The sequence below is a fragment of the Elephantulus edwardii genome, unplaced genomic scaffold (genome assembly GCF_000299155.1).
Source record: "Elephantulus edwardii isolate Elephantulus edwardi_28Jun2011 unplaced genomic scaffold, EleEdw1.0 scaffold00009, whole genome shotgun sequence".
NCBI lineage: Eukaryota > Metazoa > Chordata > Mammalia > Macroscelidea > Macroscelididae > Elephantulus > Elephantulus edwardii.
The window spans coordinates 4,142,654-4,213,919 of record NW_006399759.1 but is presented as its reverse complement, the minus strand read 5'-3'; the positions used below and the strand labels follow the sequence as shown (position 1 = coordinate 4,213,919).

Genomic DNA, 71,266 nt, shown 5'->3' with positions numbered 1-71,266 from the left:
TCTACAGAAAGGGACTCTGCTTTGTCTGTTGTCAGATTGTTGGGTACAGGGGCCTTCTATGAATGTGAACTCAACTTAGTGGCTTGTCAAAGTACAGGATTCACAGAAGTGAGCAAGAATGGGAGGAGATAGTAGTTAGTTACGCTCACACCAGTCACCTACAAAATAGATAAGAAATAGCAGGGCTGAGTTGGGTACAGGCATGAATGCATCCTAGGAAAGTGAGGATGACAGTGGAATGTGGTCTTGGGACATGGGATATACTGTTGAGAGCATCTACAGCAGCCTAGTCTGAGCGTAACCACTATGATGGGCATTAAAAGAAATAACTGATGTAAAACCCTTAGTATAGCGATTGTCTTATTTTGTTCATCCTTTTTATTTCTTGGAAAAACTTAAACCCATACTGTACCAAAATCCTAGAACCCTATCCCCTTATTACTGGTCCAGGGCCCAGCCTGAGCCACCTCTAACTCCTAACTCTGCTCTGCCTGTGCCCTGCTCCTTTGCTCTTAGGAAAGAAAGAGACAATTCATTGAGGTGAGGCTTGGAAACTAGCATGCAGGTGCACTTGGATGTACCAATCCACCTGCCAGGGAGTAGCCCAGCGAGAACACCTGCTTCCTCACCCAGGATGCTAATGGCCACTGTGCCTGTGGGGAAATCCAGGGTATCTTAGAGCAGACACTTCTCTCTGAGAGTCTGAAGACTTGACTCAGAAAACCTTACCAGAAGGTCCCTGTGTCCAAAACGTTCTATTAGGGCCCAAGGAGACAAAAGAGGTTTGCGGTGAAACAGGCAGGCACACCACAGCTACCTCAGAACCAGGAGGGAGGTTGTACACTGAGGAGAGGACAGAAAAATCCCAGTGACTCCTGTCTTCCCAGACAGACTCTCTGGCAGTTAGTCATGCCTCGTGGAAAATGGAAGCCAAGAAAGCAGAACTGAAGTGGTGATCCTGGGGTACTGATCCAGAGGAGCCCTTAAACCAAGAAACTTCTGAGGGGGGGAACATTTTTCCTCGTTGTGTGCCATGGTTGGGTTTGCAGTGTTAACACATGGCAGGTGGGAAAGTGGGCTTGAAGCATGGCTGTGACTGTAAGGCTCGGAGTTCCCAGAGATTTCCCAGAAAACCTCTCAGAAGTCTCCCTGCTGTGGACAGCTGTAGGTAAATTATTGTTAGTAACTCATTTAGCAGACATCTAGAAGTTTACTATATCTGTAAATAGGGAGCTGTCATGGCTTCGTAGTAAGGAATTGTACTGCCAGCATAAAGGTACATAGTTCAAATTCACCAGCTGCTCCACAGGAGAAAGATGAGTTGTCTCCTTCCTTGGGATTTACTGCTTCTGAAAAACCCACTGGAAGGTCAGCTGTGAGTCGGCTCTGACTTAATGGTATACTCAACAGCAGCAACAACATACTATATGTAGTGTACACACACACACACACACACACTCCTGGTTACTGCCCATCTGATGCTAAGGCCTCTCAAGTTTGAAGACCCCTGAGTATAAAGCGTGACGATTAGCTTCTGGAATAGTCCATCGTTGGCTTTGAGATTCTGTCCTAACTATGAGGCTGGTTATGACATTAACGGCTTGGAGATTATGAACAAGTCAGAGTTGGGAAGTTGGAAGCTCTGTGGCTCATGTTGAAAATCAACATTCAAAATGTCAAAAAATGAAATTCTACATTTTGAACATATCATTGATTTAGATCATTATACTTGTCCAGAAAAGTAAAATTTATGTCATCAATACCTGTAAGGGCAAAAGTTTATTGCTTTTCTAAAAATAAATGCCAGTGGATCATTCAGTTCATCCTATGTGGGGGTTTTTTATAGATGATGGTGATGATAAATGCTCATTATGTACTTACATGATGTTGTTGCCATGTGCTGTTGAGTCACAAATGACTCATAACTGACCCTCCAGTGGGTTTTCAGAGTCTGTAAATCACATGGGAGATGGTTGCCCATGTTTCCCTCATGGAGGAGCTGGTGGATTTGAACCACATGCCTTTGAGTTAGCAGCACAGCTCCTTACCATTAGGCCACCAAAGCTCCCTACCACTTACATTGTTATTATTATTGTAATTGTTGAGTCAGAATCAACCCATAGCTAGCTGACCCTCTAGCAGATTTTCAGAGGCAGTAAGTCACATGGGAGGAGATTGCCCCTCCTTCTCCCACGGAGCAGCTGGTGGATTTATTACAGCTGCTGTAATTCTATAACACTCCCATGTGACAAGGAATGCTATTGCATTTACACGGCTTAGTGAAATGAAGTCACTTGTCCAAACTCAGAGAGTAAGTTCAGGGTAGGAATCAAGGCTGTACCTCAGATTTCCTTAAATGGCATTCTGCTCCTGTACTCAAGTCCCTCCCTTCTTCAGGTTGACTGTCTGACTTCTCCCAAATTCTTCAAGCAAGTCAGCTCAGCTGTCTGTTTAGAACTGCAATCTTCCGTGAAAGTAAAACCAGAATTCTTTCAAAATACATGTTCCATTTGAAAAAAAAAGGACTGTTGTGTAGGCCCTCCACGGTGGTTGACACTCGGGTTTGACGTGTTTCCTTATGGATCTGTAGTAGAGGACACTCTGATTAGATTTTTCCTACATCATCAGCACTTCTACACATTCAGGTATTTAACAACTGTTTCTGGGATTCAGAGTAGGTATTGTGCACCATATATAAGTCAAACTGTCCCAGCTTTCACAGACTGTCCCTGTCCCTGAGACTGTCCCTGCTTTCATTAACTAGAGGAAAGGTCATAAATAGCTCTTATATAAGGTAGTGGCACAGACGACATGCAGGTCAGGTGTCCAGGAGGAATCAAGAGAAAGCAGAGTGTGTATTTTCTGGGATGAGGACCCTGACACTGGAAAATGAATAAGGTATGAGTGTGCAGAGATGGAGGAAGACATTCCTGCCAGAGGGAAGAAAGCAAAGTGTGGGATTTCCAGGTATTATCCATTGAAGAAGGTGGTGAAAGTCAATCCATTGCTGTCGAGTCAGAACTGACGCAAAACCAACCCTCCAATGGTATTTCAGCAGCTATACATTGCACAAGAAGAGCTTGGCCATCCTTCTCCCATGGAGTAGCTGCTGGATTTGAACCACCTGTCTTTGGGTTGGCTGGCAGGTGACCTGGGAGAGAATAAAGGGTAGTGTAGGGCACAGTTTTCCACAGGATGGGAGCATCAGCTCTTGAACTAACCAGTTTACCACCTTTTAGTTACTTTTTTACCGCTGTGGTTTTTGCCTCTGCACGTGAGAGTAAAGAATACTCCCTCCTAGGAGTTGTGAATTAATGGGAAAATGATCCTAAAATGCCTCCATATGTTGGTACTCTCTTACTGATGTCTGTTGTTATTGACCATCACGCTAAGACATTTGATCCTTTCTACACAGACAATAAGGTCTTACTTAAGTTAACAAATTGCATATTGATGTTGTAATCCGCCTGTAGGCAGATATATAAATCATAATAGAGTTGCCCTGGCCTAGAATGTTAAAAAGGCCATTGAAAAAAAACAAAACAAAACAACAAAAACCCACAACCACACATCAACCAACAGAACAACTCAAGTTTAAGTTTTATCACCACTGATAAAACACTAAAAACAAATGGTTATTTTCCATTCCCACAGCCTTTCTTTGCCTGGGGCTTCCAGAGGACTACTTCTGTCCTCCAGAGTTAGGATTTTGCCTTGGTTTAGCAGTTGAAAATAAAGGATACCCAGTTTATACTTAAATTTCAAATACACAATCAATGATGTTTTAGTATAAGCATGTCTCATGCAATATTTTTAAAACAAACAACAACAAAAGCACTGCCCTCTGGTTCATCCTCTAGTCGACCCTCTAGGATCCTTCAGATCACTGAAGCTTAAATATTAAATCTTTGTCTCTCAGAGCAGTTGGGGTTCAACTGTTGACCTTTCGTTGAGCAGTGGAATATGCTACCCCACCAGGGCTCCAAGTCAACATTTAGGAGGTGCTAAAAAGTTGTTATTTACAACTGCTGTGGAACAGAGTCTGGTGCTTTCTCCAAAAAAATTGACAATAGAAATATCATTTGGCCCAGCTATCCCATTACTGGAAATATGCACGCAAAAAAAATCAGAGCTGTGACACAAACAGATGTGTGCACACCCATGTTTATTGCTGTGTTATTCACAACAGTGAAGAGATGGAAGCAGCCTAATTACCCATAAACAAACATATGGTTAGGAAAAGTGTAGTACATTCACGTAATGGAATATTACTCGGCACTGAAAAATAATGAACATAGATTAGTCTGGAAGACGTTATGCTGAATGAAATATCTCAGTCCCAAAAGGACAAATATTGCATAAGACCATTGTTATAAAATAGAATTGACATGGAGCTGGGGGAGTATAAAACAGGAAAAGAGTGGATAGATAAATGAACACTGCACTGGGATAGATGAAGGAAAGGACTGTCTGAAAGGAATGTATGATTTAGGCATTATATGTAAGATAGTTAATCTGAAACAAGAAGTGCATTGTAAAGTGAATTGAGGAAGAAGGAAGGAGGAAAATGTGCATCAATGGATGAATGAATGAATGAAAACTCAACTTTTCTGTACACTTTCTTTAAAATCACAATGTTTAAGTAGTTGCTATTTATCTGAAATCCAAACTTATTTGGACATCCTGTATGGAAGGGCAGGCCAGAAGTCAATCAGAGCAATCAGCATGGAAACAGGGAGTTCATCTTCCTTCTCCTGCAGGTACAGTAGATGTTGGGCAGTGCCTTCAGGCCATTGTCTGAGGAACCAGTCGCCAGCAGACTGATTCCAACTCCTGGCAACCCCATGGGTGTCAAAGTGGAAATGTGCATATTAGGTGTTTCAGTGGCCAACTTTTCAGTAGCAAGGAGAGCACTTGCTGGATGTTATATGATAGCAGGTCCTCGTGTGTGTCTTTGGAGGTAGGATACTGGTCTTGCACCAGCCTCCACACAACCCTGGGCTGCTCTGCGTCTGGACATGAACATCAGCCTGCACGTCTCTCAACTTAAAATTCTTGTGGAGGATTTTCTCTTTTTCTTCAGAACATTCTTACAATTATCAGGAAGAAGACTGTGTTGATGTTTTGATCATTCGTCTCATGGATTAAGGATGGGCTTCCGAGAATACTTTCTTTCACAGAGGTCATTCCAGGAACACAGCAGAATAGGGAACTTTGTTGTGGAGAGATGGGTGGCGTGAGGGACTTGAGACAGATATGGCAAGGGTGCAAGTAATTGGTCAAATTGGCTCCGCTCTGGTCAATCTTAGGTCCTCGTGTCAGATCTGGAAGCGACTTACTCAGAAATGTTGCGAGACAACTGAGCTTCACTTTAAAGGCAGAACACAGGAGACCCAGAAAAAGCTCACACCTGATCTGAGGTCATGATGCGATTTCAGAATCCAAGCCCACGTTTAAATCTAGGTCTGTTTGTCTGCTACCTAGAGCTCTTTTGTAATAATTCAGGGGATCTGAACAGTCCAGCCAACTTGGCAATTAGCTTCTGACTCTTTTTTCCTTTGGATTACTTGATAAGACGTTTCCAGACCTCCACTTTACTGTGTGTTGTTTGCTGCTGCCAAGCTTTGAGCTTTGACTCAGCCTCTCCTTCTGGTTGACTGTTAAGCCCCTAAGAGCGAGCCCTGGGCTGGAGGGGAGTTAATGGCATCTCCTAAGTCCAGCCTGATGAGGGCCTTCCCGTAAGCGCCTCCATGCTGAGCTCTCTGCCCCACCCTGACCAAGCGCTCTGTGGCTGAGATGGAAAAATCCACCTCAGAGCAGATAGCTGTGAGTCTCCGTTTCAGGGGAATAACTTGTCCACAGAACATGAGGTGAAAAGTAAAACAAAACAGTGCATGTGTTTGAGCAGAACAGCTCAAACTTGGGCTTAAGAGTGACTTTGACCTATGCCTTTCAGACTCGAATGATTATCCTGCTGCCAGAAAGTTCTTAGAGGATTCACTTTATGAAATGGTGTCACTGGCAAAGTGGAATTAACCCTAAGACCGGCTTTAACCGAATGCTCTGAAAGCAAACCTGACCGAGCAGGCAGAGCCAGCCCACGTGGAAGCCCGGAGCGGCAATCATGGGATCTTCCACTCTTTTTATTTTCTTGTTCTTGCCACAACCTGTCATGAGACCAAAAAAACTTGTTTTGAAAATGCTTGACAGCCAAAATGACCTGTTCTCAGCCTTGGACGGGAGGGCTTGTCCTCCCTGGCCATTTATGCACACTGTTCGATGTTTGATGAGCTGCTGACTGGAAAAAATGAATCTGTTCTTTTCTTCTCATATTGTTCACAGGCAAGTGCCAGTGGCTTTCCAGTTCTTTGCTTCCCCCTTTCCCAGCCCTTCTCCACCAGAGACACTTTGAGACTACGCCTGGGTCTAACAGGGAAATGGAGGTTTATAACATGTACTTATGAGGTGGACACAAGCAAGGGCGACATTTTTGCAGGCTGAGCTTGAGATGAAGGTTGTCTTCTAAGTCCTATTTTATGGATTTTAACCTGTGATTTTCCATTTATTTCTTGGTCCTCTCTGAGCAAATAGCTACTACTTCCATATGGTTCAGCATTTGGTCAAAATCTCCTGTTATCCAGAAAGCCACACTGGCGGCATCGAGACTGGCACCTCCGTCTTCCCATCATGCCGTGCACATCAGACCAGGGTCTTGGTCTTGAGTGGGCACCAAATGGTCACCTAACTGTGAGGAAGTCACTTGACCTCTCTTTCTCCTCATTTAGAGGGATTGGGCTAGATAAGTGGTTGGTAAACTATGGTCCAAATGCCAAATATGCCCATTTCCCGTCTTTATAAATAAAACCTGGCTGGAACATAGCCACATCCATTCAGTTACGTGTTGTCTTTCACTGGTTTTATTAAGAAGGCAAACTTGAATTGTTGTAAAAGAGAGACAGTGCCCCATAAAACTGCAAATAGTTACTATTTTATCCTTTACAGAAAAAAAAATTCTTGATCCTTGGATTAGATGATCCTTGTTGTTGTTGTTGTTGTTGTTAGCTACTGTCCAATTGCCCCCTCCCGACTCATGGTGATGCCACACACAGGGGAACAAATCAGCTCAGTCCTGTGTCAGTGCCTGTGGTGAGCTGCAGGCTGTCCCATTGTGAAGCACCAGGGCTGCACTGCTGATCTGCAGGAGGAGATCAGTAGGCCTTCCATTCCAGCCCATCTGAGTCAAGAAGCTCTGCTCAGAACCCTTAGGTATCAGAACAACACACAAGCTCCAGTGACAAAAGAGTGGTGACTGAGGCTCAAACTCCTGTCTCCTTCGTGAAAGGCAAGCATTCTACTGCTGAGTCATCAAAGCCCTACTGATGGTCCTTGCAGTTCATCAAATCTGATGTTCTTTGATTTTATTTTGTTTTTTCTCATTTGTGAAGGTTCTTTTATAAGACAAGCTCCTGAAGTAACTAATGAGGAATTTGTTAAAAATGGACCTTTCTCCTCTGTTACTACTGTGTTATGTGTGCTATCAACTTTCAGTGAACCTGTGAACCACAGAACAGCCCCTTGCCCTGTCCTGCTCTATTCTTATGATCTCCACCATGCTCAAGCCCAATGTTGGGGTCACTTTGTCCATCTCAGTGAGGGTCAACTTCTCCCTCGCTAACTGTATTTTTCCAAGCACAGTGCCATTTTCCAAGGATTAGTGTCTTCTGAAAACATGTCCAAAGTATGTGAGACAAAGTTTCACTAGTTTTGGAGAATTTGACTATGATATGTCTTGGTGTTTTTCTTTTTGGTCTGTTTGGTTTTGGGATTTTTTTTGGGGGGGGTTCACTATTTTTGCCTCTGAGGAGCAGCCTAGTTGTGCTTCCTCTCAGCGATCAGTGCAGGCTTTGAAGTTGGGGCAATGTACTCAGCTTATTAACTCATCACTGTGGTGCTGGAACCAGCTCATGGCTGGCCATGCATTGAGCTTCCAAGGCCGTGAAGAGGAGATTGCCTGTGTTTCTCTCGTTAGAGCAGCCAGTGGATTTGAACCGCCAGCGAGGTGTGACCTTCAGGTTAGCACCACTGAGCTGCCACAGCTCCTTGTTGAAATCTACAGAGGGCTTGTTGTTTTGTATTTTCAGTTTATTTTGTGGCACATGATTCTTTGTTTATTGGTCTAATGGCTTTAGTATCAGTGAGAGAAAAGCCACCCACCAATGTAAGTCTCACTATAACTATACTATGGTCTGGGATGAGACACACACTTCCCCCCATATTTAAGAGAATACAGATTTATCAACTAGACAACCATGGCTGGAAAAGGGGCCAGATGTCTCCGTGACAACATCTGAGGCTATCCAAGCCCAAATGATAGCCTCTGACCTCCCCCAACAACACCCCACGATTGTCTTTGTGTCTTAGTCTGAGTGGGTGAGGAAGTGGGGGACACAGCTAGAAAAGGCAGGGTGAAAAAATGAAATAAAAAATAAAAAGGCAGGGTGCACCTCAGGGACACGGCAGCAGTGAGCTCTGGGGATGTTTAAAAAAATCAGAGACTCAGAAAGAACTTGTTTTAACCATCTCCCCACAAACCCAGTCCAAACAAGGCCTGATATCCTAGTAACCCTCCACACAAGTTATTCACACATTTAGTGTACAAGAAGGGACCAAACCCACAACTGAATAGCCTTATCAGAACCAACCAGCCTATAAAGAAGCTTCATACAGATTATTAAAAAGGTGACCCCTTCGCTCAGTGTAGTGTTTGACTAATACGTAGAAAAAAGGTGTTCCATTCTTTGGCCAGTATCCTTGCCAAGAAAGCACAAGTTGGCAAGTGGAGCATGGCCTATCTTTCAGCCCACGCTTGCTCCCTCCGCCGCCGCCCGGCACCAGCTCCATCCTCAGGTGCAGCAGCCCCACCTGATGCCTGGTAGCTTGAGGAGACTCTCCCAGGGCTGGGCTGGGCAACAGCAGGGTAACTCAGGCCCCAACACTCAGTCACTTTCTCTCAGTGCCTTCAAGTTCATTCCAACTCATAGTGACCTCCCGCAGGGTTTGAGAGGCTGTGAATCTACCCAGCAGGGGACTGCCCATCTTTCCTCCCTTGGAGCCACTGGTGGATCCAAACCAGCAGAGATTCACAGCTTTTTGGTTGGCAGCACAACACACTCCAGGCTATGCCCCGGAGCTCCGGAGCTCCGCTGGGATGCTCTCGGTGCTTATTAGGTTTCCTCTTCAGCCATGCTACAGTGTGTGGGCAGCTCAGAGTCTGACAGGCTGGAGAAAGGGACCCTGCTTGTAGCTGTGAACGCTGGCCCTTTTGCAGGGGACAGCTGACCAGTCAACCTATTGCCAGTAAGTCAGTTCCCACTCACCGCGGCCCCACGTGTGATGTGTCAGAATAGAATGGTGCTCTGTGGGCTTTCAACTCACTGGCTATTTAGAAGTGCCTTGGCGAGGCTTTCTTCCAAGCTGGATTTGAACCCCAAACTTTTCTTTTAGCCACCAACTGTATTAACTGCAGGCGCCACCCAAGGACTCCTAAAACCAGTTGCCATTGAGTCCCCTCTGAGTCTTGTTGACTCCACGGGTGTCAGGCTAGAGGTGTGATCCCTCGGGGGTTCAATGGCTGGGCTTTGCTCTCCAGGCCCTTCTGCTAAGGCACCTCTGAGTGGACTCAAGCCTTCAACTTTTTGGCCAGCTAAATACACTGACCGTTTGGCCCAGCCAGGGACACAGCCCCTACACTAGTCTAGGAAATTATTTTGGACATCTCTGTACTCTGGGTTTTCCTTGCCAAGTTCTGAGCTAAAACTGACTCAGCTTAAAAAATGTACATCATTTCCTGCAGCTTTATTTCAGAGGTAACATGCTAGCACTGCAAGAAGAATTGGGCTAAGAGGTCGAGGCCAGACTCCCTGTGGTGGCAGGAACTTGCCTCACTCCCAGGGCGCCAGGCTCCCCGTGGTGCGGCATGTGCAGTGGCTCAGTACTCCGGGGACTCCCCTCTGCAGGGTGTCTCATCAGGCCCTGGGACAGCACGACTGTGTGCAGTCACATCTGATTTCCACCTCACAGTTCAGTTTGGAAACGGTACTTGAGCCAGCCATGGGAGTCAGTGCTGAGAGATTCCTAACCTATCCTTTTCATTTCTCATTAGTTCCCAGCCATTCCAGGTCTAGGGTTCGAAATGAAGAAATATTGACCAGCCCACAGTAGCATAGGTCTTGATATTCACATCTTATGCCTTTGCTTCATTCTAAAAGGTAGCTTATAAACAATACCAGAAAGAGGTTTCTTGTGTTTCATTGATTATGCAATGGCATTCACCTATGTGGATCATAATAAATTGTGCCTATCATTTAGAAGACCTGGAATCCTGGAACAATTCATTGTGCTTGTGCAAAACATGTCAATAGACCAGAAGCAGTCATTCAAACAAAGCAAGGCTTTACAATCAGCAAAGATACATGTCAGGGTTGAATCCTTTCTTCATACATACTTAGTCTATATGCTGAGCAAAGAACCTGAGAAGCTGAACTATATATATGGAGAAGAATACGGTATCAAGATTGGAGGAAGACTCATCAACAACCTGTGTTACACAGATAACACAGCCTTATTTGTCGAAAGTGAAGAAGACTTGAAACCATTATTGAAGATCAAAGAGACTACAGCCTCCAGTGTGGTTACACCTCAACATCACAGGAACAAAATCCTCACCCCTGCACCAACAGGCACCATGGCAAATGGAGAGAAAGATGGGAGTTGCCAGTGATTTCATTTTACTTAGATCCACAGTCCACACCCATTGCAGCAGCAGTCAGAAAAACCAAAAAATGTGCTGCCTTGGGAAAAATCTGTTGTCAGGGACCTCTTTAAAGTGCTAAAGAACAAGGATGAAACTTTAAAGACTAAGGTCCGCGTTATCCAAGCCATGGTGGTTTGAGATGCTTTGCATGCCTGTGGAAGTTGGACAGTGAATAAGGAAGACCAAAGGACATCACATGCCTACCTCTTGTTCATAGTCATGTTGTTGATTGCTGTCGAGTCGAGCGTGACTTATAGTGACCCTGTGAACAAAAGACCTGAAGCCTTTCTATAATTATCTTCATTTCTCAAAGTTCACAGGGTTTCCAGAGGCATGTTGTTTAGGAAGTAGATGCCACTCCTGCTTCCAAACTTGCTCATACTATGAATTGAAGTTGACTAAGTGGCACCTAACAACAGCAAACAGTAGCCTGGAGCGAGAAGGAATGTAATTCATCACTGACTGGAGCTCTTAGCTGTGCAGAGCACCAAGCTGTAGAAGAGTGAGAGGCTGTGGCCAAGTGCACGTCCCTCTCTGCATCCTGGAAGCATGTAGTTGGGAAGGTAAAGGACAGTGTGTGCATCAGGGCTGTTACACCCTGTGAGGAAGGATGATGGACACCCGTGAAAGGGGCATTGAGGAACCACTGTGCATACGAGCATGGGACTCCAAGAAAGTCATCTGTCTGTTAGCAAATGTGTTCGAGGTTAAAACGTACCAGTCCACATCACAGGTTCACGGTGATGCCCCACACACAGCTGCAGGGTGTGATGGCCAGGCCCAGGACAGGACACTTCCACTGCAGTGTGAGTGTGCCACACTAAAGCCCAAGCACTCAGTTGCCACAAAGGTGCAGAAGACCCCAGGTCTGGCAGTATGTTGTGGGCAGAACAGTGGCTCGTGTCCTGGTCCCTACTCTGCCTTCACTATGTGCCTGCCAAACCACTTACTCTTGTGCAAACGACTTCTTCTCTTAGCCTGTTAATTCATGCATACAGTAGCCTGAGCAATGATACTTTTTTTTATACACATAATTACAATTTCCATTAACAACAGACTATCTGGCAAAGAATATTGAATATAGACAATGGACTGTCCGAAAAAAGAACAAATCTGTTTTTCAAAAAGTGCAGGCAGAATGTCCTTTAGAAACAAGGATGGCGAGACTTTGTCCCACCAACTTCAAGCATGCTGACAGGAGGGGCCAGGCCTGGAGATAGAAGTGTGCTTGATAACTCAGACGGTTAATGAAAAGAGGAAGGCCCTCAGTGAGAAGCACTGGCCCTGTGGCGGCTGTGATAAGTGCAAATGGAAGCACCGAGAGAGTGAGGCTGATGTAAGGCCCGACAAACCTCATTCTGTTGTGTTCATCCAGTCAGAACCGACTGCACGGCACCAGAATGAGCAACAGCATTAGAAATGCAGGTTACAAACGGTTAAATATCAACTATCAAATTGCTCATTTATTTAACAAATACTGACTGTCTGTTACACACCAGGCACAACAGAAGCAACAGAGGCAGTGGTGCCCAGTGTCCTTGTTTGTGGCATTAAGTCAAAACGGACATCCTTCAGTGTTTATCCTGCTATATTATGGTAATGAAGGGTGGGGAGTGAGATGAAGGGGAGTCGAATGGTTGACTCTGTAACAGCTTGTTGCCATTGCTGCCTCACAACACTCTGAGCCCCCTGGAGACATAAACCCAGGCTCCATCCAGGACCCTATGGAACGTCTCAGAGACATAATTGATGGATCCATATTTGAATTTCAGTGTTTTCCCAAGTCACCTCCCTAGGTGACAGAGCATTCTCCTTTCTCCGTAATGAGACCATGAGGCCCCATCTCTAGCCCTTTCTTCTTATTCTCAAGTTTAACCACCAGTCAGCAACCCAGGTCAAATCCATGCCAGCAGGGATCACTCCGGTCCTAGGCCAGAGAGTAGGAATCTTGTGAAATGAAATCCAGACCTCATGCTGATAGGAGAGTAGGATTTGGAGAAACTATAGTCTTTAGTATGTGATTGGAATTCCTTCTTTAAAGCCTCTGTGAGAAAAATCTCACCAGAGTTGTGCTTTTTGTCGTAGAGTAGCGTGGGGGTCTTTTTAGGCATAAAAAGCCAGGGCCCAGAAATCACTCAAGTGGGCTGGTGATTTTTATCAGGAGACTTGGTTCTTTGGACATCAATCTAATAAAGGATTTCATTAACCATTCTCACCATCCCCGTCCCCAGCCCTCAGTCCGCAGGCCTCCTTGGGTAGTAACACCTTGGAGAGAAGGGTAATCATGGAGTTGCTCGATTTTTGTGTCAATTCCCAGCCCCGCAATCAGTGACTTCTCTTCTCAAGTTTTGTACTGTTTCTGCTGATAAAGTAATATTAAAACAAACTGAAAACTTGGAGTTATTAGCTGGCTTAGTCTACAAAACCAAATCTCTGCAATTGGGAGTTATTCTGTAGATACAAAAATAGACTTAGAAGGGGAAGATGTCCAGTCTGTCAGCAAATCCCTTTTCAGAGATTTGGGATCTTTCTTTGTTGCTGGGTGTTATTGTTCTTAGGTGCTATCAAGTCAGCTATGGCTTACAGAGATGCTAGACAGCAGGTCTGAACCCTGTCCCGTCCTGTGCCATCCTCATCATCTCTGCCACACTTGAGCCCATGCTGCAGTCATTGTGTCAGTCCCCCTTGTTGGGAATCTCCCTCTCTTTCGCTGACTTTCCATACGTCCTTTCCAGTCATGACCTCCCTTTCGGAGGAAGAGCCTCTCCTACCAACATGCCCAAAGTAGGAAGGCGAAGCTTCACCATCTTTGCTGCCAAGCAACATTCTGGTTGCACTTTCTCCAAGATAATATATCTGTTTGTTCTTTTGGCTGTCCGTGGGATATTCAGTGTTCTTCTCCAACATCACAACTGAAAGGCATCAGTTCTTCTTCTGTCAGCCTTCTTCATTGTCCAGCTCTCAGATGCATAGCAAGTAATTGCAAAGACCCCGAAATGGTTCATTCACACCAGAAGGAAAAGTCTCAGGAGCTTCTGCATTTAAAGCTGCAGAACGGGGACAAGCCTGGCCTTGGGATATAAAATACTTGTTCAGGGCTTCCAGCTTCCCCCACCATCTAGTTCACAAAACCTCACAGAGTCTCTGCTGCGTATAAACTCAGCTGTAGGATGTCCACAGAAATAGCTAAGATGTACATAAGAGGCATTAACTAGCAATCCCAGACAGTTTATGTAAACTTGCTCTGTCCAGAGGGTGGGAGTCCCAAAGGGACAGATTTTCATTCAAGAGAAGGAAGAGCATTATAATCTTCAGAGATGCCTTCAAGTATGGAGCTCTTGACACTGAAGTATACACCACATACTTACAGTACAGGGAGCACAAGTGTCTTAGTGGTAAAGAGTTGCATTGACAACTCAAAGGCACATGGTTCAAATCCAGCAGCTGCTCCCCAGAAGAAAGATGGACAATCCTCTCCTGTGCAATTTAGTGTTCTGAAAACCCGCTCAAGGGTCAGCTATGGGTCAGTTCTGACTCAGTGATATACAGCAACAACTTACAGGATGGAGGATCACCTTATGGAAGTGCTGGTATGGAAAATCCTGCCGTGATTACATCCTAGCTGGTCCTTCCAACTATGGATGTCTTTGGTTGTGAGTGGTCCATCCACAGCACCTCCAGGGCGAGACAGATGGTTGTGGGCTAGGATTGGTGGCAGCAGGTGCATACAGGGCCCTGTGCTGATACTGATGCATGGCCTTGAGGGTGTCTAGGTTGTGGGAGGTAGGTGGAGAGGCCCCCCAGCATATTACATGGCCCAGGGCCAGGTGATTCTCCTCCAAAATAAAGGGGCTCCTACTTAACTAGCTCCCAGAGTTGCAAAGGGGAATTAATTACTGTTTGTGGTACCCTTTAAGATGCACCGATGAAAGGCCTTGTATAAATGCAAATTGTTATTATTGTCATTAAAGGTGCTAGACGTCTGGCCTGCTAGATAATGCTCTGAGCACAAAAGAGAGCAGACGGCAGACGCCAGGCAGAGTTTACTCCTGTTGGTTTGGGAGCCTTAAGGAGCAGGCCAAGGAGGGCATGGGCCATGGCAGTGAGCAGAGCCACTCGGCTCTGGTCAAGATTAGCACACAGCCAGCCCTCTGCCCTGTACTTACCCTGAGGACCGGGATCCTGCTTAGATGCGCCCTGTGAATAAATGAGTGAATGTTTGCTTTCTGCTGGTTTGGAGGATGAAGGCCGATGGCCAACATGTATGCTTGAAGCATTAAAATCTGGAGACAGGAGGGAGATGTGGAGGAGCCTCGGGCAGGTGCAGTCCCTCTGGTGCTGCTCCTCAAGGCGTCTGAGGGAACACTCTGTCAAGGCACAAGGAGAGCTGCAGTGACTGCTTCCACTGAAACTGTCTTTGCCTAAGGCGGTTGGGTTGATACCAAGGTAGGAATAGTGATAATAATGGATATTATAGGTACATCCAGTGTATATTAGTCCTGGAAGAGACCTTCAAATACGCCCTTCCTTCACTTTACAGATGAGGAATCAGCATAAACAAGTGAGGTGGCTCGTTCAGTGTCACACAGAAGTGAGAAGCCAGCCGGGCCACAGCCCTAACCTCCCCATTCCTGGTCCACAGCTCAGTTATGTGGGCACAGTAACCTCTCCCGTTTTACAGGGGTATTACCCCTCGACAACGCTACGGAGACATAAGAGGCCAATGGACTCTGCTTTTAAAGGAATCTTCAGAGCACCTTTGGCTCTTCAAGAGCTGCTCACTAAGAGCATGCTTGGTCCCTCCCACGCATACCTGAGTGGGTGGCGCATCCCCTCCTTTCTCATTCTTTTCTCTCCCTGGACACTCACTCACAGTGGGGCTCACTCTTCATTGAGGACCAAATGAGCAAGCGAGAGGGAGGTTCACCCCTTTTTCTCTTCAGATCACTGTCAAAATTCAACTGGCAAGCCGCACAGTACAGGTGTCCAAACAGATGTGAGTGTAATGAGAGGCGGCAGTAAATAACTCTAGAAATCCATTACTGGGCTGTTGGGCAATTCCAGTCAAAGTTTTCATGGAGGAAGCTAAATACAGCCAAAATGATGGTGCAGACAGTGAGAGAGAGTGGGAAGAATCACCAGATGAACGCATCTAGCCGTGTCTTAGTCCCTGACGATGCGGCTGAGGAAGCAGAGATGTGATTCAGTGTCACACAGCAGAGCCAGTGGTGGGGCCCGGTGTCCCCAGCTCAATGGGCTGATCTCGCCCCATGCCTCGGTATGGAAAATATGTATACTTGGAATCAGGCAGCTCCGAGTCATGAGTTGCACCGCCACTATCATCTGTGTAGTAGTCTTAGAAGAGAACCTTTGCACTTCTCAGTAGGTCTACCCAGAAGGGAACTGTCAAGATTTCTCTTTGATGAAAATAGAGGCCTTAGTGCTTGCCCAGTAATGGCCATGTTAAAGAGGGTAATGTAAAGTCAATGACCCAACTCAGTTCATTGCTGTCAAGTCAGCACTCAGACTTGACCTTCTATGAGGCTATGAAATGCAGGGCCAGAGGTTGCCCACCTTTCTCTCTCAGAGCCACCGGTGGATTCGAACCATCAGAGAGGCGAGGCCTTTGGGTTGGCAGTGCACTCCCTGGGGATGAGACCTCGCCACCATAGCTCCTTAAAGTAATGCCAAAAACAAAGATCATCATGTCTAGCATGTAGAAGACACCTCCCTTCCCTAATGCAAATGGCATTCAGACTTTTTTGAAGGTCATGGTCCACGAGAAGAACATAAATATGTTCCACCTCATTCCAGAGTTTGCAATTGATACCAGAATTTCCCCCAGCAATATTCTCGTGTGACACCCTCTGAATCAGTGCTACTTCATTTGCTAGTTAGAACCCACTCAGCTGATTTCACACCCCACTAATGGGTTGTAACCCCAAGTTTGAGCAATCTTCCCAAGATCATTTTCTGAAGATCATTTTTCCATGTTGTTTGGATGCCTCTCCCTCCTTCCCTAGAACAGGCTCATGGATCGGAGGAAATAAGAGCTAACAGCAGGGCAGAGCCCTGGGCTTGTGCAGGAGGAATGGGAGGGGTCACCAGAGCAGGTGGGTGTCCTCCTGTTCTCCCTTCCCCCCACCAGTCCACCTCAGTGTGTTCTGAGAGGACCCCTGGACTCGCCACCTGCCTCCTGCTCTGGAGTTGCTCACCCCGCCCCTACCCCCCAACACAGCTAGCCTGAAGTGAACTAACTACTCGCTCCTCGAAGACCCTTTGTCTCCAGAGATGGACTCTCCCATTGAACAGTCTCTTCTTTTAAAATTGCCCTGTTTTCCTCTGTAAGCCCAGACTACCAGACATATGGGATGTGAGTCGTGTGGGGAGGCTAGAGGGGATGAGGGAGGGACTGTGGCCACCCTGCCTGTCCCTCGCCCCAAGTCTTCAAGAACACTCAGGAAGGTGAATACCCAGAGAGCTGAGGTGACAGAGGGTGTTCCCAAAACCCAACAGGCAGCGACCCACAAAGCTGTGGAGTCACAGAGAGCCTAGTGGGAAAAACCTAATTTGAAGGCAAGCAAACATCACCTAAAAACCCTGGAGAGACTTCTCTGGAGAGGAGGAGACAGTTTTCTGCCCTAAGCGCTGGCCTCCTCAGTGTTCCCACAGTCCCAGTGGCCCTAACACTGGTGCCTGCAGAATTTCAGGAAAGCTTGAGGTACAGCCCTGAGAGGGCTCCAAGCCAGGGCCTGGACCTCACACTGACCAGGGTCCCCCACTCCACATGGGCCACTCTGTTGGGGGGGGCGAGCACTTCCTCTTTGAGGGTCATTTTTCGATTTTCCCCTTTTGCTGACTAAGAAGTAGAGGAAAATGTGTGCTCTGGTTGGTGACTCACAGCTGTCAGACAGGCCTGAGTGACCCCGTCCTGGCCAGGACTGGGGTCACCTTCCCCCACCCTCCACTGGGGCCCACGTGGCCATGACGAGTTGGAACAGACCCCAGGTGGCGGGTGCAGGTGGAGTTTGCTTGCTTGTGTCTTAGTTATCCGGAGCTGCTAGAACAGAAATCCCCAAGCGGGTGGCTTTTACAAACACAATGGTTTTTTCCTCAGAGTTTAAGAGATTGTTGTAGGTAGGTGCCATTGAGTTGAATATGACTTAGCGACCCTGTGAAGAGTGGCTCTGAACCCTGCCCTGTGCCATCCTCACAATCTCTGACATACTCAGGCCCGTTGCTACAGCCGCTCGTTAATCCGTCTTGTTAAAGGTCTTTCTCTCTGACACTGACCCTCCACCTTTCCAACCATAATGTCCTTCTCCAAGGACATGCCCAAAGTATGTGAGAAGAAGCTTCACCATCCTTGCCTCCAAGGAGAACTCCAGCTACACTCTTTCCAAGACATATCTGTGTTCTTTTGGCTAGTTCTAGTTTGTGCTCTTCTCCAACACAATTCAAATGCATCAAATCTTCTTCTTTCACTGCTAGTCAGTGTCCAACTCTGTGATGCATAGAAAGTAACTGAAAAAACCATGGCTTGAATCATTCACACCTTGGTCTTTAAACTGGCATTCTTGCTCTCTACCATATTGGGTCCTGGACAGCATTGGGTTTTCCCAATGCAGCATATCTTTTGGTTTCTTGACTGTTGGTGCCATGGGTGATGATTGTGGAGCCAAGTAAAATGAAGTCATTGACAGTGTCAGTCTTTTCTCCATCTGTCATGATGTCTATTGGCCCAGTGGTTGAGTGAGGATAGTTGCTTTCTTGATTTTGAGCTGTAATTCATATTCATTTGAAGGCTGTAGCCTTTGATCTTTTGTAGCAAGTGTTTTATGTTCTCTTCACTATGAGCAAGCAAGATTGTGCCATCTGCATAATTCAGGTTGGGTTTGGTGAGGTTTTTGATACTGGTTTATTTTAAAAGTTCAATAATTCAAGTTGTAGAGGCGTTTTCATCTGATCCTGATAAATTCAGGGCTCTGTCAGAAAGGTTTCTCTCCCTGTCAGCTCTAAGGGACGGTCCTTAGCCCTGGAGATCTTCATATGGCTTAGCAACTCTTCTTCCCCATCTCCCTCTCCTTCCCTGACTGATTTAACAACAAGAAGAGACTGACTCAAAGCATGCCCTTCACTAGTTCTGCCTCGTTAACTTAACAAGGGAGCGCTGGTGGTCTGTATCAAGTTGCACTGCTAATCAGAAGACAGTATCTCCAGTGGTTCGAATCCACCAGCAGCTCAGAGGGAGAAAATGTGTCTCTTCCCGTCAGGAGTCACAGCCTCAGAAATCCAGTTTTTTGGTGGGGCTGGGAGTCACTAGGATTCACAATCAACATTACAACAATGAATATTTTTTAGCGTAACAAAGACAACTTATACCCAAATAGGGTTATGTCCACAAGCAGGGAGACTGGGATTTACAACATGCATTTTGGGGGCGAGGGGGACACAATTCAATGCATAACAGTTTTTGTTTCTCATTGTTGCGGCATGAGTTAGCAGGGCCAGATCGCATCCTAGTACTTTGATGTCTAGAAATGGATCTCAGTCAGCTGTTAGTTGCAGTCCTCCTAAAGCGTTACAGCACTGGATTTAATGCAATCCATACAGGCCCGGCCTTCTCACGGCAAGGAGGCCAAGCTGTATAAGACCTAGTCTAGACACCAAGCTAAACATCTCAAGCTCAAGACAAGCCATGCTTGTCTGCCCTAGGCTGGAGGCCCAGTGGCCAGGGAATCCAGAGGAATCCAGATTGATTCCAGCTGAACCAAGCAAGGGCCTCTGCCTGGAGCTGTGAGCACACGATACCACCTCGCAGTGTGCTATTAATATTAAACCTTTGCATGTCAAGTGTGTTAATTTCCTTGCTTTGCAAATATGAACTCCTGAGCAGAAAGCAGGCCTGCTTAAGGATTGGCACATTGGGCAAGGCTGTGTGCGTGAAGCAGTCACAGCTGCTTGTTTGTTCCCCATGCCCACAACAGAGAGCCAGGCTGCCATCGCCCAGGGCATAACTTCCAAATAAGCTCGCAGCTTGCCAGGCACCGCTCGCTATGAACTCAGAGCTGGACGGCCAGTCGGCACGGGCCTGTGGAAGGTTTGGGGGAAGGGTTTGGAAACAGAACCAGGTCTCTTTGAGAGGACCTACTGTTAGGGTGACCCCTCGACATGAGGAGAGTGACCCCAAGTGAGTCAGTATTTTCAGCGGCGGTTCAGTGAGGACAAGGCAAGACCACGAGGAGTGATTAGCGAACTTGTCTTAACGCTATTTACAGGACTGCTTTGATTTCGAGACCACAATCGGTTTTCATATGACTGATTAAAAACATGTGCCAGTTGAAGTCACAGCTGCAGAAGAAAACTAAAACAAGAATTGAGCCTTGGATGTTTTGGAGCTTGTCGGGATTTGCAAAGCTGACCTTTGACTGGAGTGATAGGTCCCTGATTTCCTGGTGCCGGGGCAGTGGCCTGGAACCACTCGCGGGCCCCGCCCCGCCGCACCCACCACCATCGGCCTGGTGGTAACAAACAGCAGAGGGCTCCCGTTAAGATTGCCTAGAGAAACGCGTTTCTGAATTCCAGAAGCAAATGCTGAGCCCTGTTTTGGGAAAAGGCAACTGTTTGTACTCTTAGAAAAGATTCCAAGTTAATGAGGCTGAAGACAGCAAGTCCACAGGGTCCCCACACCTGGCCCTGCTCCACGCAGAGAACGGCGCCTGGGGTCAGCGTGACATTGGGCAGCTCTCGCTATTCCCCTCTCCAAGCTGCTCCTTTCTCGCTGACAAAACGGATGACTCGACAGTCTACTGGTGCCAAGTGTGCACATCCTAACCTGCTGTACGGAGTTCTTGCCCTGTCCCAGCTTCTCTGGGCTATCGTTTCTGGTTTGGAGTTTTTGTTTTGTTTAAGCTACGTGGATCCAGATTTTCAGATGTCAATTTCATCATTCTTCCGGGGGTGGGGGGGGTGGGGGGGGAGAATCACTGAAGAACTATGTACCCAGTAAAGAAAACCATTTTCTTGAGGCCTCGCTGAACAAAGTCCATGGCCACGGCCCTCATGCTCCTTGCTGCCCCTAGAGACCCTTCTTTGGGACACAGGTGGTCACTGTTTAGTGCCACCGAGTCCATTCTGACTCATAACAACCCACCAGGATAGGGCTGAACTGCCCCGTAGGATTTCCAGGGCGGTACTCTTTGCCAAAGCGGATCACCAGACCTTTCTCCCTCAGGGCCACAAGGTGGGTTCACACCACCAGGCTCTCAGTTAGCTTTGGGGTGCTTACCTCTACCCCAGCAGGTTTTGATGACTTACTTTTACAGCGGTCGTTTCCTTGACAGCAGTGCCTGTAAAATCTGGTAGGAGGAGGAGGTCTGAGGGATGGCCCAGACAGGCGTGCCTTCCCACTCTGATCTGGTTGTGGGGTAGCACCCCTCAACGTGTGCATCGCTAGCCCCATTTGGGAAGAGTGTCAGATGATATTACAACCACACGGACCACTGCTCCTTCAAGGCGCTCCCACGCCTGCCAAAACTTGCTGTGTGTCAGGCCCGGCTGTGGGTATTTCATATACGCTACACCAAACTAACTTCATTGCCATCTAGTCAACACTGGCTCATAGTGACCCCCCAGGACAGAACAGAGCTGCCCCTTTAGGGTTTCCAAGGTTGTAAAACCTTACAGAAGCAGACAGCCACATTTTTATCCTACAAAGCAAGTGTTGGGTTCGAACTGCCAACTTTTCCATTGGTGGCAACATGCCTATCCCACTGTGTCACCAGGGCTCCATGATGCATTCCTTACATACTCATTCTTCTACTCTTTACAGCTTCTCTGAAACGTAGATGCTAGTGTCCTAATTCACAAAGAAGCAGTGCTCGAAGAGGTCATGTGATATGTTCAAAGTCGCATGGATTGCGTCTCTGAACCAGAGTTGTGTGTCACTTGGAGAGCCCCAAGCACAAATCTTTGTTGAGTCCCAAAGGTAGATGGCAAATGTCCAAGGGGCTGTAGCCCAGGCTTAGGGTGCAATGCTCCTTCCGTGCCCCCTGTGGTCTCTCCCTGAGCCACCCGGCAGTCCCAGGCAGCCGCAGCCATGTGTCCCCTCAGCAGCCCTCCACCCAGCAAGCTGCTCGTCCACCAAGCCAGAAGCAGAGCCACACAGAGGGAACACACCCAGCAGGTTTGGGCAGAAGACAAGCCAAGGGCGGGGTGGTGCCTCTAGCTGCAGAGTTCATCCCTCGATACCACAGATACACCACAAGCATGTCTGGACTCAAGTTCACGAGAGCCATAGTGTTCCAGTGACTTTGACTGAGGGTTTAACTCTGGGAGTGGCCATTGCTGTGCCCCCAGTAGCCAAGTTAATATCATCAGTGAGCCAGGAACCCGGAGGGAACAGGATGAACTAAATGCAAAGACCCCCAGACCTCTTTGTCCACTCAGGGGCTCATTCTTGCGGCCACATCTGCCTCCAGCTGTTCTGCCAACTCAACCCCAGTCCATTAGACTCTGCATGGTCTCTGACATCTCTTGTTCATCTCTTGTGCCATGTGCTCATTTTCACTGACTCATTTAATCCCTACAGGAACTCTTTAAGGTTGAGCACTGTTACTCCACTTATAGATGAAGATACTTAGGGTGAAGAGGTGCCGTAAGCTGCCCACACGATGCAGCTAGTCAGGTGCAGGCCCAGGGCCAGAGCTTGGGCCTCACTGGCTCAGTGCACACAACCTTGGTCATCCTTTATGTCCTGCAGCTGTGGGCACCCTGCACTCATGGGGCCCAAAGATCCTCAGGCTCAGCTCTCTGTTGTACATGAAGGAACTGAAGCCCAGAAAAGGGAAGACATTTACCCATGGTTGCAAACTCAGAAAGAGCGGGCCCTTGAGCACTGCAACTCGCTGACCAAAAGGTCCATTGCCTCCCGTCTGCCCTGAATTCAGGGAAAACCTGCCTTGGATCAGTTTTATAAGTTTCTTTCTCCTAAACTGAGATTCTTGGGTTGGACTGAGTTGTGATTCTATGAAACTCTGAGCAAAGGGACTGTGATCAGAAAAGAAGGTCAAAACCTTATTTTGTCCTGAGGCGTGCTGAGCTCTAATTTGGTCTAAAAATAAATCTCCTTCCAGGGTGAGCAGAACCAGGAGCTTGGCTGGCTCCTGGCCTTCTCTCCCTGTGGGCCCCATGTGGCCAGATAATGGGGAGGTGAAGAGACCTTTCCCCCCAGAACACACACTTTTAAAGCTCATGATATACTTTGTCTTCGGGCCAAAGATTTTCTGAAAGATGACAGATAACTCCTGCTGCTGGCATGCTGTACTCTGGGCAGCTCTCAGTTTTCTCCGAAAAAAAGTGAAATAAATGAAAACAGCGCTTTACAAAAAAAAATCTATAAATGGGTGGGAGCCAGTTGTCGTTTTCCTCTTCCTCCCCCTCCCCCTCTTGACAGACTTAATGAGAATCCAAGTTGAGAAGCGCTCACTGCAAACAGCTGGTAGCATCATGGCTTTAAATAGCCCTTCTCCACGCTGCTTCCCCGTGGCCCGTTCAGCTTGCTCTGGCAGGGAAAGCCCAGGACAGAAATGGGCAACTTTAGGACTTTCTGAAGGAGGAGAGAGATTGACCTGAAAGCATGCTCCCTCTCACCAAGACCTTTTGAATCGAAGATTGCACCATTGAAGCCCCCCACCCCCCCACCCCTGACTCCCCAAGGCTACCCTGGTCAGAGATGGTGAGGATGGCACAGGAGAGGACAGGGTTCAGATCTGTTGTCCAGAGGGTCGCTGTGGGTCATACGCAGCGTGATGGCACCTAACAACAACAGCAACACTGCAGGAAAGCAAAGCTCAGGGCATCTCAGTGAACCGGTGCCCCGGCCGCTTGTCCTCAGAGTGGAGCTCCGTGTACCATACACATCACCACCCTTTGCATTATGGACTCTGTTACATGGTGCGACCCATGGAAAAGGTCTAGACCTAATTGTGGGAGAACATCTGGCTGCCTCAGGACTGCGTGGATTGGGGTATGAGTGGAAGGGGGCACTTTTCTTTCTTTCTCACTAATCATTTACTTAGTTTGAAATTTGAAAATGGGTAAGAGTTTCTAGAATTTCACTGTCTGCCCTCCTTAAGCCTTCTTAAGAAGCACATAATGGGCTGCTTGTAGATGAGTGACCATCATTAGTTACTGTAATTGAAGCCACTACATCTTTACAAGGTGCTTCCAGTGTGCGGGGTCCAAGCCAGGCCTGTGGTTTATCTGGGGGAGGATGTGCTCCCTGCATCCAGGGGCTGGTGGTCAGGCCTGGTGGGGAGTGTGTGTGTGTGTGTGTGTGTGTGTGTGTGTGTGTGAGATAGAGACCCTTGAAAGAGCCATAGAGAGTGTCTGTGCAGGGAGAGAACCTTCTGTAACCAGAGGAGCTTTGAGGGGTGGGGGATAATAGAGTGCAAATAAAGGCTAAAGGTGTGAAAGGACATTGTATGGGGCGAACAAGTGGTCCTGTTGAATGGAGGGTGGGGTGTATATTGATCCCTGCATCTATGAGGGACCAGGAATGAGTGTCAATTACATGTAATGTGACTTGATGGGTTTTTCCTATAGTTTTACCTGGAGAGAGACTTTCACTAGCTTCTCAAAGGGGTTGTAGTTGTTGGGTTGCCATTGAGCAGGCTCCAACTCCCAGCACCCATGTGCACCACAGAGCGGACGCCGGCCCACAGAGCACACAGTCCACCCGGCAGGCGTGGCTGCAGGAGAGGGAGCCCCAGCCAAGGGGCCCAGGGTCTTTGTGCCATCCTCACAAACCCTGTGCTTAGACCACTACAGTCATTGTGTCGATCCATTTCATTGAGGGTCTTCATCTTTCTCACCAACCCTCCACTTTTCCAAGCATGACCTCTAGGGAATATAGTGGGAGACAGGGTACATTTTTTAAAAATTTCTTTGTATCCAGTTGTGATGGTCATCAAGTGCTAGGCGGGGTGGGGGGACATTAAGGAGCTTGGTCAGGGTGGTGCCAGAGCCTCGTGCTCTAAGAGATGCTAATCTAGTTCCAACAGAAAAGTGAACTGGGACAAACAGGTCAGAGGTTTCTGCAGGTGACAGCTCTGATGACTGGTGACAAGCCTGGAAGCCAGGGGATGTCAGGGGATGGAGGGACACAGGGGGATGAGGACGAGTTACAGTATGATCAGCGTGGCATTTAGGGAGAAGTGGGAAGCGAGCTCTGGTGGCCTGGTGGCAAGAAGCTGCACTGCAATCCCGAAGGCGTGTGGTTCAAAAACAGCTGAGGGAGAGAACTATGATTAGATATTATTGTTATGACAGGAGTTCAGAATGAAGGTTGCATAGTGGATTGGACTTGGGGGAGGGATTGTATAACAATGAAAGAATTTTTTCATTTACTTTTCAAAGACAAAAGCTAATTGGGAGGGTGGGGTGGGCAGGGAGAAAAGTGCAACAATGAATGAATGGAAATCCAAAGTGTCTGTAAACTTTCATTAAAATCAATTAATAATAAAAAAGAAAAATAATAAAATTAAATTTAAAAATAATATATCATCCTAGGGATAAGTGGGTACTGGTTGAGAAGGAAATTGAGGGTTCTGTTGGAGAAGTACAAACTGACCATTTGGAGTTGGTGCTGTGTACCGTCGAGTCGGAAGTGACCGGTAGCTGACCCTCGAGCGGGCTTTCAGACACAGTAAATCACATGGGAGGAGATTGCCCATCCTTCTCCCACAGAGCAGCTGGTAGATTCGAACCACATGCCTTTGGGATTGTAGCACAGTTTCTTACCACAAACTGACCAGAGCATTTTTAATATAAATATTAGATTACTGTTTGTTAATATTAGATAAATAGTAGATTCGCCCATGGAGCCTCAGTCAGTTCCTGCCACAAAGCGGGCTCTGCAGATGCCCATGGCCGGGTCCAGGACGGAGTCTGGTACCAGGACTGCTAAATGGTCCCACCCTGGTCTGCTAGTCTTTGACTGATACCCAGTCTGCTTCTTTTTCTAGGAAACTAAACCTCTACATGTATGTTTAGAAATAAATGGAGACCATAGATCATTTAGACATCTTGTTCTCTTAGACTCTGTTGAAGTCAAAGATCCAGTTTCATGAAAACTGCAGTCCTTCTGATGTTTCAGGTCACCAACATGGCTGGGTGAGGATATCTTGATAGGACAGGGTTCAGATCCGTTGTTGATGAGATCACTATGAGCTGTACTCTATTTGATGCCTACCAACAACATGACTGGGCCGGTGAATCCGTCATTCTCTGCCTAGTCATTTGTATCAGACCTTTGTCTTTGGGAAAAGGACAGGCAATACCTTTGGATTCTCTTTTGCTCCGTATTTACTACACATGTGTAATAGGAATTGGCAGCCAGGGAGCCATGAGTGCATGCCTTCTAAATATCTGTGAGAGATACCTCCATAGTGAACTGTCTGACCCTCCTCTGGAAAAATCCAGAGGGTTTTGCATCAGCAGGGAAGGAAAATCCAACTCAAGATGCATAAACAATAAATACAACTGTTTTGAGTTAGGTTGAAAGCTCTGAGTTGCAGGTTTTTTACTTGTTTGTGCTAACCACTTTTTTTTTCTTTCTCTCTTTCCCACCAGGGCTTATTTCAAAACTTTTGTCCCTCAGTTCCAGGAGGCAGCATTTGCCAATGGAAAGCTCTAGGAAACAGCAGCCTTGAGGTGTGGGCAGGCAGCCGGCTCCACACACGCCCCTCAGCACACACAGCTGCTTCCTGGAAGGTCTTCTTGGGGTGCCTTGCTCACACAGCGGTGTGGTCCACACACGGCCCCCCACTCCAGCTGACTCGGACCCAAGAGCCCCTTGCCCATGGTTACTCCCTCTTTCTTTCCTTCATTATATTTTTTAGTTGGCCAAAATAAAATTTCCTATCATGATGGAGTATTTTTCCAGGGAAAATAAGACGTCATAAGAGCACACACCCTTATTCCAAAGCCTTTGTCTCTGAGATTTTATTTAAGGTTTAAGATTAAACACCCCATTTGCTTATTTTTTTTCTGAAATGAGAAGTGTGTGTGTGTGTGTGTGTGTGTGTGTGTGTGGCATTTCCCACTCAGAGAACCACTCCATTGGGAAAAGAAGCTTCCCAAATGAATCTACCCAACCTGTAGTGCTCCAGACACCCAGGCAAGCTCAAGGCTGGTCTCAGCAGTAACCAGCGTGCACCCCTCCCCTCCTGCCCCCAGCCCTGGGCTCCTAGCACACAGCCAACTCACACTAGGAGGGAGCGTCTGATAACAGGGTTCAGGCCTGGCAGTACCTCCACCTGGAACAGAGCTGAGGCAAAAGCCCAAAGAGGCTCCATTCCTCCTAGATTTCTGCAATCTCAGAAGCGGACGGAGCCTCAGGCATTGTCTCAGTTCCAACTCTGCCCGCACACCCTGCTATTCCCTGCTGTGTACAGAGAAGAGAAAGAAGTAAGACCCTGCAGAAATTATCCAGCAAATCTGGGACGTGAGACCTAGGTCTCTTCACAGCACAAAACTTTCCTGAGTAAAGGCTTAGTTCAGTTTACTGTTGCTTTACCTCAGATGTTTCAGCACAGGGCAGTAGGACTACCCACAGAGGTCTGAGACGCCAACGGATGTGAATGCACTCTTACATCCACGTGGCTTCCCACACGGCAGTGAAGCCACAGGACCTGCCTGCAGGGCAGGTACAGGGGGGAGCTGGACCCCTCACCCTTGTGCCTCTGGGCCCCAGTTCTGCCACACGTTATGGCTTGAACTGTGTGTCCTGTAAATCTGTGTTTTAAATCCAGACCCCTCTATGTACAGATGAGCTCTGGTGGGCAAGTACATTAGGAGTTGCGCTGCCAAACCAAAAGCAGGCTGGCTACTCCTCAGGGGGAAGTGGACATCTCTTCTCATGAGATTTACAGCCTCTGAACACCCTCTGGGGGAGTCAGCTCTCAGCCAGTTCTGACAACACAGCAGTGAGTGAGTGTGTGATACCTGCAGACACAATCCCACTTGATCTTGTTAACAATGCCATAGCAGTGTTGTTGTTGTTGTTGTTAGGTGCCATCAAGTGGAGTACGACTCACGGTGACCCTGTAAACAGCCAGGCTGAATCCTGCCCTATCCTGTGTCAGCCTCGTCGTCTCCGACACATGCAAACCCATTGCTGAAGCCACAGTGTCAATCCATCTCGCTGGAAGTCTTCATCACTTTCGCCAACCCTCCGTCCTTCCAAGTATGATATCCCTTCCCAAGGAATAGCCTCATCTAGCTATCTGTCCAAAGTACAAAAGATGGAAATTTCCCCATCCTTGCCTTCAAGGAGCACTCCGGCAGTACCTTTTCCAAGACACATCTGTTTGTTCTTTTGGCCTTCCATGGGATATCCAGTACTCTTCTCCAGCACCACAACTCAAAGGCATCAATTCTTCTGTCGTCCTTAGTCATCGTCCAGCCTTCAGATGCACAACAAGTTATTGAGAAAACCATGGCCTGACTCAAGTGCGCCATAGTCTCCAAACTGACACCATCCTTCTCAGCAGTTTGGAGTCGTCCCTGACACCAGATTTGCCCAATGCAATGAGACCCGATTGTCTGACTGTTGGTACCAAGATGTCGATTGTTGATCCAAGGAAGATGAAATCATTGGCCAGTCCTTTCTGCATCTATAATGATGTTGACTGTTGGCCCTTATGGTAAGGATCTTTGTTTTCTTGGTGATGAGTTGTAATCCGTACTGAAGGCTGTAGTCCTTGATCTGCAGCAGCAAACGTATCAGGTCCTCCTTACTTTCAGCGAAGTTCTGTCATCTGCATAACGCAAGTTGTTGGTGGTCTTTCTCCAATTCTGATGCCGCATTCTTCATAGAGAAGAAGAATCCAATTCTTCTTCACAGAGACCAGCTTCACAAATAATTTTCTCAGCATATACAGATTGAATCTGTACGGAGAAAGGATACAACCCTGACGTACACCCGTCCTGATTGTAAGCCATACAGTGTTCCCTTGATCTCTTTGCACAACAGCTTCTTAGTCTAGGTATAGATTTCAAATTGGCACGATTCAGTGTTCTGGGATTCCCATGCGTCTCAATGTTAGACATAATTTGTTATGATCCACACAGTCAAATGCCTTTTCATAGTCAATAAAGCGTAAACAGACATTCTTCTGGCATTCTTTGCTTTCAGTCAGGATCCATACTATTTCAGCCATAATATCCTAACTGGCGTGGCTTCTTCTAAAGCCAGCTTGAACTTCTGGTAGGTCCCTGTTAAATGTAGTGTTCTAGTCAGTTTTGAATTATTTTCAACAGTATTTTGCTTGCATGAGGTATTAATGTTTATTAATCATTATGTTTGTGATATGACAAGATCAGATTAGGCACAGAAGCCAGCAAGCAAATGGAGGGGAGGAGATGGAGGTCAGTGCCAGGTGGGGACCTCCACGGGAGAGGGGGGCTGAGAACGCTAGAGGAGCAGAGGGGATAATCTTCCCCACAGGCTAAGACAAAGCCTCCAAGAACCAGCTCCCTGAACTCGGACTTCTAACCTCATCAACTCAGGGACGTCTGGTGACCAAGTGGCAAGGAACTGTGCAGCCAACCAAAAGGCAGGCAGTTTGAATCCACCTTCTGCTCCAAGGGAGAAAGATGGGAAATCTCCTGTGCAATTTACAGACCCTGAAAGCCCTCTGGAGGGTCCAGTGTGAGTCTATTCTGACTCGATGGCACATAACAAGACTTGATGGCCTATAACAACAATAACCTTAGTAACTAGGTGGGGGGGGGGATTCCCATTTGTTAAGGTTGTCCACCTGCTATAGCAGCATAAGAAACAGAAACTGTGTGAACCAGGAAGGAACCAGTTCTGGGCCAGTAAGGGTTCTGTCTCCCTCCTGTGTTCTCCGGCCACAGGAACATTCCAGGAGGCCTGACAACGCCTTGGACAGACCTCCCACCCAGCACGGCTGCCAGCTGGAGGGCCTCCCATATCCAAGTCCTTTCACCTGTGGGCTCTTTGTCACTTGTCCTGACACCTGGGGAATCCCAGTACAGAAACCTATCCTGCATATGCAGCCTAGCTCTGCCACTCAAGGGACCTTGAGTGAGTCTATGACTGCAAAACGGGAAGGGGACCTTGTTGCTGTAATTGGAACCCACTCACAGCGGACCCTCCAGCAAGTTTGCAGAGGCGATAAATTAATCGCATGGGAGGAGACTGCCCATTGACAAAAGGTGACTGGGTGTGATTAGTGGATCCAGCTCATCAGAATGGCCCCACTGCTGACCCAGCACCTCACTCGCCGAGGTGGAGATCTGGATTTTTCTAAAATGCACCAGTTGACCTGTTGGGCAAGAGGCCAGGATCCCCTAGGCCCACTGACCACTCTGGAGTTCTGCCTATATCACCAGCCAATAAGGGCTCAACCCCGGCCCTTAGCTCCAGATCCAGTACCATTTCTCATGTGTTCACAGCTCGATAAACAGATTATTTGGGTCCCCTCCCCACCACCTCATGAAGGGCCTTGTATTTTGCATAAGTTTATCAAGATGGGGATTATATGGGCTGGTTGGTTCATTTTTTAAGATTTTCAGGTCCCAGACCATGGTCTTGGGGAGAAGCTGTGATGTGGTCTGATTCTCTCAAAGGGAAATAGACAGAAAGTGATAATAACCACTTCATATTTCAGATGCCAGGCATGCAAACACTAGTGTCCCTGTGATTTTATCTCTGCCTCCGACAGCTACAGACGCCACCAGAAGCAAGTGTCGCTTATAAATGGGTGAAGGTCACCTGTGTATTTTTAAACACTTCTTGCGACTTCAGCCAGTCATCAGGCATTGTCCCCACACACAGAGTGCAGTAGAGGACTAATTAGCAAGTGGCTGTAAAATGCTTTGAAGATGAAAGGAGCCATATAGGAGAGGACATTATTATTACCTCATAAATCCCGTCTCCAGCTTACTCAGCCCTGGTCATTTAAGCTGAATCTCTAGCTCAGCACAGACTAGGAAGACGGCTCTCAAGCGTTCACTAATAATACTTGGACGCATCAGAGCTCCCCTGTGGGGCCGGGAGGAGGCACAGAAGAACTTGGCCAGCAAGTGCTGCCTCCCTCCAACAACTGGGCTTCCACAGCCACACAGGGCTCTAGAGAGAACCCACTTCCTTCTGGGAACATGAGCTGGAAAGGGAATGAGCTTGAGGATGAGTTGTTGTTGTAGTTGTTTTCAGGTGCCATCAAGTCAAGTATGACTCATGATTACTTTACGAACAGACCTGAGCCCTGTCCTGTCCTGTGCTGTCCTCACCATCCCTGACACACTCGGGCCCATTGCTGCAGTCACTGTGTCAGTTCATTTGAGAGTTTTTCTCTACTTCTCTGACCTTCCACCTTTCCCAGCATGAGGTCCCTCTCCAAGGAATAGCCTCTCCTAACCACGGGTCCAAACCATGAGAGAAGCAGCTTCGCCATCTTTGCCTCCAGGGAGCACTCTGGTTGCCCTTTTTCCAAGGCTTATCTCTTGGCAGTCCATGGGAGATTCGGTATTCTCCTCCACCACAGCGAAGGTGCGCCTGATCCAGGCCATGGTCTTTTCATTCACGTGCTGTGCGTCTGAGAGCTGGACAATGAAACAGCATGACACAGGAAGAACGGATGCCTTTGAGCTGTGGTGAGGATGAGAGAGACGTGTGCATTTCAGTCCTAGCTTTGCTCACTTAGTGATGGGTTCACATTTAGCAACCAATTCTCCAGCAGTTAATAAAATTAAAAGCCCCAAGAGAAATCCCTGATTTGTTGTTTGCCAGTTCCCATGGTATAAACATTCCCACTATATCCAACTTATGACTGCTAACACAAAGTCCCTGAGTCATGCAAATAGTTAATGCACTTGAATACTGACCGAAAAGTTTTAGTCTCTCCATGAGCGCCTCACAAGAAAAGCTTGGTGGTGATGTCTGCTTCTAAAACCCAGCCACTAAAGAGACAGTTCTGTCCTCACACCCAGGGCCTCTGAGATGGAACGGACAGCAACTTGTTTCCCAGTGACGGGGGACAGTGAGTACAGAGCCGGGGAGAGCAGGCAGGTGTGCTGCAGTGCAAGCCTCTGCTTTGTGAAGCAGCCTCAGTATGTAACTCAAGAAAGTTGCTTCATTTCTCCTGTTTTCATTTTCTGCATCAGTACAATAAGACCTGCCTGCCAGCATCGTGAAGAAGAAAAGTGTACAAAGCAGAAAGTTCAGTGCTTGGCTCACAGTTACTTTTGGGAAATGGCTGTTATCTTAGGAGGCAGAGGTTGGCATTCACCGAACCATTTTCTCAAGGGAGAAAGATGAGGGCTTTGCCCCTGTAAACACTCAAAGTCTCAGAAGCCAAAGAAGGGTTGCTAAGAGAACAACCCTGATGGCAGTCAACGAGTGAGTGACGAAGTGAGCCACTACTACTGCAGACCAGAAAAAGGACTTTTGGCCGTTGACATTGACATTGACATTTTTTCTAGAACATCGGAATGCCCCTGTTAGAAAAGGTAATAAATGTGACCTTTGGGAGAGTGACCTTGCCTGGATCACCAGGAATACAAAATTATGAATCATCTTGATTTTAACAAATTATTAAAGTCATGTCTATTTTCATAAAAGATCAGATACATCTGTGGGAGTCCCACCACACACACACCCACTGGGGCTTGTGTAAAGCAAGGTAAACTCTGTCCAGTCATCAAGCTCCAGGCAGCGCTCAGGACAGACAACCCAGTGGCCTGTTTCCCCGCCCTGGCCCGGCTTCCCACAGGCAAGGAAATCAGAGGCCAGGTTGATTTTTGCCTCTGACTGAAGGTTTTAGTTCCTGGCCCCTACAGACTCTTGTTTTGGAGTCATGGCCTTGTAAGAGAATCACCTTCATTTGGTTTGCCTCTCCCTGGGCCTAGAAATAGAACCAATCCTGGAAACGGCCCCAGAGGTGAGGACCAGCCCATCCCACTGTCGGTGTGAACGTTAAGAACATTGACTCCCAATAAAGTGAAGACTAACTGTATTACAAAACTCAAACTCACTGCTATCAAGTTGGAACCTCAGAACCGACTCCTAGCTGACCCTTCAGCAGGTTTTCAAAGGCTGGAAATCATACAGGTGAAGAGTGCCTGTCTTACTCCCTCAGAGCCCCAGGTAGATTGACACCCCAAGAGACGTCACATTTAGGTTAATAGTTAAACTCCTCTCATTGGTACCTTTCCAAATAAAAACAACAGAAGAAACATCACCTTTTGTTTATGCAGTAAGGGACCTTTCCAAATAATTGAGGAATCATGATACCGGTTTGAGGACTAAGGTGCATCTTGATTCGGGTCATGGTCTTTCTGATCACTTGCTGTGCATCTGAGAGCTGGACAAGTACTAAGGATGAATGAAAAAGAATTGACACCTTTGAGCTGTGCTGTTGGGAAAGAGAACCGAACATCCATCCCATGGACGGCCATCTCTTGGAGATGGTTCAGCCGAGTGCTCTTTGGAAGCAGAAATGATGAGGCTTCACCTCACATACTTTGGGCATGTTGCTAGGAGAGGCTATTTCTTGGAGAGGGACATGATGCTGGGAAGGGTGAAGGGTCAGTTAAGGAGAGGAAGACCCTCAACCAGGTGGTTGACATGGTGACTGCTGCAATGGTTTCTTGTGTATCAGAGAGTGTGAGGATGGCACAGGATAGAACGGGGTTCAGATCTTTAGTTCATAGGGTCGCTATGAGTTGTACTCGACTCATTGACACCTAACAACAACAAAATGTTTATGATGTTATGTGTAGGAGGCCTGATGGAACCATGAGTTATGTATTGGGCTGCTAATAAAAAATTCAGCAGTTTGAATCCACGAGCTCCTCCTCAGAAAATGAGGTGGTTTGCTCCTCTTGAGATTTACAGCTTCAGAAATCTGATCGAAGGTTGCCATGCGCTTGAATCAACTTGACGACAGTGACAGTGTCACGGTCAAGGTGATAATTGCACCTCCTGAGCTATGAATGATATTCCACTTTTAACTGTCATCCAGTCCACTGTGACCCACGGCGACCCTGTGAGCTTCAGGGCAGCACTTAGTTCCCCAAAGTTTTCAACTGTGACGTTTGGGAAGCAAATCACCCACATCTCTCTTTCCTTCTCTCTCTTCCTGTCTCCCCTCCCAGATGCCATCCCAGAGCTTTCATTTCTCCCCACTTCCATGAAAAGCTTCCCTAAGTAAAGACATAATTATCTAACACATCCTGGTACAAGACACTGTTTAAGACATCGATATATGTGGCTTTGCCATTTCCTCGGGCAGAGAGAGAGGAGAGTGTGGAGTGGTGGGAGCAGCCAAGGTCTCAGGGAAGTCGGAGTCAGGGCGCCAGAGCAGGCTCACGGCGGGGAGGGTGTGTGTATCTGCACCCCAAAAACACGCACCGAGGTAAACTCTGCGCTGACACATAGTGGCGGTGGTGGTGTTGTGTACCAGTGAGACTAAACCAACTTATAGCTGGGTTTTTAAGTGGCAATAAATCAATAAGTAATAAGAACAATAGTAACTAAGTAAATGAAGTTTTTCAGTGGTTTTAAGAGGCAATAAATCCCACAGGAAGGAGGAGCCTGCCTGTCTTTTTCCCCGCAGAGCCGCTGACGGCCTTGGGCCACATTCCTGTGAGTTGGCAGTGCAACTCTACCCCTAAGCCATCAGAGCCTGCTGGCCCATAGGCATCTCCATACGGGCTTGTATTTGTAAATATAGACAAATATCAGTTCATTTTCAGATGATTAAGTCAGATCAGTTCACAGTTGAAAGAAGAGCGTCGGGGGAGATAACTTCAAAGCTTATATTCTCAGCTTAAAGTCCAGAACACATTTGGTTAAAATAATGGTTCCACATCTGAAGAAAGCAACATGAAAGTAATTGTTTGTTACAATTCTTGAGAAACATTGCCAACACATTTTCAAGAAGCTAATAGAGCAGAGACCCATGAACTGATAACAAGGAAATAGCTCCAAAGCTCAAGTTGTACTACTCTTGAGTCTCTTTGGAGGAAGAACCACACTTTACAAGCCTGAGAGGTCAGGCTTAGGGTCCTGACAAATCACAGCTAATCATGGCAATAAAGGTATCCCCATAAGCAACCTGTGAATGACCATGATGACCCTCCCTGCTAGAGATCCAGTGAGTGCAGCTGCCCTTGCAACAATGTGTGATGAGCCAAAAGGCATGGCAAGGGCATGGCAGCCACGCATATCTACAAAACAGAGCCCACCACCCGTCCTTCAAAGGCCTCTGGAGAAAGGTCATTCCAAAGACTCTCTGTGAAACATGCCCTTTGAGTCGGCAAAGGAACCACTCGAGGGAAGCTGTCCCTTTTCTCCAAGATCACACTTCTGGTCCAAAATAGAATTCTCCACCTCCAGACGTCCTTGGGCTCTGTGCAGCTGCTGAAAGAGCGGAAGTCCTGCTAACTCACCAGCATTGTCTTCTTGGTGGTCGGGCCCTGCGGAATGCTGATAGGCCACTCGCCACATAGAGCTGGAGGAGCAGCCCAGGAATTCAGAAAGCATGTCAGAAAGGCACTGTGCACAGACCAAGACAATTTGTGCACTTGCTCAAAATGGTTTGTGAAGAGTTTTTCCCTGGGATTGACTCTGATGGACTTAGTCTGATGGCTTGGTGGTGAGGAGATGCACTCCCCACACAAAGGTCACCCGTGTCTCCAAGGGAAATATGGGCAACCTCCTCCCATGTGATTTACTGCCTCTGACAACCCACTGGCGGATCAGCTGTGAGGTGGTTCCAAGTCGACAGCACATAACAACAACACAGCACAGCTGAAGGACAGTGTCATTCTTGAGGATTAGCCATCTGGCTAGGTAGTGTACTCCCTCACCCAACACATGGCACCACACACACGTGTACATGCATAAACACACGCACACATGCATGTGTGCATACACACTCATGTACGCATGCATTTATATGCACACATAGGCACACGCACATGCATGCACCTGTCCACACTCTCACATGTGTGCACACTCACACATTCTCACAGATAGGTTTTAGATGGCCCTTTCAATCCTACCTTGTGCCCACTCCTGGGACTCAGACTCACACCTAGCTTAGCCTGCTGTGTAAACAGGTGGGAGGGGCACTCCCTGTGTAGACTCCGTGCCTGTGCACTCCACGTGGGCCAGTGGGCTTGCACACACAGGGCCGCCTCCACCTGTCTCTCCTTTCTACCTACATTAACCTACATTATCCTACACTAACCTACATTATTGTACCTACATTAATTTCTCCATTCTACCTACATTAACACACTCAGGCTGCTCTATGGGTGACTCCTCTGGCATGTCTGCTCTCCCCCAGGTACCTAGGACCACTGGACCCCCAACCTCACTCCAACACTGTCTGGGAGGCAGGGCTGGGGAGAGCTCTGTGAGACCCACATCACTGAAAACAGAGAGGGGCTGACAGGCTTGGTGGGGTTGACGCTTGTGCTCCACCAACAGCCTCCTGCCCAAGTCAAGTCCCAGTTCCAACACTTAGGGGCACATAAACATGAGCAAGTCACTTTGATCTCAGTTTTCTCCTCTGCAAAACAAGGCTCTTAAAAGTACTTACATAGAGTTGCCAGGAGGGATGGCTCAATAACAAATTAACAATATCTAATCAGGATAGAGCAGGGTTTAGGGCTGTTGTACATAGGGTCGCTATGAGTTGCAAACGACTCGATGGCACATAACAACAACAACTATTATTATTATTATTATTATTATTATTATTATTATTATTAGGTGCGATCAAGCCAGAAATGACTCAGAGTTGACCCTGCAGAAAGTCTTCAGAGGCTGTAAATTTCATGGGAGGAGACTGCCCATTTGTCTCTAATGGAGAGCTAGTGCGTCTGAACCACCTACTTTTGTGTTGACAGCATAATTTCTTACTGCTAGACCACCAGAACTTCCTTACCTAGTATTTTTAAAGTGCAAGCTTTGTTTATTTTTAGATTTTGCACAAGTTGTAGGTTGTTCCTTGCTCCGTTTTTTTCATGCTTTCCTTCCCCTGCCACATCCCTGCCTTCAAGTTTTGTTATGTTATCAGATACTATTGAGTTGGAACTGACTCTTAACTGACACTCCAGCAGGTTCTCAGAAGCAATGAATCAAAGGAGAGGAGACTGCCCATCTTTCTCTAGTGGTGTGCCTTTGGGTTGGCAATACAACTCCTTATCACTAGGCTGTCACCAGAACTCTCTTTTCATTAAGAACTTCTTTGTCCCTTCTTTAACTCGTCCCTTATATACTGGATTTTAAGGATTACCAGGAGCATTAAAGATTCCAGGCATATTTCCACTTGACTGACCAGGGAGACCTTCCTCCCTATAAAAATAAATAGGAAGATTAGTGTTTAGGCACATGAAAAACTCATCATGGAACCAATGACATCAGGAACAATAGGCTAGAGTAGGAAGCACTCACCAAATTTTGAACTCTTCATGCTATTATCCCCTTGATCCAGACTCAAACCCAGCAGCACATTGAAATGCAGAAATCAGTCAGATATATTAACTCATAACACACATGGCACAATGTCTTTCTTCGCTTTTTTACTTCCAGAGAATGATCCACTTCTCTCTGGGACGTACCTTTTCTAATAGAAATGTCTTTACTCTCACCTTCATTCCTGTCTCCTTGCCACATGCTCTAATAAGAGCTCAGTCCATGTCAGGATTATTTTGAGCAGGACAAACAACATAAAGAGGGCGGAACCAGGCCAAGACCAGATTTGTCTTTGGCCAGTCTTCCTGTTGTCTCCCCTCGGTTCAATTCTTTGCCTGGGGAAGAGTGACTAAAACAAAAGGATTGACTGCACAGTAGCATTTTGGTGCCGAAACCCAGGATCACTCATGAGCACCAGGAAACCCAAGATCAATCAAGGGGACTCCAAGATCACTCGAGAGGATGGATCCTTCACCACCATCAAAGCAGATGAAAATATCTAATCATAGTAAGAAGCTGCACTGCAATCCCAAAGGCACATGGTTCAAATCCACCAGCTGTTCTGTGGAAGAAGGATGGTCTCCTCTTTGTGATTTACTGCCTCTGAAAACCCACTGGAGGGTTAGCTGTGAGTTGGTTCCAGCTCCAGGCAATAAATCTCTTTTATTAGTAGTGAAACAGAAAAGGAACATGATCCAGTAAAGATTGACTAAAATTGGGGATGGAGCAAAAGTTCAAGCATGAAATAAATGATAAGGCTAAAGGAAAATGGGCATGAACTATAATTTCCACCAGCCTGGAACCAGAAGAACTGGATGGTGCCCAGCTACTACTTCTAACTACTGTGATTTGGATCACAACAGAGAGTCATGGATAAAGTGGGAGAAAAATGTACAACAACATTTTTAATTATTATTTGAAAGGACCAGCTTTATAGGTCTGATGGAAATTGATGTAATTTCCAAAACTATGACCCTTAGAAACCTTTCAAACCTGAGACTGGAACAACATACAAGCCTAAAAGGGGGGGGGGAGGAGCCACCCCTGAGGAATGTACTGCTCAGCACAATTAACTGTGCAAGACCAAAAAAGCAGTGTCTACCCTCAAACAAAATTCAGAAGGTGGGAAGGGGCAGGAAAGATCAGAAAATGGGATCAGGGAACACAGGGAGGAAGTGTGAAGTGTGTTGTTACATGAAAAGGACTGTAGCTTACTTTGTTACAAGACAAAATGGAGATTAATTATTGAATTATTTCTTTTTCTCTGTAAACTTTAACTCAAACTACAGGAAAAACAGTAAGGACAATCAAAATAAGAAACTTGAGAAGTCACAGTAGTAAAGAGAAGAATGTTGACAAATATAAGGTAAAAAATGGAAGTTGTTTAATATTAGTTGGAAAAACAAGGAAGCCAGAAAGACTTCGAGGGAAAGGACTCATGTTAGCAGAGTGTGGAGAACAAATGAGGGAAGGGAATCTTACAAGACAGTGATGGTGCCATCGTACACGTTGGGCTCTGGCACAGACACTCTGTGGAGCTTTTTCTCTAGGCAAAGGCCAGTACAGGACATTTCATCCTGGCAAACACAGAGCTCACATGTATCAGTATCACTTCTGTTGGTGGCACTCTGTGTTGGTGGCACAGGAAGAATCATGTGTCCCCTCTGTGAGCTGCAATTTTTAAATAGTTAAGTCACGAGGGAAGAAAGAACTGCCTCAGTTGATAATGGATGCTAAGTCATGGTCACCTTTGGATTCACAAGGTGAACTGTAACTTGCTTTGGTGGAGATGTCATTTTCTGCAGGTTTGTAGAAGGCTTAGTCTCCTTAAAGGATCCTCGAGCTATGGTAAGCTCTAGATCCAAAGACTGAACTGTATTGTGCTTTGGAGGAGGCATGGTTTTCTGCAGGGCAGTGGAACATTCAGTATTTGAAGTGAATTGAGGAGCTGTAGTAAGCTCCAGGTCTGTAGGTCTTAACTGTGACATGAGGTAAGTTTGAATTCTGAGCTTAGTCCTGATCTGTCTCAATATATACTGGAGATTGAATTACAACCTCCTCAGGTGGTTCTAGAGACTGAGTTGGTGGATCTTTCTGTGATAGGGAAGATCCATCTTCTATTTTGGGTTCTGGAGATAGGGTAAGCTCCAAGTTAGGAGACTGAATGGTGACACTGGGCACCTTTGAATGCTGACATTTATCTAGACTTGGAGGTAGAACTGAGGCTGGCTGTTGGGATGTCAAAGATTCTGCCACATTGGAAAGCTTCTTAAAGGCTTGTTGGAAATTGAGCTAAGCATCCCAAGGAGACTCTGGAGTCTGAGTTAGAGTCTTAGTTGGAGTCTTTTGGATTATTGTAGTATGTTCAACCTCTGTATTTGGGTCTGGATATATGGTAAGCTCTTGAGTCCAAAGGGTTAACAATGACTTGCTTCGTAGGAGGAGGTGTGCTCTTCTGCAGGGCTGTAGAATTTACAACCTCAGTAGTGGGTTCTGAAGTAAGCTCCAGATTGTCAAGTTTAACTGTAACATTGGGGCAAGTTTTAATGCTGAACTTGAGCCTGATCTGATGGGGGAGTTGTCATCTCATGGCTCACTAGAGGATTAGCCCCAATTTCTTGATGCTCTGGAGGCTGAGCTGGTGTCTCCTGTTTTGTTGGAGAAGGTTCAACCTCCATATTGAGTTCTGGTGTTATAGTAGTATCCAGTTTACTGCTGGGCTGTGGACTATTCAACCTGTGTAGTAGGTCCTGGTGTTACAGTAAGCTCTGGGTGCCAAGTCTGGGCTGTAACACCACTCCAGTTTGGTTGTTTTGAATGGTCTTCTCAGGAACATTAGAAGAAGGCACTGTAGTCTGTTGTGGAATGTTCAACCTCAAGAAAATGTGGGAAAGGTGTAGACTTTTGTGGGGCTGTAGAAGGAATCATGACAAGAGCTCGGTGCAAAGGTTGAGCTGTGACACTAGGCACATTTAAATGCCGACCCTGATATTGATCTGTTGGTGAAACTGTTACCCCTTGAAAATGGAAGGCTGAGCTACCTCCTCCTTAGGTGGCTTCAAAAATTGAACTGGGGTGGCCTGTGGGTTTGTCAAAGATTCCACCACGTTAGGAAGCTCTGAAGGCTGTGCTAGGGCTCCCGACTGGACTGAAGGTTCTCCCTTATTAGGGGACTCGCTCAATTGATGAGGAGTTCTCTGCTGGACTGGTAAAGGTTCACTCTCCTTAGAAGGCTTGGGAGTCCAAGGTGGGAGTTGCTGAAGTGATGGAAAAGACTCCACTTCTTTAGGGGGTTCTAAAGATGGCACACAGGCTGTTGGTCTGGAGATGGTTGCACAATCTCAAAGGGAGGGCTCCAGAGGCCTTAGCCCTGATCTGGTGAAGGCTCTAACTCCTTAGGAGACCCTAAAGATACAACTAGGACCTATGGTTGCACTGAAGATGGTTCAGCATTCAAGGGGTTCCTGAGAGGGAACAAGACCCTCCTGCTAGACTGAGGAGGCTTGAACTTCCTCTGGACACCAGGATGGGGCTTCTTGGAGAGTTAGGGGAAGTTCAACCTGCCTGGGGAGCTCAGGAGACTGAGCTGGGAGCCCCTGCTGAGCTGGAGAAGATCCACCCTCCTTAGGGGGCTCTGGCGTATAAGCTGGAGACTGTTTGGGATGGATAAGGCTTAATCTCTGAAGGGGGTTTTGAAAGCTTAGATGGGACTTGTTACTGAGTTAGAGAAGGCTTTTCCAGCACAAGGAGCTCTCAAGACTGTATTTGGCTCCCCTGCTGAACTGGAGATGTTTCAATCTCTTGTGGACACTGTGAAGTTTGAAATGAGTTCTTTGGTTTGTTGGAGAAGATTTGACCTTTATAGGTGACTCGAGACTGGAGTGGCCCTCCTTGTTGTGTTGGTTAAGATTCACCCTCCTTGGGGGGCCTTGAGGTGGTAAGGAGGCCTCTAGCTGGGTTGGAGAAGATCCAACCTCTGTAATGGGTTGTGAAGTTAAAGTAAACCCTAGATCCAGATGGCCAACTGTGGCAGTGGGAAGAGCTGAATGCGGAGCTTCACTTGAATCTGTAGGTGAAACTGTCACCTCATCTTGTCCTGGATGTTGAGCTAAAACCTCTTCAGGTGGCTCTGAAGGCTCAGCTGGCATCTCCTGAATATTTGAAGATGATTCATTCTCCTCAGGTTGTTCTGGAGGCTGGGCTGAGGCTTCTTTCTGGCCTGAAGGAACTGACACCACGTCCGTGGCATCTGTAGGTTCTGTTGGATTATCCTGCTGGATTGGAGAATCCCTTCTGTAGGAAACTCTGCAGGTTGAACTGGGGCCTCCTGCAGAGTTGGAGATGAGTCAACATCCTCAGTAGTTTCCAGAGGTTGTAATGATTTCTCCAGCTGGAATGGAGAACGTTCAATCTCTGTGGGATACTTTAGAGACTGAGCCAGGGCCTCCTGCAAGATTAGAGATGGCCCACCTTCCACCACGAACTCTGCAGGCTATGATGTATTGAGTTGTGGCATCCCGCTGGGCTGGAGCAGGTTGAACCCCTGTAGTTGATACTAAGGTTTTGATAATAATCAAATGTGGACGTTTCAATGTGATACCAGGGAACACTGGATGCAGGGTTTTTTACCTTGACTTGGAGATGAAATCATGATTTCATGATATTGTGCTGCTGATAGTTACCGCCTCTGTAAAGGGATTTATAGGTTGATCCAGAGAGTCTTGCAGAACTGAAGAAACATCCTCAGAGAGCTCTGAAGGTAAGATCGTTCCTCCAGCCGTGTTGGGTGTTCATACTCCTTGGTGGAGTCTGGCAGTTGTGCCGAATGTTCAGTATTGTCACTGAGACTTGGAGGCTGAGCGGGATTCTCATTCCAGGGGGAACATTTTGCATCCTCCTTCTTGTCCTCTGTGAGTTGTAGTGGGAATTTCTGTCCGACTACAGAAGGTTGAGTTCTCTCAGGAAGATCTAGAGGTTGAAGTGGATCATCCCGCTGGAAGGAAGATGATGTGACCACCAAACACTGTAGGGGGATCTGGAGTCTGGGCTGCTTTGTTCCTCAGCTGGAATAAATTTATTCTCCGTAAGGGATTCTGGAGGCTGCACTAGGGAAACCTGTGGTGTGAGAGTCTGACCAACCACAGGATCAATTTGATATTTTTGGCAAGATGTAATGAGCCTCAGGATGACCCAGAGGTTGAATTTTCACTCTATCATGCAATGAATGTAAAGTTAAACTGGAATGTGGGAACTCTGGGTGACAAACTGGGACCTCTAAATTAAATGTTCCGTCTCCTCAGTGAGCTCTGGAAGCTTAGAGGAGTCCTCCTGCTGGGGTGGGGTTTCCATCTTCTCAGAAGTCTCTCGAGGCTGTGCTGGGTTGGAAAACTCTGAACCTCAGTCATGGGTTCTAAAGTTACAATAAGCTGCACACCATCAGCAGGTTTAACTGTAACACTGGGCAAATCTGAAGGATGAGATTGATTCTGTGGCAGTTTGCATTATAACCACTGTAGGAGGAGGCACTGGAGGTTGAAGTGGGGCTTCCTGCCGGTCTGGAGAAGACTCCAGCTCCCCAGAGAGCTTTACAGGCTGTTGCGTGCCTTCCAGCTGTTCTGGGGAAGGTCCAATTTCTTCAATGGACCCTGTAGTCTGAACAGGTACCTCCTAATGGAATGGCGAAGGTTTAACCTCCTGGAGAAGGGTTGGAGGCTGTGTTGGCACTTCTGGTAGCACTGGAGGAGGTTCTGTTCGTTCAGGCTCTGCAGATCATTGGAGGTTTCATTTGTTCAGGTAGTCTTAGAGGCTCAGGTGGACATGGCTGCTGGCTTGTAGAAGGTGATGGAGGATGAGCTGGAACTTCCAGCTGGATTGGAGAAGGCTCACCCTTCCCAGGAAAGCCTGGGAAGAGGAGCTCTTGCCCAGCTGGTGAAGGTTTAGCCTCTTGGGGAGACTTGCGAGGCATTGCTGGAGATTCTGTTCCCCACAGGGAACTCTTGGGGGGAACCTGGAACCTCTTGCTGGACTGGAGAGGTGCCAGCCTCCCCACGGTGCTCTGGGGCAGATGTTGCACATCCTTGCTGGCTTGAGGTAGGTTCTACTTTCTTGGAATGTCCTGAGAGAAGACCTTGCTGGAGTGTAGGTTCAACTTCCTCAGAGGCCTTTGCAGGTTGAGCTGGGGCTTTATGTTGTATGGGAGGGGCTTCAACCTCCACAGGGGGCTCAGACGGTGAAACTGGGGGCACCTACAAGAATGTTGAGGGCACAACATCCTCAGGGTACAAAAGATGAGCTGGGAACTCTTGAGCTGCAGGCACAAGTGTCCCAAGGTACTCCGGAGTTGTTGGGCCTCTGCCTGTACTAAAGGCTGACCTGGGAGCTCCCGTTGGCTTGGAAGCTTTCGAGGCTGTGTTGTAGCTTCTGGCTGGAATGAATTGTGAACTCCTTCCTAGGGGCCTGGGATCTGTGCCAGAACTCCTCGCTGGCCTGAAGATGTAGGCTCCTCTGGGCATGCTGGAGGTGGCCCTGGGGCCTCCTGCTGGGTAGAAGGCTTGAGTTCTTCTGAAGGTCTCTTGCTGAACCACAGAAGGTTCACCTTCCTCAGAAGGCTCTGGACGGTGAGCAGGGGTCTCCTGGTGGATTGGATTGGAGGTTTAACCTCCTGGGAGGCTTGGGAGGCTGGGCAAAGGCTTCCTGCTCAGTGGGACCCCACTGAACTCCTGAAGGGGCTCCCGAGTTAAGGTAAACTCCACACCTGCCTGGTTAACTGTGACACTGGACTGTGCTGAATGATAAGTTGGGGGTTGTAGATGGATAGAGAAATTGCGCCTGGGTTGGGCAGAGTTCACCCTCCTGAGATGCCTCTGGAGAGTAAGGTGAGGCCTCTTGTTGGATGCAATTGGTTCCATCTCCTTAGGGGGTTCTGGAGGTAGACCTGATGGATTGGTTGGCAAGGGTGATCCCCCCACCCCCACCCCCGGAGATTCAGTATTTTCCTCAGGATGCTCTGGAAGTTCATCCGTTCCCTGTAGGAGTTCCAAAGGAGGGGCACCATATCAAATATGGGGTCCAGAAGATCATAATCTTTGGGTTGGATTGGTCGTTTCAATAGTTTTCCAAACGTACCAGAAGGCCCGACCACTGCCTTAACAAGCCATTGCCGCTGTGCTAAATACTTGTTTCCCTTCCGCATGGAACAACATAGCCAGCCGGTGTGGAGCTACGAGTAGGAGAGGTGGGTGAAAGTCCCCATGACCGGCGGCCTTCAGCCCGATTCATCTCAGGAATTTCCACCCCTTACTTTTCAGTGGAGCAGGCAGATGGTCATTGAGTTCCCGATGAGGCCTTGTGGGGCGGCCCTGGCACCGAATCAGGGACCTGAGACCCGGTCAACATCCGAGTGATGCCAGGGACCCCTTTGTCTCCAAAATTCCCTGGCTCAGGCAGGGGCACCAGCCTTAGGGGCGATTGAGCTGGTGGTTGATCAGGGGCTGGTGAAGTCCAGGGCTCGTTCAGTTCTGGGAGGTTTCAGGGGTCAGGGAGCTGAGGCCCAGCGCGGAATGTGCAGGCCACGCTGCCTGGATCAGCAGCAACAGTGGCTGCAACCTGAAGAGGTGCTAGGGACTCAGAGGCACAGCGGGGGGCCCCCACTGGAACCTCTGTTCCGGGTTCCAGTGACCCACGTGGGCAGCCCTGAGTCACGTGCTCTGCAACGGTGGCCCCTCCCACCGCAGGCCCCGCCCTCTTTAGGACTCTTTGTCTGGGTTTATTGCTTTGATTTTTTTTTTTTTAAGGTCCTTCATAGACCAGTCACATACCACTCTGTTGAGTTTCCAGTCACATACCACTCTGTTGAATTCGTTTCCTAGAATCACCATGAACGTGACAGGACTTCACGTCTCCTGCCCACCCCAAGGCCGGATCAGGGCCCATTTCCTCCCTGCAGCCCTCAGAGCTTCGCTAGCTGTCAGCAGAGGCAGGGCCGCTGGTCTGTTTCCAGCAGCCAGAAGCTTCCTCCTCCAAACTAAAGTCCATATGTTCTCCTACCCGATGGCAGTGCTGATTCCAAGAAAATGAGCGTGTTTAGTGCGGGCCTACTGGGCCATAAAGACACGTGTGAAGCTCTTTCACTCCAAAAGCTCTTTCTTCCAAACGGCATATCCTCCTTTTTCCATATTAGATTATCAGCTCAGTCCTCTATTGTTGTTGTTGTTGTTATGTGCCATTGAGTCGCTTGCGACTCATAGCAACCCTATGTACAACAGCCCTAAACTCCGCTCTGTTCTGTGCCAATCGCACTGTCTCTGACACTCTCATCCCAATTATCCCAGTCACTGAATCAATCCACCTCATAGAGGGCCTTCCTCTCCTGCGCTGTCCCTCCACCCTCCCAAGCATGATGTCCCTCTCCAAGGACTGGTCTCTCCTCACAACATGTCCAAAGTATGTTAGACGGAGCCTCAGAATCCTTGCCTTTTTGCTCCTTGTTAAAAAGTGATCCAACAGAATGTGGAAATTACCGAACAATATTAATATCACAAGCAAGCAAAGTATTGCTGAAGATCATCTAAAAACGGCTGGAAAGGAACTGCCAAAAGTTCAAGCTGTGTTTAGATGAGGCCTCAGCACCAGGGAGGTTGTTGTTGTTGTTAAGTGTCATTGAGTTGAGTATGACTCATAGCGACCCTATGCACAAAAGATCTGAAACCAGTCCTGTCCTGTGTCATCCTCACTCTTCCTGACACACAAGATGCAACCCTCACCCTGTCAATCCACTTAGTGGAGGGCCTTCCTCTCCTTTGCCAACCCTCCACCCTTCCCCTTCCCAACATCATGTCCTTCTCCAAGGAATAGCACCTCCTAGCAATATGTCCAAAGGAAGTCTCAACATTCTTGCCTCCAAAGAGCACTCTGGCTGCACCCTCTCCAAGACATATCTATTCATTTTCTTGGCTGTACATGGAATGTTCAGTGCTCTTCTCCAACACCACAGCTCAAAGGCATCAACTCTTTTTCTATCATCCTTATTCATAGTCCAGATTTTAGATGCATAGCAAGTAATCAGAAAAAGACCATGGCCAGAATCAGATGAAAGAAAAAACGGAAATGGATGTCATAAAAGACTCTAAAGATTGCACTGGGATGTCAGAAAGCCAAATCTAAAGGAAAACATGACAAAGTAAAAGAGCTGAACAGATGGTTTCAAAGGGCAGCTCATGAGGACACAGCACAGAGAGCTGGAATTGGAGGATAAAAAAGGAAAAACTTGCTCTGCAATTCTCAAGCCGAAAGAACTGAAAAACAAGTTTAGGCCTCATGTCACAATGTTGAAAGAGGCTATGAATGACCCAGAAAACATCAAAAGAAAATGTACTGCCTGGTATGTCTGTGTAAGAAGCCAATTTTTGTGTATTGTTACAGTTTCAGGTTATTTACATTTGATGTTTTGTAAAACTCAAATACTGCTATTCTGTACTTGGACCAAATAAATGTCATCTGCTTACTTGTTTTATTTGCCTGCACAGTTCACATTTCCACTGCCTTACCAGGTATACATACGAGTACTACAGGCATGCTCAATTCTTCCCATTTAAAAAAAAAAAAAAGCAGCGCTTAATGGGTTCAAAGGCTTAAAAACCTCTGCTGTTTGCCATAGATGAGTACTTTCTAAAATAAAGCTTTTTCTGGCAATGTTGCTTTTTAAAATTTAAAAAAAAAGAAAAGAAAATGGAAGGAATGCACAGTTACTGTACCAGAAAGAATTGACACTGAAAAATTTCAGGAAGTACCATATGAACAGGAGCCAGTGGTAATGAAGGAGGAAGTAGAAGCTGCATTGAAGTTATTGGCAAAAAATAAGGCCCCAGGAATTGATATGATATCAACTGACTTGTTTTAAGTAAGAGATGTGGCCTTGGATGCACTCACCAGTCTATGCCATGACATTTAGAGGACAGCTGACTGGCCAAGAGATTGGAAGAGGTCTGTATTTCTTCCTATTTTCAAGAAGGGTGATCCAACTGAATGTGGAAATTATCAAACAATGTCATTGATCTCATATGCTAGCAACATACTGCTGAAGATAATTTAAAAATGGCTGGAACAGTACATAGGTACGGAATTGCCAGAAGTTCAAATGGGATTAAGAAGAGGCAGTGACACCAGGGATATCATTGCTGATGTCAGATGGATCCTGGCTGAAAGTAAGGAATACCAGAAGAATATCTATTTGTGCTTTATTGACTATGCAGAGGCGTTTGACTGTGTGGATCATGATAAGCTGTCACTGACATTGGGAAGAATGGAAATCCCAGAGCACTTGATTGTGCTCATGAGGAACCTATACCTGGACCAGGAGGCTGTTGTGTGAATGGAACAGGGGAGCACTGTATAGTTTGGAATTGGGAAGGGAGTAGTACACCAGGGATGTATTCTGTCTCCATACCTGTTCAATCTAAATGCTGAGCAGATTATCTTGTAAACTGGACTCTATAAAGAGGAGTGTGACATCAAGATTAGAGGGAGATGCATCAATAACCTGCGTAATGCACATGACACAATCTTACTTGCTGAAAGTGAGGAGGACTTGAGCACTTATTGCAGAAGATCAAGGAAAGAAGCCTTCAGTATGGATTGGGTCTCAAAATCAAGAACACAAGTAGATGTTCATTGAAATGAAAAAGAAATAAATAATAATTTAAAAAAATCAAGAACACAAAGATTCTTACCACTGGGCCACTAGGAAGTGTCATGATGGATGGAGAGGAGAGTGAAACTGTCAACAGCTTCATCGTGGAGACACATTGCACTGGGAAAATCTGCAAATAGGGACCTTTCCAAACTATTGAGGAGTAGTGATGTCAGTTTGAGGACTAAGGTGCTTCTAATTCAGGCATCAGGGATAGCATCGCTGATATCAGATGAATCCTGGCAGAAAGCAGAAAATACCAGAAGAATGTCTGTATTTTATTGACTGTGCACAAGTATTTGACTGTGTGGATTATAACAAATTATGGCTAACATTGAGAAGAATGGAAATGCTGTTGTTTGTTGTTGTTGTTGTTGTTGTTGTGTGCCCATAGAGTCGGAACCAACCCGACTGACCCGGGGGAGGGGGATTCAGAGGCAGTTAATCACATGGAAATTTCCCATCCTTCCCCCACGGAGCAGCTGATGGCCTCGAACTGCATACCTTCACGGATTGCAGGTGCAGCTTCTTGCCACTGGGCTGTCATTGCTCCCTAATGGGAATCCTAGGACATTTAATCATGCACATATGAAATCTATACCTAGCCCAAGAAGCTGTTGAACAAACAGAATAAGGGAGCACAGTATGGTTTTAAATCAAGGTGTGTGGCAGGGTTGTATCCTTTCTCCAATGCAGGGTTAGAGGGTCCTATTATTAAGTTAATGAAGAGCTTGAATACAATGCAGGATAGAATTAGCCTGCAGCAGTTGGAGAATTAGAACTCAATAAAAAGGTTTTCTTCAGAACTTGCACCACTAAAAACAAAACACATAAAACCAAACAAAATATAGGACACTTTTTGCAAGTCTTGTTCTTCAGTCATGTATCCCCTTTCCAGGCTCTAAGTTGGCCAGCCTGGTCCACGTGGGCCAGGCTCTGAGCTAAAGGCTATGGGATGTTCACAGTCTATCTGGAGAAACAAGATGTACAAACAGCAGAACTTCTCACAGTGGTGGAAAATATCCAGCTCCTTCTCCAGGACCCCTTTCTCATTACTTCTGGTCAGGGGAGTTTTGCCTCGTGGATGGTACCCCTTCGAATCCATGTTGTTGTTATGTGACATCAAGTTAACTTCTATTCATAGTGACTTTATAAAAAATAGCCCCGAACCCTGCCCTATCTTGAGCTAATCTCACTGTCTCTGACACACCTAGCCCGTTACCCCAGTTGCTGTGTCAATCCATCTCATCCAACGTCTTACTCTACTGTGCTGTCTCTCCACCCTTCCAAGAGTGTCCTTCTCCAAGGATCAGTCCTTCCTGGCCACATGCCCAAAGTAGAGATGGAGATTCAAAATCCTTGCCTCCAAGGAGGAACCTGGTTTTACCCTGTCCAGGACAGACTTTTTTTGTTCTCTTGGAAGTCCATGGTATATTTAATACTCTTCTCCAGCACCACAACTCAAAGGCATCAATTATTCTTCTTTCACCCTTAGTCATCATCCAGCTCTCTGATGCATAGCAAAATAATTGTGAAGACCATGGTTTGGATCAGGTGTACTTTAGTCTCTAGATTGACATTGTTGCTCTTCAGCATTCTAGAAAGGTCCCTGACAGCAGACTTATCCAGTGCAGTTTGTCTTTTGATTTCCTGACTGCTGATGTCAAGAGTGTTGATTGTGGATCTGAGCAAGATGAAATTGTTAACAGTCCCAATCTCTTCTCCATCTATCATGGTGCTGCCAATTTGGTGAGAATCTTTTTTTTTTTATGTTGAGCTTCAGTCAATATTAAAGGCTGCAGACCTTGACCTTTCACAGCAAACCCTTCAGGTCCTCTACAGTTTTGGCAAGTAAGGTTGTGTCATCTATATAACACAAGTCGTTGATGAGTTTTTCTCCAATCCTGATACTACATTCCTCCTCATAAAGTCCAGCATCCAGAATTATCTCTCCTGAATATAGATTGAAAAGGTATGGAGGAAAGATGCATTGCTGACACACTCCTTTTTTGATTTTGAACTGTGCAGTGTTTCCTTGCTCTGTTCTGACCACTGCTTCCTGGTCCAAGTGTAAGTTTCACACGAGCACAATCAAGTGCTCTGGGATTCCTATTCTTCTCAAGGTTACCCACAATTTGTTGTTATCCACACAGTCAAATTCCTTTGCATAATTAACTGAACACAAATGGACATCCTTCTAGTACTCTCTGCTTTCAGCCAAGAGCCTCCTGACATGATGCTTCTAGTGCCACAGCCTCTTCTAAATCCAGTTTGTATCATCTGACAATTCTTTGTCTACTGTTCCAGCCATTTTGGGATAATCTGCAGCAGGATTTTGCTTGTGTGCGATATTAGTGATATTGTTCAATAATTTCCACACTCTGTTGGGCAACCTTTTATTGGAATGGGAATAAATATGTATCTCTTTCAGTCAGTTGGCCAGATAGCTATCCTCCAGATTTCTTGGCACAACCTGGTGAGCATGTTTGGGGCTGCATGTGTTTGGTGAAATATGTCAATTGGTATGCCATCAATTCCTGGGGCTTTGTTTCTTGCCCATTCCTTCATAGCAGCTTGGACTTCCTCCTTCATCACCTTGTCTCTTGTCTCTTGATTATATCTTATTTCATGAAATTCTTCTTTGTCAGACATTCTTTTTGGTCCAGTGACTCTGTACTCCTTCCATCTTCTCTTGATGCTTCCTACATCACTCATTATTCTGCCCAAAGCATCCTTAAGTATTGCAAGTTGAGATTTGAATTTGCTCCTCAGTTTCTTTAGCCTGAGAAATGCAGAACAAACTCATCCCTTTTGATTTTCTGACTTCAGCTCTTTGCATATTTCATTATAATACTTCGCTTTGTTTTCCGAGCTGCCCTTTGAAAAAATCTTTTCAGATCCTTAAGTTCCTGACTTCTTCCCTTTACTTTGGCTTCACTGTGTTCTAGTGCAAGGTTCAGAGCCTCATCTGACATCTATCTCTATCTTTTCTTCCTCCTCTGTCTTTGCTATGACCTTTTGCATTCTTCATGGATAATATTCTTTATATCCTCCCACAGCTCATCTGGTCTTCATTCATTAGTGTTCAAAGCCTCAAATCAGTGCTAGAGATGGTTTTTTAAAATTCAATTGAAAGAGAATCAGTGTCAAATTTTGGTTCTTGTGGGTTTGTTGTAATTTTCTTTTTTTTTTTGTGGGTGGGTTTTTGTTTTTAATTTTTGTTGTTGTAGTTTTCTTTAGCTTTAGTTTGAACTTACCTGTGAGTGTAGTTGATGGTCTTGAGCTTCTTCAGCGATTCTTTCCACAGATGTAACCTGATTCCTGTGTAGTCCATCAGGTGAGGTCCATGTGTATAGTTGCTGTTTGTGTTTCCTATACAAGGTATGTGCAATGCAAAACTCGTGCAAAATTCTATTTCCAATCGCATCTCTCTCATCAAATATCTATTTTCCGACTACTGATCCTTCTTCCTTTTGCTTTCCAGTCACCTACTGTTGCTCTCGAGTCATCAACTGTTCCAAGTTGTAGCAAGAAGCTGCGCCGCAATCCTGAAGGCATGCAGTTTGAATCCACCATCTGATCTGCTGGAGAAGGATGGGCAGTCTCCTTCTGTGGGATTAACTGCCTCTGAAAACCTGCTGGAGGGTCCGTTATGGGTCGGTTCTGACTCGATGGTCAACAACAACAACAACAACCCAATTATTACTAATGAATCTTGGTTGCATATTCAAGCTATTTCTAATTGCAAAAGTTGGTAGAAATTTTCTATTTCCTCCTCTTTGGCTCTGATTGTTGGCGCATATATTAAAATTATAGTGGCATTAACTGGTCTTACTTGTATGCCTATGGATTTTATCCTGTCACAACATTGTACTTCAGAATGAAGCCAGAAATGGTCTTTTTGACTATGAATGTGATCCCATTGAGAACCGCCGGTGTTGACAGGTCAGCCCAGTGACTCCGATGATGGTGTCCCACACAGTACAGGTGTCAGGAGAGAGCCCAGTGACTGTGATGATGGTGTCCTACACTATACAGGTGGCAGGGGAGAGCCCAGTGATGCCAGTGATGGTGTCCCACACTGTGTAGGGTGGCAGGCCTGCAGAGGCCTCAAGAAGAAGTGCTTGGCTGTCCGGGAGCCTCAAATGAGCCACGTCACAGGTGAGCCCACAGGTGTGGGTGCTGACGGGGTAGGCTGGACAAAGGCCTGTATCACAGACAAGGGGTATGAGCCTTTCCACACGTTTATCGAGCCCTCTCAACGTGCCAGGACGTGGGAGCATCTTCCAGGAAGATGAAGGAAAGCCCGTTTATGCATTGGACAGACATCTGTCAAGCACCCACTCTGTTCCCAGCACTGTGGCTGAATGGATGATAAGACCGGGCCTGCTCTCCAGAGCCAGGAAGACTAGGCGTGTACACACCCGCCACTGACTGGGGAGGCAGAGATAAGCTGCGTGGGAGAGCAGAGCAAATATCACTACTTACTTGCAGCTGGGGCAAACTCAGGGGGCTTCCTGGAGGAGGGGCCGGCTGGGCACGATCCTCCTATCGTGGCCCCCACCTGTATTTAACTCTTTTTCACTTCCCCACCTGTATTTAACTCTTTTCACTTCCCAGCGTGGTGGTCTGGCTGTCCTTGTGAACTCTGCTACTGAGCTGGGAGCACTTGGTGCCCAGCTCCTCCTGCCAAGTGCTGTGCCACTGGGTGCCAGGCACTGTTCTAGATACTAAGCCCACAGGAGTGAATAAAACATGAAAGCATATCCCTGGAGTTTTGGTTTGTTTTGCTTTGTTTTTAATAAGATATGTAGTTAATTACCTATGTGTTATCAGGTAAGTGAATAGAGAAAAAAGAAACGGGGCAGATGGCTGAGAATATACTTTTAACTAGGATGCCTCCTCATGGAGGAGGCAAGTTTTCACTCAGCAGTGAAAGGAACAGACACACCCTCCTTCCCCCCACTGACCCCCAGACTTCCCAGACATCCCTAGGCCCCATTCCCAGGCCTGAGCATGAGTTTACCTTGGCCCCAGTAAGAACCCACTCAGAGTCGGTCTAAATCTAGAATATCCAGAGATGGCAGGAGGGCAGTGAAGCAAGGCGACTGAGCCTAGCTAGTCCCGGCTGGCAGCTCCCTGACCACGTGGGGCGTAAACCTCTCTGGGTTCTGGAATTTTGCATCCTTAGATATTCCCACCCCACAGACTGGGTACAAGAAAAGGGCAGACATGGTCTGGGGGAACCAATAAATGTCAGAGCCACATCAAACGGCCCTGAGGCGAAAGCCCCACAACCATCCGGGAAGTGGGTGCTGACACCCGCTGGCCCTGCACTGCCCTCCAGGTGAGGGAGGACAGGAGCAGGGAACCTACGGCCGCCACCTCCCTCTCACTTAGCCCGAGAGGACAGAGTTACCCTGAGCGAGCGTATAGGGTCCCTTGGTGTGCTCAGGAAGTGTCCGTACTCAGTCATGCCCAAAAGCTATGGCCTGGTCCTAGAGCAGCCAGAGGGGGTCTGCCCAGAGAGGACACTGGACAGGCATCCTGTGACAGGCACCATGCTGCCCACCCTCTGGGTCACTCCCACTCACACTATCAGCGTTAGTGCCTTTTTCCCATAATGAAAAAATAGAGAAGACAGAATCCACCCATGATCCCAACTTCTTGACAGAACCACCACCGTCTGTGGATTGAACAGAGTTCCAGTATTTTGTACCTACTCTGTAAAAGTGGAGCTCTGATGCCCTAGGGGTAAGAATCCATGCTGCAATCCCAAAGGCACATGGTTAGGATCCTATCAGCTGATCTTCAGAAGAAAGATGGGCAATCTCTTCCAGTGCAATTTTGTTGTTGTTGTTCTTGTTATGTGCCGTCGAGTTGCTTGTGACTCATAGCGACCCTATGTACAACAGCCCTAAACTCTGCTCTGTCCTGTGCCAATCGCACTGTCCCTGACACACCCATCCCGATTACCCCAGTCACTGAATCAGTCCACCTCATAGAGGGCCTTCCCCTCCTGCGCTGTCCCTCCACTCTACCAAGCATGATGTCCCTCTCCAAGGACCGGTCTCTCCTCAGTGCAATTTACTACTTCTTAAAACCCACTGGAGGGTCAGCTATGGGATGGTTCCCACTTGACAGCACACAACAACAATAAATAATATAACGTTGAGGCCGACAGAATAAAAGAGTCAATTTCCTCCTAGTCTTTTTCATATTTATGTTTTTGTGTGTTTCAAAACCAACACAAAACAATTTTCTGTTTGGATCTTTTTGGTGGTTTCCTTTTTTTAGCATCTTGCCTTGTATTTCACCATAGTTTACATACCATTTCCCTATTTTTGGACATTTGCATTATTTTTTTATCTTATTTGTTATAAATCTATGTACCTGGTGTTTTTAAGTGTGTAACACTGTGGTGGCGGCCGTGTCTCTGGGATGTTGGAAGCTATGCTAGCAGTATTACAAATACCTAAAAGAGTTGCAACACGTAAGCATTTTTATGGGCAAAATAATGAATGACTCAAGAAGCATCAAATGACAATAGAAGAAATACATATTTGGTGCATAAAAAAACCTGATTAACATTCAATAAGTCAAATGACCAAGTATTGATGGTCTTCAAGTAGACACTGTACTGAAGATATTGGTGGAAAACAAAACTGTAGGAACTGACAGAATGGACATTAGGTATTTAAATAAACAAAGGCAATGTTAGAAACCTCACTCTTACCAAGACAGCTGAAAGTCAGCTACCTGGCCAACTGACTGGAGAGGTCTGTATTTGTTGTACCTATTTCAAGGAAACACGACCCAAGTGAATGTGGACATTATCAAGCAATACCGTTAATATCACACACAAGTAAAATCTTGCAGATGTGAAAAACAGAGCACGACACTGCCAGAAATTCAAACTGGATTCAGAAGTTAAGTGGTGTTGAGTCAGAGCCGACTCACAGCTGACCCTCCAGCAGGTTCTCAGGGGGAGTAAATAGCAGAGCAGCTGGTGGATTCAAACCACATGCCTTTGGGATTGCAGCGCAGCTTCTTATCACTGAGCCACCAGAGCTCCCTGAAGAGGATTTGGAATGAAGTATAGTGTTGTGCACACCAGATGGATCTTGGTTGTGAGCAGAAAATACCAGAAAGGGGTTTTCTTGTGTTTTATTGTGGCTAACATTCAGAAGGAAGAGAATTCCAGAACACGTAATTGTGCTCATGTAGAATCTGTCTGTACACCAATAAGTAGTCACTCAAACAATACAGGGGGGATATTCAGGCCATGGTCTTTTCAGTCACTTGCTATGCATTTGAGAGCTGGACAGGGAACAAGGATGACAAAAGAATTGATGCCTTTGAACTGTGCTATTGGAGAAGAGCACTGAACATCCCCGGAACTGCCAAAAGAACAAGCAAATAGGTCTTGAAGAAGGTGCAGCCAGAATGCTCGTTGGAGACAAAGATGACAAAGTTTTGCCTCTCATATGTTGGCATGTTGCTAAGAGAAGCTATTCCTTGGAAAGCAAAAAGAGAGGAAGACCCTCCCCCACAATGAGGTGGTTTGACACAATGGCTGCAGCAGTGGGACAAGTGTGTCAGAAATGATGAGGAGGCCACAGGGCAGGACGAGGCTCACGTGTGATGATCACAGCGTTGCTATGAGTCGTACTTGACTTGATGGCACTGAACAGTAACGTGGTTTAAAATCAGGAAAGGTGTGCAAGGGTCACATCCTTTCCCCACTCTTCTTCATTCTGTATACTTGAGCAAGTGTATCCAAAGAGCTGGTCTGTAAGAAGAATGTGGCATCAGGATGGGAGGCAGACTCTTTAACAGCCTTGCAGATGACACAACTTTGCTTGCTGAAAGCAAGGAGAGCATGAAGCTCTTAGAGAAAAAAGGTTAGACTACAGCCTTTAATAGGGATTTCCCTAACACATGTATTGTCGTAAATGGACCATCATAAGTGGAGAAAAGATTGACATTGCCAAGGGTCTAATTTTATTTGGATCCACAATCAATGCACATGAAAGGAGTAATCAAGAGACATACTGTATTGGGCAAATCTACTGCAAAACCCCCACCAAAAAAACCCAAAAAGAAAACAAAATTGCCTCTAAAGTGTTAAGAAGCAAAGGTGTCACTCGAGGATTCAAGTGTGCCTGACTATTTTCAATCACGTCACATGTACGTAAGCACCCTGGTGGCCCAGTAACTAAAGCGTTAGGGTGCTCACAAAAATGTCAGTACTTCCACCAACCCACCAAGCGCTCTGAGGGAGAAAGATGAGGCTGTCTACTTGCATTAAGACTTACAGAATGGACATAAAGGGCGGGGTGGGGGGGTGGAAGCAGAGGGATGAGGATGTGCAGGGGGAAAGGGGAGTAATCATGGGGTCATGGGGTTGTATAGTTTGTTGGGTGACAGGGTGAGGGAAATTGGAAGAATCTGTTATGGAAAACAATGTATTAGGATTTTGTAAATAAACTAGTATAATGTTTTAAAAACCCATGTTTAAAAAAGATTTATAGCTTTTGAAACTCAATGAGAAAGTTCTACTCTACCTCACAGGGCTACTGTCCATTGGAATTGACATAATGATGCAGGGACAAGCTGCTTTGAGGGCAAAGAAGGGAGAGTGGGCCCAGCAGACAATGAGAACGTCCTTCCCTGTCACCCTCTTCCCAGGTAGGGCTGGTGGACTACGAAGGATTAGCTTGCATTCAGCCCAGGCCTCAAGGAGGGCTGAAAATGGTCAGGGCTGTGAGTCCAGGTCTGGAGGCAGTGACTGAAGTCCTCTTAGGCCACAGACCTGCTGCCTGACCTTTTCTTCACTAATCCTCGGGGTCTTGTCTATGAAATGGGCGTGATAATAACTCCCACCTCACAGGCTGTGCCGATTGGGTGAGATAATAGATAGAACACGTCTGGGATATAATAAACATCCAGGGACGGGTCCTGCTGTTACAATATTACTATTATTAAGGAACCCTCAGCCACTCAAACTCTGGCCTGGCCACGCCTGGCTCCCTGAGTTCCTGGTGCCACACCCCACACCCTACACTCTTCCGTATGTGTGCTAGGCTTTGTCGGGCCCTCCTCACCCACCCAGGAAGCATCAAAGTTCTGAGGAATCTCTGGAAGGGGTAGCACTCTGGAAGTTTGAGGAATGGGAGGAGACATGGAGAGTTGGTGTTGGCTTGGATTCCCAAGGACCCCTGAGCTTGATGGGGAAGGGCGCCCAGATAAAGGGATGTACTGGGTCCTGACCAGGCACTCAGGCCCCAGAAGGGTCAAGATAAAGGTAGCTGCTACGTGCCAGGCTCTGTGCTAAGATATCATCCTTGCCTCACAACAATCCTGAGAAGTAAGAATTGTTATCTTCGGCGAGCTCTGGTGGTCTAGTGGCAGGAAGCTGCACTGCAATCCCAAAGGTTCGCGGTTCAAATCCACCAAATGTTCTGCTGAAGAAAGAGGAACAATCGCCTACTGTACCAGTCAGATCCAATTTGATGGTACACACATAAAAAAAAAAATCATAATTTAAAAAAATCAAATAAGGAAATTTTTTAAAAAAGAATTGTTATCCTCATTTTATAGACAAAGAATAGGGCTCTGCTGGCACTGTTGGTCCCTCTCACCACACTTCAGGAAGGGGTGCATGGACAGTGGAGGGCCCCGGGGGGGACACACAGACCCAAGGCTAACAGCCCACCTGAGTAGCCCCTCTGTGGCATCTCACCTTCCCCATAACCCCCCACCTGAGTAGCCCCTCTGTGGCATCTCACCTTCCCCATAACCCCCCACCTGAGTAGCCCCTCTGTGGCATCTCACCTTCTCCATGACCCCCCACCTGAGTAGCCCCTCTGTGGCATCTCACCTTCCCCATAACCCCCCACCTGAGTAGCCCCTCTGTGGCATCTCACCTTCCCCATGACCCCCCACCTGAGTAGCCCCTCTGTGGCATCTCACCTTCCCCATGACCCCCCACCTGAGTAGCCCCTCTGTGGCATCTCACCTTCCCTATGACCCCCACCCGACTCCCTTTCTGCCTCTTCTCAGCCAATGACCCATCCCAGGCATCCTCTGGCATCATTTTGTGAAAAGGACACTAGTCTTACCCAGGTAGTTGTTGTTATGTGCTGTTGGGTCGGAACCTGCTCGTAGTTGAGTCCCAGATGGAGGTTTTTCTGCTTTGTTTAGTTTTTAAATTTTTATTTTATACTGGTTTCCTTACAAAGGCCGTGTGCGTTGTGTTCACACTGTCCTTCATTCATCCAGTGGGTTTTCAGAGGCAGTAAATCATCCGGCCTTCTCCTGTCACAGCTGGTGAAGGCAAACCACTTGCTGAGGTGGCAGCACAACTAAGCCACCAAACCCCGAGGCAGCTGTTGCTGCTGTTTTTTGTGTGAGGTGCCATTGGGTCGAGTGTGACTCACAGTGACCCGGTGAACAACAGTCCTGAGTCCTGTCCCATCCTGTACCATCTTCATCATCTCTGACACACTTGACCCCATTGCTGCAGTCACTGTGTCAGCCCATCTCATTGGGAGTCTTTCTCCCTTTCCTGACCCTCCACCCTTCCAAGCTTGATGTCCCTTTCCAAGGAATAGCCTCTTCTAGAAGCAAGTCTTAAATATAAGAGAAAAAGCTTCATCATCTCTGCCTCCAAGGAGCACTCTGGTTGCCCTTATCTGCTCATTCTCTTGGCCGTCCGTGGGATGTTCAGTGCTCTTCTCCAACACAACTCAAAGACATCAATTCTTCTGTCATCCTTATTCATTGTCCAGCTTTCAGACGTATAGCAAGTGATTGAAAAGACTATGCTCTGAATCAGGTGCAGTTTAGTCTTCAGATTGATGTCATTTCTCCCCACAGGAATCTGTGACTACATCTGAGGAAAGAACGGTGGGAGCAGCTCAATATCAGCAGTCAAAACCAGGCCAGCTGCTGACTGTCGGACATCAACTACTCGTGTGCAAGTTCAAACAGAGGCTGAATAAAATGAAAACAAGTCCATGAGAACCAAAATATGACCTTGAATCTGTCCCATCTGAATTTAAAAATCCTCTCAAGAACAGGTTTGAGGTATTGAAGGCTAGGGATCAAAGACTAGAGGAACTGTTGAATGACGTCAAGGATAGCAACCCTGAAGAGAGCGAAAGGTCATTACAAAGACAGATGAGAAAGAAAAAACCAGAATGGAGGTCAGAATACAATTTCCTCTCATAATGCTGTTTATGAGGACTTAAGTCTCCCAACTCTTCCCACCTGGCCCCTGGCCACACTGAGCCCCAGAAACTCCCCTAAGCCCTGGTGTCCAGCTCAGTGAGCCTGGTGACCTCCCACCACACCAAATTTGCCCTGTGTCCATTGTCCTCCAGACAGAGTCCCTAGGGCTGACCCCTCTGCTTGCTAACTTTGGGAAGACTTATCCCCCCTGAATGTTAGTGCCAATGTCCACCATGCTTCCTCACTGGGCACAGTGAGCTGTGGACATGAGAGAAATGATGGGCTTGTGCTGAGAAGCTGTAATCTACCCCCAAAGCTGTTTCCACTCCATATCGTCACCAGCAGCTCTGAAAGGCCCTAGAAGGAGGTGTCTCTCTCAGGCCCCAGATCACCATTCAGTGCCCTGTCTGGCCTGACACCCGTTCTGATCTGGGCCTTGGCCTCTCTCCTCTACTATGGGGCCAACAAACACCAGCCGCCTGACTGGAGGTCTAGGGAGGAAGCTTCATGTTTGGTGTCTCCTTTCTTCACGGAGCTCAAAGCACTTTTATAAGCATTAATGGCCTTCATCCACGCTGGTTGTTGTCTTGTTTTCATGTTTTATTATTAGCTGAGGTGTTGTGTTTAACCCTCAGGCACCCCAGCAAGGGGGAATTCCCCAAGCCGGAGGCAGAGAAGAGGGAGGACAGAGGACGCTTCCACCTGCAACTTAGCTGTCTATAGAGCTCCCCAAACCCTCAACAGCTGTCAGGAAAGGCGTCCCTAAGAGGCCACCAGCCCCAAGGAGGAAAGCATTGGCTCTGACAATGGCTTGGAGACCACTCCTCACTCTGGCTGATTATGCCTTCAGTTCAGTAAAGAAATAGTGTTGATATGTACCTTCAAGTTGGAACTCAGTCGTAGATGACCCTCCAGTGGGTTTTCAGAGACTGTAAAATTGCACGGGATGAAATCGTTCATCTTTCCCCCATGGAGCAGCTAGTGGATTTGAACCACTCGCCTTTAGGATGGCAACATGACTCCTTAACATTGGGCCACCAGAGCTCCCTAAAGAAATAATAGTGTGTTTGATTACTAGATGCTGCACTAGACCTCAGTGCATTTTATTTGAGGTGTGAATGTGTATGGTATCATCTTTCTGAAAATCCAAAGAATACTGCTGAACTAAGTGTCGCTGAGGGTTTCAGATAAGGGACTGTGGACCTGTGGTCGCTGACAGTAGGGAATTGCATTGCATCTCGGACACTGATCCCAGCTCCACACAAACACCAACCCATGCAACCCCAGCACCTCACCTCCTTCCATTTTATACTGGAAGAAGCTCAAGGAAACCCTGAGAGGTTGAAGGACTTTGCTAAAGTCACACAGTAAATTTCAAGGTAGACACTCAACAGCAGGATGGTTAAGTACTCCGCTGCCAACCCAAAGGTCAGTGGTTCAAACTCACCCAGCAACTCCGTAGAGTCAGCTCCCACAGAGATTACAGCCTAGAAAACACTTTGGGGCAGTTCTGCTCTGGCACATGGGATTGTTTGGAGTTAGAATAAACTCTACAGCCCTGGACAACAACTTTGGGCATGGTGTTGGGAGGGGTCAGTCCTTGGAAAAAAGACATTATGTTGGGAAAGTGGAGGGTCGGCTGAAGAGAGGAAGACCCTCAACGAGATGGGTTGGCCCAGTGACCATAACAACGGGCTCGAGCGCAATAGATTGTGAGGATGGTACAGGACAGGGTCCTTAGGAGCAGTAGTTGACCTGTCGGCATCTAACAACTACAGCAATTGGCACTGGGCCTCGGTCCTGGAGTCCCGGCCATGCCTGCCTCAGCCCCCTGGATGGGGCCTGCCTATAGCCGAGAAATCACAGCTCGCTTGATCTTTCTCTAGCCCGTTCACAAGGAGTTTGAAATGGAAGTTTGCGTGGAAAGTTTTTCGATTTCACGGGATTGAAACCAGATGACCCTGAGCAAACAGGCCCCACCAGCAGGCGTCCTGGGTGTGAGCTGCGTTCCACACGCCTGTTCCCAGCCGGCCAGGGCAGGGGGACCCGGGTCATGGTGGGGCCCAGGCCTCCACCTCCTGCCTCCCCGGCTGTTCTCCCTTCTCTCCTCGGTGCATCTGGTCCGGAAAGCTCACATGACTGAGAAGCCAGCAGACGGGAGCTGTGGACGCGGCACAGCAGACGGAGGCATCACGCTCATGGGAAGGAACCAGAAACACACCTTCCCTCGGAGATCAGCTTCTCCAACACCCTTCCATTTGTGTCTCAGTTTCCGAAGAGAAAGGTAGCCATTCTTCATTTATGACCACCCATTTCCAATCCTTTGTCTGTTGCTTCCCTTGCTAATTCATCCTAGACGCTGCGCTGTAATCCCGAAAGCATGCAGTTCAAATCCACCAACTGCTCCACGGGAGAAGGATGAGCAATCTCTTCCTGTTCTATTTACTGTCCCTGAAAACCCATTGGAGGGTCAGCTATGAGTCAGTTCTGACTCTAGGACACACAACAACATGGCCCATGTAATGAGTCCTGGTGATAAAACAGACATTCCGCTACTAACCGCTGAGAAGTCAGCAGTTCAAATCCCCAGCAGGGGAAGGTGGGGTGTCTGTGGGGAGAAGACCTGGTGATTTACTACAGTAAAGGTCCCGGCCGAGGACACACTGTGGGTCGGCTCTGCTCTCCCACACCAGAGTCCTCATGAATCAGAACCGACTTGATAGCCCCCAAGAGGAGCAACAATTGCACAACTACAGCAAACACCCTGGAAGTGGGGGCTGTACCTGAGACTCTGGGCTCGCAGGTGGACAGACACAGCCTCCCCTGTAGGAACTCTTGGCCACACTGGGCAGTTGTCCACAGCCCACAGAGACCTGAGTCGATTGGTTCCTTGTACGAGGAATGAGCTGGATCCTAAGGGATAGGGGAGAAAGGATTTTCAAGGGTAGGGGTCAGACCTGGTGGCTCTGGTAGGTTTGGGCAAGGTCTACAGAGATGAGGAACTGGTGACGAAGGGACCAGGTTAAAGGTCACTGAAATTTGTCCTGGAGGGTGGGGAGCAAGAGGGCATGTCATGCCTGCTGTAGCCTGGCTGGGGTGTGACAGACTCTGGGCTGGTTTAGGGGGTCCCCTCTCTCAGGCGTGGTCCCTGAACCATCTCTGTGGTCTCCCCACACGAGGACTCCTCTTGGCCAGAGCTTGTCACCAATGGGGTCTTCGACCAAATGACCGAGCTGAGCTGACCCAAAGGTCACCTACCATGGTGACAATCCCTCCTGAGCCAGACTCCAAGTCCATGCTGCTTCTAGAAAGAGGAGGCCACAGGGTACGCTGGCCATGCACCTGTGTTCACCACGCTAGGAAGTCATTGTTCACTTGGTCAAAAACTACTAAGACTTGGCACTGTGGTGTTTTTAAAAAAACCCAAAAAACAACAAACTTCTCATCTTTTAGAGATATAACTACTTATGGGCAAAATAACATGATGTCTCAGAATGTTTAAAATACCAAGAAAAGCATGGAACAGGAAGTCAAAAAGATGAGAGAATGTTGATAAGTGTTGGTGGGGGGTCATGGTACTCTTTTTTTTTTTTCTTCCTTGTGCGTGTTTGCACAATTTCTTGAGACAAGTCTCAGGTGGCAGCATGAATATGTGCATTTTTTTTTCTAGGGTGCAACCCCTCTGCAGGGCTGGAACAATGTCAAAGTGACCCCACTTGTTTGCACATCTAATTAGTCTCAGGTCCTATGCACGCTACCTGCCTCAGCCCTCACTTGGCTGTCCTGTCCAAGGCCCCAATGTCTCCAGGCTGCTCTCTGCCCTCATCTAGTCCAGCAAGCCCCTCACTTAGCGGGCATGGAACTTACATCTAGTCTAGTTCTACAGTTGGACATGAACCTCAGCTGTGTGTTTGGCTTGTGGAGTTGATGGCAAGTCCCCAGCACCCCAGGGAGAAGGGACACTGGAAACAGAGAGCCGTGCCAGGAGATCAGGGGCACGGGCATCACGCCCTTGGAGTCCTGCCAGGGTGCACAGTACTGGGCGATGGCTTCCAAGGAAGTCCAGTGGTGACCGTGCATGCTCACACCCCGGCCTGCTGGACAGGTCTTTGTGGCCACAGACAAGGCTGCCGTCCCCTCCCTGTCTGGGGCCTGCCAAGCTTGGTCTGCGAGTGGGTCTGGTACAGGCTCATTCAGCTCTTTGCAGAAATGACAACTGTGTCCTGGGGGCTGAGGCTCCTCTGGGCTTCCAGGGCCTGGGGTACAGCTGGTGGGAGCAGGGGGTCGAGGGGAGAGGTGCTGATCTTCCAGAGCTAAAGCCAGCGGGTGGGAAACTGAAGCTGACTCATAGTGACGCCACATGTGTCAGGAGAACTGTGTCTACAAAGTTTCCAGGAGTTGATATTTCAAAAGTAGATTGATAGATCTGAGTGGACTTGAACCTCTAAAATTTCAGTTTGCAGCTGAAAGCTTAACCATTTGTACCCGTAGGGACTCCCTTTCCAGAAGAGTCTGTGTTAGCTGCCATGTGAGAGGGGGATGAGGAGAATTATAAGGGAGAAAAGATTAAAACTGTCCATGACGTCCTCTTACTTGGATCCACAATTAACACCCTTGGTGTACCCGCAGTCAGGAGATCAAGCGACATATTGTACTAAGAAAGTCTGCAGGCAGAGACCACTTCAAATTATTGAGGAGCAATGGTGTCAGTTTGAGGCCTAAGGTGTGTGTAATTTAAGTCATGGTCTTTCCAATCATTTGCTATGCATCTGAGAACTGAACAATGAAGGATGACAGGAGAATGGATGCCTTTGAGCTGTGGTGTTGGAGAAGAGCACTGAATATCCCATGGACCGCCGAAAGAACAAACAGATATGTCTTAGAGAAAGTGTAGCCAGAGTGCTCCTTGGAGGCAATGGTGATAAAACTTTATCTCACATACTTCGGGCATGTTGCTAGAAGAAGCTATTTACTGGAGACTACTCACAGACTATCATGCTTGGAAGGATGGAGGGTTGGAGAAAGAGAGAATGACCCTCAACCAGATGGACTGACATAGTGGCTGCTGCAGTGGGCTCAAGCATGTCACAGATGAGGATGGCACAGGAGAGGACAGAGTTCAGGGTGGCTAAGGGTCATGCTTGACTCGAAGGCACCTCCCAACAACAAAGGAGAAGGAGACAAACTTGCTCGTCCTGGAGCCCTGCCGAGCAGCTCCAGTCTGGCTAATTGAAAAAGCATTCCTGCTGATTTCTTCCATCTTCTCCCAGATGCTTAATGAATAAAATGGCTTTTCCGTGCCTCCCGAGCCGCCACACACAGCCTGGGCAGGCCCCGCAGTGCCGTGAAGGTCCCACAGCTCGCTTTTCCCAGGGCCCCTCCCACCCGGCGCAGACCGGGAGGCGGTTTCTCAGTCACGAATTGGCCTGTGAGGCCAGTGAGCGCCTGGGCCTCCTGCCAGGAGCGTGAGACGGAGAGCTGGGCTCAGACACCAGACACTGTCCCCAGCGTCTGTGCTTGGCCTCACCGCCCTTGGCCCTGCTCTCTTCACCTCTGAGCCTCCCTGGGCACCCAGCCTCCTGATGAAGGAGCCTGTGGGCGGGTGATGGAGCAGAGTGGAGCTACTGGGGCCCGTGACCGTGGGTCTGACCTCCTTCCCACAGGACGTAACTGCCTCATTCCCACTCGACACTGCAGGCTGAGTGGGCAGGCAGACAGCTGTGGACGCCCAAGAGTGACTCGTGCTGACGAAGGATGACTTGGGGACAGTGCCTGGGGGGTCCCAAGGCCCCACAGTCAGCCCAGTCTGCAGCTTGGATGAGCCTGCTTTTCCAAATCCATTTCAACCGAGGGCCAGGAGCCCTGGCCAAGGACTGAGCTGGCTGCCCCCTCCCTCCTGGACCACCCACGGGGGCTCTATCAGCTTGTGTTAGTCTCCAGATTACCAGCCCGCTGTCTCTGAGCTGCACAGGCCACCCCTCTCCTGGCCAGCTGCTTCATTCCAGCACTGACCCGGGGCGGGCATCTGAGCTTTGGGACTGAAGAGGTTAGATCAACCCAAAGAAGCTCCCACCTGGACGGGCCTCTATACCGAAGACCCAGCATCTGAGAGCTGCTGGCACGGAGGGGACAGTCCTGCTCACACAGAATTGGCCCCACTGAGTCTTGATCTCCCGTCCCCGGGTTCTTCCCAGTGTTCCTCACATCATCCCTGCCCTCCACCCCTAACATTTGCTTGCACTAGTTCCTTCCTCTCTGCAGATCTAGATCCTGCCCCCCTGTCAAGGCCGGGTCATTTACGGGGCCTGGGGCACCCTGCACCCCAAGCAGGGAGTAAATGTCCTTCCCTTGAAAACTCACAGCTCATCTTACAGCAAAGTCCCACAACCTGGCAGACTCAAATAGCAGCCCTGACACTTCCCAGCAAGGTGACCTTGGGCTGGACACTGAGCACAGTTGCCTTAAATGTAAAATATGAATAATTATAATAATGGTGATACCAAAAGACTTTTACAGAATTTTCAACAGGACTAGCATGCAGCTTGCCTCCGACAGGGCTTGACACCTAATGGCTGCTCAGTAAACACAGCTGTTGTGATGATGGACAAGGCTGTGGTGGTGGCAGGGGTCACAGTTTCTTGTTTTATCTCTGAGAGGAGTGGAAGTCCCCTGTCATCCGGCTGCTGTGTTCCCTCTCCCCTCCCGTCCCCCTGCCACCCCTGTGACCTGTGGAGTGAAAAGGACGGGCACAGCGTAGAGGCCCCATAAGAACTTGGTTGAAGTATAAAGAAGTGGGGCCCCACTGGGAAATCAGACGGCCTCACTTCCCCAGCAGTGGACAGGCCTGAGCCGAGCTGACTCATGTGGTCAGGCTACCCCTTTCCAGGCTTCTATGCGAGCCAGGGCTCCGGGGCGGCCCTGGAGGGGAAGACTAGGCCTCAGGCAGGGTCACTCTTGGGACTGCATGTGACATGGAAATTGTCTTGAGCCCTCGTGGTAGCTGGTTGCTTCTGCAAAGAAAGGAAGCATCTTGGTCCCTCTTCACACAACAAACACTGAAAGCCGAATGGCCAGCCCACCAGTAAGCGGTCTCGGACGAGTCCCACACCTCTGAGCCTCGTGTCTGTCATCTGCATGCCGGGCACTCCAGGAAACACCTACTTCTAAGTGTTGTCCAGTGAGATGATAAGGCACAGGCTGGCCAAGGTAGCCTTCAATATTTAGAATGGCCCCTACTCCCTCCTTGTCTGGGGAGTTGGAGTTCTCTGGCCTGTAAAAATGGATCCCCCCACCCCCGGAGGCTGGTGTGCACTGTGTAGTTCCTGCACTGTGCTCTGACGCCTGGGGGCCCCCCCGAAGGCCGAGCTTAGGGGAGAGTGGCAGGAGCTCAGGACAGAGCCCAGCCCGCTGCTGTGGCTTCCTGTCTCCACCAGCCTCAGGAGCCTCAGCTGCCTGCCTGTGTCGAATCCCTTAATTTGAGGCCTGTCCCAGTCTGCACTAGCCCAAGGCCTGGATGCTAGAAATTCTCCTCCATCCTGGGTCTGCCTAAGCCTGGGGATCCCTTCCAAGCTGGACACCCTGAAGCTTTGAACACAGAGGAGTGCAGGCACCATTACCCTCAAGCCCAGCTGAAACTCACTTTGAGCAGTAAATTTGCCTCTGGTTTATCTGGAGGAAGGAAAACGACGTCATGAGGTAAACCGCACAGCCTGAAACCGAGAGCCCGGGTTGCTTTTTAGCAAAAATCACTTGTGCATGAAGGAACAGGGGAGCCAGGGCCCTTCTGGTCAGAGAGTGACCGGGAAAGCAGAGGGAGACTTCAAACGTGGAACCACAAGAAAACAGAGGCCCCTGGAGTGTGTGGACATCAGAGGCCAGGCACCATGGCTTCTGGCCAGCTGAGGAAACCTCTTCTATGGGGAATGTCACCTCGTTGGGCAGGGCAGGCTCAATCAGCTTCTCACAAGGTCTCGGGCTTGGAATGCTTATGGTGGTGGGAATAGTGACAGTGACAAGAAAAATCAAACAGGCAATGACAGGCTCCGTTCACGTGTGCCTGTTATCTATTACCTCCTCACGTTAGGACTCTGTAATACAGGCACTACCCCATTACTGCTGAAGAAGAGGAGGCCTATGGCTTTTAACCTCTGAGCTATAAGAGGTTGCAGGATGCACCCCAACTTGCCCCAGAACTGTGACCCCGAGGAAGCCCCTTCTCCTCTACCACCCTCCATTTCTTTACCAGTCCCATGGGGAGGAATTCTGTTTCCACCTTATAGATAAGAGATAGGATGGGATGAATTGAGCTTCCAGGATCATTTCATTACCCTGTCAGTGTTTTAAGTGAGTTTCTCTGGAGAATTTGGCTTCCAAGAGAAGGCTTGGCCATTGATCCTGATGGGCTGGCCCACGTGCAGTGCTGCCTGACTGGGGATAGAGGGTCAGAGGCAGAAGGGGACACTGCCTATGTGATGTGAACAGACAGAATGAAGGAGGAGAGCCCAAGTGCTACATGGGGAGCCCTAGCTGAGTTAAGAGGGGCCAGGGGAGTGATTCTCAGAAATCTCAGGGTCTCTACATCCTGGGATAATTCTAGCACTACAGGGAAGGGCTCTGGTGGTGTAATCTGTAGGGGATTTTGCTGCTAATAAAAAAGCCAAGTGTCTTGCAAGTTGAACCCACCAGCAACTGCACAGAATAAAGATGGACAATCTCCTCCTCTGTGATTTACAGGCCTGGGAACCTGCTGGAGGCTCAGTCATCAGTGGGTTCTGACTTGACGTCAGTGAGATGTGATGATCCGGTGATCCCTGAAGGAAGTTGTCTGTGTGTCTGTCTGGGTGAGAGTGAAAGGGGAGTGTGTATCCATGGTGTGTATGTGGGGAGATGTTGGGGGCTGAGACTCCTTGTCTCATAGCCCGGGTGGCCCCCAGACCAGTCCAGGCGTAGGTATACTTCCTCAGGGTGAGAATGGGCTTTGTCTCAGGAAGGTGCTGGCAACTGGGAGCAGAGGGGTTTCCCCAACTCCTGCCCTCACAGGCCTCCAGGTTCAGTGCTCTGGGGCTCAGGCTTGCCCTTTCCAACTCCTTTCCTATAAAATGATTCAGCACCTGACGCTTAGGATGGCAGCACTCAGCACAGCCCTCATTTCACAGATGAGGGAAAGGAGGACCAGCAGTGCAGGATCCAGAACCCAGGTCTCCTTGCTCCTGCTGTGGGGGTCCTCTACATCCCTTGCCACTGCTGTTAGCATCTTAATGTGATTTGCCCAAGAGAATATTCCCAAGATGCTGCCAGGAAGAGGCAAGGGGTTGAAGGAGAGGGAGGATCCCAGGGGCCAGTTTTTATGGGGTGCCCTTGAGTCCAGTACAGCCCATAGCGACCCTATGACCAGTAGATCTGAATCCTATCCTATCCTGTGCCAGCCTCACTGTCTCTGGTATATTCCAGCCCGTTGCTACAGTCACTGTGTCAATCCATCTCATTGAAATTCTACCTCTCTTTTTCTGACCATCCATTTTTCCAACCATGATGTCCTTTTCCAAGAAATAGTCTCTCCTAACAACATGCCCAAAGTATGTGAGACAAAGCTTTGCCATCTTTGCCTCTAAGGAGCTCTCTGACTGTATTATCTCCAAGACAGATCTGTTTGTTCTCTTGACCATCCAAGGGATGTCCAGTACTCTTCTGCAACACCACAACTCAGAGGTATTAATTCCTCTCTGTCATCCTTCCTTCTTCACTGGCCAGCTCTAAGATGCACTGTAAGTAATTGGAAAGACCTGAATCAGGCCAGGGAGCTGCTAAGAAGTGGATTGGTCTGACTCTCTTTTGCCCAAGGCCTCGCACATGAAGATTGGTCATACGCATGGCCCCAAAACTTGCTGTTGGCTGGGTTGGTGTCACAGTGGTGCTTTCTCTGATTCATGGCCCAAGACGACCCACAGCCCCTCGGGACAAGTGCTGCTCCAACCAGATGCTCTGAGAGCTCCCTTATCTGCAGCTCAGAAGGGGCCAGGCCTCTTCTCTGTGTGCTCTGATGTTAGGGGTGAGGGGCAGCAGGAGGACGCTGGACTAAGGCAGCCCTAGCTTTGCACATGCCCTGGGTTGACAGTGGGGCCCTGGGAGCTGTGCGTCCTGCCTCACAACCCCAGTTTCCTTGTCTATAAAATGGGAGATCACAACAGATGCCTCTGGGTTTCCTCCCAGCTGTAGGAGCCAGTTATGCCTCTACTGTTCTTGCCATGGGCAGGATGGTTCTGGCCAGGCGCAGACTTGACCACTGGGCCCCACTACACACGCACAGCTGAGAGGACTAGGGGCTTTCCCACCCTGGCTTCCTGTGTGCCCTCTGCGTCTCGCTGGGGCCTGGCAGCCCGGCACTCAGGGTCTCTGCTTCTTGCTTCATCAGGAAGACGAGATGTTGAGTTAATGATGAGAGGTCTCCCAGAGTCCTGAGTTCCTGCAGTCATTTCCCAAGTGAGTTGAGTGAGGCCAGGACAGGGCATGAGAGTTATTCACGAGCAAGTCAGGGCCCAGAACGTTCTGCATCAGCTGTTTGCTCCTTGAGGAGCCCTGTCAAAAGACAGCTGGGGCAGCAGGTGCTGGGGCTCCTCCCACTGCCACTCGCTCACCCCACCCCCACCTGCCACCGTGAGCCCTCACAGTCCCCTCCAGTGCCAGCTCTGTCTTCCCTCCTCACCTGCCACTCACCTCCTCCTCAGGCTGTGGGCTTTTCATCCACTCCTCTGAGGCAGCTCAGCCTGGCAGGTGAGCAGGAGCCAGACTGCCTGGCTCCACCACTTAGCAGCCGGGTGACCTTGGGTAAACTATTCTCACTGCATTTCACTGTCTCAGCTGTAAAATGGGGATAGTAACAGCATCTTCTTCACAGGGGTGCTGTGAGGCTCAAATAAGTCAGTGTGCAGCATACAGTGAGAAAGTCAGTTGTCACCAAATCTGTTCAGAACCTTGGTGATCAGAGTAAACAGTGTGCCACAGGATTTGGGGGTTTTGTGTACGTTGTTGTTAGGTGCCGTCGAGTCGAGTACGCCTCATAGCGACACTATGAACTAAAGATCTGAACCCTGTCCTATCCTGTGCCATCCTCACACTTCCTGATACACAAGAACCCATTGCAGCAGTCACTGTGTCAATCCACCTGGCTGAGGGCCTTCCTCTCCTTCACCGACCCTCCACCCTTCCCAGCATCATGCCCCTTTCCAAGGAATAGAACCTCCTAGCAACATGCCCTAAGTGTGTGAAGTGAAGCGTCATCATTCTTGTCTCCAAAGAGCACTCTGGCTGCACCCTCTCCAGGACATATTCAATTGTTCTCTTGGCCATCCATGGAATGTTCAGTGCTCTTCTCCAACACCACAGCTCAAAGGCATCACTTCTTTTTTTGTTATCTTTATTCATTGTCCAGCTCTCAGATGCACAGCAAGTAATCGGAAAGACTATGGCCAAAGTCAGATGCACTTTAGTCCTCAAACTGACATCAAAAACACACGCCATCTCAACAATTTCTACATGTATGATCCAGTTAACACTGATCACCCCTTTCACATTTTGTGACTCTCATTTTCCAAATCATTCCACCACCATTAGCATGGCCTAGTGAGTAAGGAGTTGTGCTGCCAACTCAAATGCAGCTGGTTCAAATCCACCCTCTGCTCCGTGGGAGAAGGATGAGCTGTCTCCTCCTGGGTAATTTATAATCTGCGAAAACCCTACTGTGGATCAGCTATGAGCCAGTTCCAACTCGAGAGCACATAACAAAACAACATGGCCCTCTATGCAAAACCTCCTGCTCTCCCCCTCCTCCCCCTGGGGAGCACGTACAATCTTGGATGTCCATGTATTTATTTACTTCATATAAGTTGGATCACACAGTACTTGTCCTTTTGTGTCTGAGTTATTTCACCGAGCAACATGACATTTCCAGGGGCCCGTCTGTGCTGTGGAACGCATCCAGACTTTATTTCTATTTGTAGAGGAGCAATAGTCCACT

At 47.8% G+C, this 71,266-nt stretch overlaps 2 protein-coding genes across 3 annotated transcripts in view; one reads left to right on the top strand and one right to left on the bottom strand.

Annotated features, from left to right (window-relative positions):
- The window catches only part of BRE (brain and reproductive organ-expressed (TNFRSF1A modulator)), a 724,026-nt gene extending 697,410 nt beyond the window's left edge, over window positions 1–26,616 (top strand). The window contains exon 12 of one of the 2 annotated variants that reach the window (XM_006880575.1): window positions 26,475–26,616. In XM_006880575.1, the coding sequence (XP_006880637.1) occupies window positions 26,475–26,526 (52 nt within the window). In that variant the 3' untranslated portion in view covers window positions 26,527–26,616. Of the gene's footprint in view, window positions 1–26,446 lie in introns of both variants that reach the window. The other variant, XM_006880574.1, reaches the window with a different exon arrangement.
- An 8,507-nt stretch (window positions 26,617–35,123) lies between these two features.
- On the bottom strand, window positions 35,124–63,615 carry LOC102855545. The gene is made up of 9 exons (XM_006880688.1): window positions 63,121–63,615; window positions 62,037–62,166; window positions 52,055–52,225; window positions 42,728–42,798; window positions 41,636–41,778; window positions 39,929–40,067; window positions 39,764–39,897; window positions 38,814–39,002; window positions 35,124–35,358 (listed from the first exon to the last, which is right to left on the bottom strand). The coding sequence occupies exons 1-9, from the start codon at window positions 63,613–63,615 to the stop codon at window positions 35,124–35,126; spliced, it is 1,707 nt and encodes a 568-aa protein (XP_006880750.1).
- Between the last annotated feature and the right edge of the window lie 7,651 nt (window positions 63,616–71,266).

Coding starts and splice junctions, on each gene's coding strand:
- LOC102855545 (XM_006880688.1), bottom strand. CDS start 63,615: ATGTGGCGTCACTATGAGTCAGCTTCAGTTTCCCACCCGCTGGCTTTA. Junction 62,167..63,120: donor ACTGTAGAACTAGACTAGAT/GTAAGTTCCATG, acceptor CCTATCCCTTAG/GATCCAGCTCATTCCTCGTA. Junction 35,359..38,813: donor GATGGCACCATCACTGTCTT/GTAAGATTCCCT, acceptor CTGCTCCTCCAG/CTCTATGTGGCGAGTGGCCT.